Below are 69,820 nucleotides of genomic sequence, written 5' to 3'. Positions count from 1 at the left end.
AACTGCCACCTGTGATCGCCGACATTGAGCCCATGGGCCGCATCAACACCATCGACGGAGGTGCTCCAATCACCAACATGTCTCACAGAGCTAGAAAGCGTTATGCGCGAGCTAATCACCCAAAGGAAGTCTGCAACATCCGCTACGAAAGATCCGCCAAGCTCCCAAAGGCTGGTTGGGAGCCTATTACCTTCTCAGAGGAGGAGGAACGCGGAGTACATCTGCCCCATGACGATCCTTTCTTGATCGACGCCATTCTCGGCAAAATGTCAGTGGGAAGAATCCTAGTTGATAGCGGGTCTGTTGTCAATGTTATATTCAGTGGTTGTTACAACGACCTGAAGCGGAACAGAAAATTACTCCAAGATCATGAACCACTGCTCAGCTTCTCCGATGATGTCACGCAACCTCTGGGTTCTGACTATATGCGGCTAGTTATCGGTACTAGCCCATGTATGGCTGAAATACATACGGACTTCATAATTGTCGATTGTTTCAGCTCATATAATGCCATCATTGGTCGGCCAGCTCTCAACAAACTTAAGTGCATCATCGCCGGGTACATGCTGCTCATGAAGTTCCCCACACCCAACGGCACAGGCTGTGTCAAGGGAAGTCAACAGTTAGCACGCGAGTGTTATTCTACTACTATAACACAATCGACCCGCCGCCATGAGATCCTAGCGGTAGGCAGTCAAGCACCTCCACCAAACATTTTTGAGGACCCCAGGGAAGACGAAAAGAAGTACGTAAGGAAGGAGCCGGTCAACCCAGAAACATCATTGAGGGTTGTCAGCATCTCGGACGAGCACCCTGAGCAGACAGTCCGCATAGGCGCTCAATTAGACCCAGAGCTGGCGGCGGAGCTCACTCAGTTCCTACGTAACAACGCTACGGTCTTTGCCTGGTCATATGCAGACATGCCAGGTATCTCCCCTGAAATCATCTCACACAAGTTGAGCATCAAACCATCCTTCTACCCTATTAAACAGAAACGCAGAGCCTTCGACGAAGAGAAGTACCATGCTATAGGAAAGGAGGTTGCCAAGCTGTCGGGCATTGGGTTCATCCGCCAGGTCATCTATCCCCAGTGGATTTCCAACCTGGTTATGGTCAAAAAGGCTAGCGGCAGGTGCAGGATGTGCGTGGACTTCAAAAATCTTAACAAGGCGTGCCCGAAAGACAGCTTCCCACTACCCCGCATCGATCAACTCGTCGATGCAACCGCTGGACACGAGCTCCTCAACATGATGGATGCTTTCTCCGGCTATAACCAGATCAGGATGTATCCCGACGACCAGGAGTGCACCACTTTCACCACCAACAAAGGCCTGTATTGTTACAATGTGATGCCTTTCGGTTTGAAGAACGCAGGGGCAACTTATCAGTGACTGATGAACGCCATGTTCGCGGAACATCTGGGCAAGATAATCGAGGTCTATGTAGACGACATGTTGGTCAAGAGTATGAAAGCCAGCGGACATGTGGCAAACCTAAAAATCATAATAACCATCCTCCTGACCTATGGTATGCGCCTCAACCCAGAAAAATATTTAGGAGGCCAACCCTGACAAGGTGCAAGCCATCCTCAACTTGAAGGACCCAGAATGGAAGGTGTACGTCCAATGCCTCCAGGGCAAGCTAACCGCCCTGTCTCGATTCATCTCCAGACTGACCGACAGGTTCGCCCCATTTTTCAAAGTCCTTAAAACAACCCACAAGAAGGTCATCGATTGGAACCCAGAGTGCCAGGCGGCATTCCAAGGCCTGAAGGAATATCTGGCGGCAGTTCCACTCCTCTCCATTCCTGTGCAAGGAGAAACATTATACATTTACCTAGCGGTATCTCAGTCAGCGGTGAGCTGGCCATCGTCCGGCGGGAAGGCCAGGACGAGCTCCCAGTATTCTATGCCGGTAGGGGCATGAACGGAGCAGAAACACGGTATCCTCCCTTGGAGCAGCTTCTCTCGCACTCATTGTTGCCGCCAGACACCTCCGCCAGTACTTCCAAGCCTATACAATCCATGTGTTAACCAATCAACCGCTGAGACAAGTAATGCAGAACCTTGAACATTCGGGGCGCCTCAGCAAGTGAGCCATTGAGCTCAGCGAGTTTGACATAGATTACAAACCACGAACCGCCATGAAAGGCCAGGCTGTGGCAGACTTCATTGCTGAGCTCACCGAGCGTCAGCCCAAATCCAAGATCGATGTACCGCCCGGAACTGAAATAGTGACAGCCGAGGAGACGGCTCCCCAAATATCAGACTGGAACCTACACGTGGACGGTTCCGCTTGCGCCAAGGCCAGCGGCGTCGGAATCATCTTAACAGGACCAGGGGGCTTAGCGTCGAATACGCGTTGAAATTTAACTTCAAAGCTTCTAACAACATGGCGGAATATGAGGCACTCATTGCCGGCCTACTCCTCGCCATCGATTCAGGGGCTGACAGTGTCAACATCTTCAACGACTCTCAAATGGTCGTTAACCTGGTCAACGACAGCTTTCAGGCCAAGGACCAGCAGTTAGCGGCATACTTAGGGTACGCCAAGACGCTGCTCAAAAAATTCAAGTTCCACACCATCACACAAATCCCCAGGGAAAAGAACGCCAAGGCTGATTCACTGGCAAGACTGGCAACCGCCCAGACACACCAGAGTCCGACGGACACAAGGGTAAAGTCTCTGGACAGGCCAAGTATCACCAAAACCCTGGCAGAGATCTTTAACATTAAGGCCAATCCTAGCTGGATGGACGAAATTATTCAATACAAACGCAACGGGACATTGCCAGAGGACAAGATCAAGGCGCGACAGCTCCAGCAGAGGGCAACCCGTTACAACATGCAGAGCGGCAAACTTTACCGCCAAGGATTCACTCACCCCAACCTCCGCTGTCTAACCCCAGAGGAGGGAAAGGTCGTGCTGGCAACAATACATGGCGGAGAATGCGGAAATCATTCAGGCGCCAGATCCTTGGCTAATCGCACAATGCGACAAGGCTACTTTTGGCCTACGCTTGGTGATGACCCCCGGCGAATATCAAAATCTTGTCACAAATGCCAACAATATGCTGATCTTCCACATGCCCCGGCGGAACCTCTGTCGGTTATCGTCGGTCCCTGGATTCACTCAACATGGGGCCTGGACTTGATGGGAAAATTCCAAACCGCCAAAGGTCAGTTCAAATACATCATTGTCGCCATCGACTACAACAGCAAATGGATAGAGGCTGAGCCCCTGACGGCAATAACTACTGCCAAGGTAATTCACTTCCTCTGGAAGAACATCTACTGCCGCTACGGTGTCCCGCATGCAATCATCACAGACAACGGCACACAGTTTAACAACAAGGAACTCATCTCTTTCACCGCCAACCTGGGCACCAAGATGCATTTTGCATCAGTCGCTCACCCCCAAACCAACTGCCAGGTCGAAGCGGCAAACAAGATAATCAAGAAGCTGTTACAGAAGAAGCTCGATAAGGCCAAGGGTTTGTGGGCGGAGAAGCTCCCGAAAGTTCTATGGGACATCAGAACAACCCCAACTTCTGCCACAAGTGAAACCCCCTTTTGTATGATGTTCGGAACTAAGGTTGTCCTGCCTATCGAGGAAACCCAACCAACCGCTAGGGTCGAAGGCTACTACCCCGAGACCAACAGCGACGGCGTTAACCTCGACAGGGATCTCCTAGAGGAAAAGCAAGACGCAGCCCATTTGCGCAATCTCCGGAACAAGCGATGGGTATCGCATTTCTACAACGCCAGGGTCAAAGCCCGCAACCTCCAACTAGGGGACTGGGTAATGAAAGAAGTCATACCACCGCCAACAAAACTCCGCCCAACTTGGGAAGGACCATACAAAATTGTAGAGGTCGTTAGCCCAGGCACCTTCTACTTAATGGACAAGGATGGCGTCACAACGACCCACCCTTGGAATACCGAACACCTTCGGTATTACTACAAATAGTCATGCCGCTACCCAAGAGCATCTTGACTTAGCTAAATTTTTGTTCAATATTTAGCTAAGGGAAGCTACCCAACGGGTACGACCCCGCTTTTGTAAACGCTGTTCAGACAGCTATCAATAAAACGAGGAATTATTCAAACCATTGTTACCAAGTCTAGCACTGGGGGCAACTGGCAACGCCAGTCGGAGGACTACGTCCTCTACATTGTGCACTTGGACCAATTTTAATTCCTTTAATGTTCCATTCATGGCCAAAAACAAAATTGTCAAGACCTCCAGCGGTACACACATCATCACAAACAAAAAAAAAAAAAAAACAGTACAAAGTATAGGAGCTTAGGTTCCGAAATTTCATTTATATCCCAAGTCAGTTACATCAAAAATTTATGCCTCAGCGGCTACAAAAGCTTTCCTACTCCTATTTTCAGGGGTTGGCGGGGTTGGCGAGGTCGACTCCGCTACCTTCAGCATCTCCACTGGAGGCCCGCGGCGGATGTGATCGGCTCGTCTGGTCGGACCCTCGGGCTGTGGGACTAGGGGTCTCTATCGTGCCATCCGCCCGGGTGTGGGCCGCCAAGAACCCAGCACGGGACACCTCGGACTGGGTAGGCGTCCGTTGAGAGTCGCCCTCCGGGAGTCCGCCACTCTCCCCGCTACCCGAGCAGGCTCCAACTTGACCAGGGGTGGCAGCAGGGGCGGTACTTGTTGTCGGCGGAGCTTCCTTCGATGGCTGCACGACCGGCATCGACGTTTTCGCCCAGTCGATGGCGCCCTTCTGCTGCAGCATCTCCACATTAGCTAGGGCACCGGCCTTCGCTACTTCGATCAGTGCCTTCTTGTACTCCGCCGACTGCTTGTATGACTCAACAGCGGCTGCCGCAGCACGGCTCCCCTCAACCTCCAGGCGAGCGACTTCACCCTCTAGCCGCTTAACCTCGGCCTGTCTGGCGGCAGACTCCCGCTGAAGGATCTCAACCTTCTTATCCTTAGCGGCCACCCGATCCCGCAGCATGGACATGTCTTGCTCCAACTTGGAGAACTGTTCGTTCCTCTCCAAGTGCCGCTCAATGGCAACGGACAGCTTGCCACTTCGTCAAGCATCGCTCGACATCAGCCAACCTTTCCTAGGCCTTCCCCAAGTCCCTCTGTAAGCCCGCCACCTCATCCCTCAGCTCCCGCTCAACTAAGGGCTGTTTTGACGCCGCCTGGATCATCTCATGGAGCCCAACGGCGACGTGCCCAAAGGCTGTACTGAAGGGCGATTCGTTAACGGCGGTCAACCGTACAATCCCCTCCAGGCCGCCGAACCCCAACCGCTCACAGAGGTGATACAAGAACTCCCGTTCACCGTCATTCAGGAACTCGGCGTAAGCGGCAAATGAGTCCAGGCCGCTCGTACCCGCGGCGTTCGCCACGTCAGCGGGAGCCTCGGGCTGAGCCTGCCTTGACTTCTTCGGCTGCTCGCAGGCCCCGGTTACCTCCTCTTCCTCCTCTTCCCCGCCCGAGTCGGGTTGACGGCGTTTTCGCTGAAGGGCCCACGTGCTTCCAGCAACGGCAGGCCTCGAACCCCCCGTCGGCGACTCCAACCCCGCTATGGTAACACCCTCCGGTGGGCGCACTGCTTTCTTCGGCACCCCGCGCCGTATCGCTGGCGCTCTCTCTTTCCGCGGCGCCGCCTCGCTCACCACACCTGTCCCTGCCTGAACAGTAGGCAACCCGTCACCACCAAGGTGAGAGTGGTGCGGCATTAACAGCACCACGGGAACCTCGGACTGGCTCAAAGCCAGCGTCTCCGGGTTCACCACCGTCTTCTGAGCCGCCAGCCCAGACGCGTACATGGATTCCAGGAAGTTGTTAATTTCAGAGCGGTTCATGGCTTTCGCGAAGGCGTCACGGCTCGCTTTGTTCCCCGGTGGAGTTTCTAAAAAAAAAGATGAGGCAACAAACCAATCAGCATGACAATCTCACCAAGGGTGTGATATAGCGGAGGGTACTTACCAACGGCACGAGTCAGTTGCTGATCCACCAGCAACTCCCAGCCTGTAAGGAGACGGAAGTCCAACAAGTTGTGATTCCGCCAGCAACCTCTGATGCGTGCCACGCGGCACTCTTCCTCACGAGTCAGGTTGTACCGCAACCCCGCTGCACAAAAAGGTCATTATCAGTACAGAGTACAAGGCTGTGTAAAAAAAAAAAAAAGGGAAACCCCGCCAGTCATGTTCAGCGGAAGCGGCAAACGACCTCGAATAGGCTGAAACTCTGACTTAATTCTAAACGTCGACTCCCCCTCGTTCGACCCCGCTTGGTACTCCCACCCCGTCATGGCAACGCAGAAGGTACCCCGCCAGTAGGACATGGAATCCCTCAAATTCTCGATCAACTTAGGCACTCCCTGGCGGCGACTCAGGTTTACCTGCCCTCTGCAACATCGGCGTTTCACGTACACCAGTTCGTAGAAGTGCAGCACCTCCGCCACAGTCGGTCCCTCGCAACCGGACAACCGCCACAGCGAGTTCAGCGCCAGCATCAACAGCCACATGTTGGGGCAGATTTGCCCAAAAGCAACGCCAAACTCGCACACCAAGATCTGAAGGTTTGGCACCAGCGGGAAGGTCACTCCCTCACAGAATATGGCCTCGTGCACGACGGCGTGGCCCACTGGCAGGATCGAGGCCTTCTCCTCCACCGTCGGCGGAAGCAGCTTCACTACGCCGGGCAACCGGAACACCCGCTTCAGCCGATTGACGGAAATAGCAGTCATCCTACCTCCCGCCTCGTCAACGGGGGTGCCGTCCTCGAACACCCACGCCGACTCGGTATCCTCCCCCGCTACACCTCCCCCCCCCCCCAGCGGAACCGCTGGCGGCACTATTGCTTTCTAGGCGCTCTTCGTGCATAGTGTGGGCAGCGGCAGCCTCCCCCGCCCTAGAACTCTCCGGACGCGATGCACGACCCATAACTACATCCCACGGAATGGTCTGTAGCGGCTCGACCTCTAGCGGTTCTGGCAGTGAGGTTCCTGCACGGGCAGACGGACGCAACGAGTCAATAAAATTTCTATCCGCCTCGCTGAACGACACTTCAGATCCGGAATCCTCACTGCTCGAAATCTCTATGACGTCGGCCATCCCAAAACCCTAAAACCCAAATCAGTTAGCTCACACAAGATCTAACCTATCCCTATATCAGTCAGTGCCCAAGAACATCAACAACACTCAACCCAGAAAATACCAAAACAAGAACAAACGCACTCAAACCCAGATTCGACCATCTAGAAAATCCCTAAAAACCCCAATTCTGTCAAACACAGCAACCCATCCCCAAACCCACTCTCACACCCTCACAGCACGTCAACGAAGAACATATCACAGGAACACACAAAACCCAAAAATTCGCCAGGACAGACATCCAATGAAACAGGGATATAAGTCAGAACACCAACCTCAACAATGGAGTCTCTGATAGCAGTGTGGGCACTTGTCTTCGGGGCCGGAGGTCGTCGGTTCTTCCACGTACGAAAACTCGGCAATATCGCCTCAACCTTCTTCTCCGATCTCAGACGCAGAGAGCTTGAAGACGACGAAGCACAGTTCAAAGTTTAGAGCAGTGTCAAATATGCCAACTTCCCCCCCTTTTATGTTAACGTCAAACAGTCTTACGCCGTCCATTGAAAAACGACATCAAATGTCAGCCGTACACGTGTCCCACAACTACAGTTACTCTCCGGATTAACCGAGGCGTCGCCTCGGTTACAAAATACATCATTACTCAACATTAATGGTGAGGAGACGGCTAGGCGGAGGAGACACGCCTCCGCACTCTAACCCTTTAGGGGTTCACCACGTGTCAACCACCATCAGATGAAGCGTCTAGTAGAAGCCACCACTTTTGGGAAGAAGACGCCAATCGTCGGAGGAATCCGCTGAGCGAAACCCCGCTAGCGGAACTTCTCACTTGTCATCTTCCAAGTGGCGAAGTCCGCTGAGCGAAACCCCGCTAGCGGAACTTGGAACTTCTCACTTGTCATCTTCCAAGTGGCGAAGTCCGTTGAGCGAAACCCCGCTAGCGGAACTTCTCACTTGTCATCTTCCAAGTGTCGAAGTCCGCTGAGCGAAACCCCGCTAGCCGAACTTCTCACTTGTCATCTTCCAAGTGGTGAAGTCCGCTGAGCGAAACCCCGCTAGCGGAACTTCTCACTTGTCATCTTCCAAGTGTCGAAGTCCGCTGAGCGAAACCTCGCTAGCGGAACGTCTCACTTGTCATCTTCCAAGTGTCGAGATCACCGCTGAGCGAAACCCCGCCAGTGGAACCTCTCACTTGACACTTGGCGAAGTCTCCTATGAGCGAATCCCCGCTAGGAAAACTTCCACTCGTCAACTTGCAAGGGGCAGCCTCAGCTACACGTGGCACGGCCGGTAGAACCCCCTCCATCCTGCAAACCCTGTGCGTTGCTAAGCGCAACTTCGCTCAATAACTACCACCAAACACGTCTACGCGACGCTGTTTCCTGCTACATCCAGCGAGGGGTATCCGCCACCGGCGAATCCCGAGGCTACGCCTCACTCTGACAACGACCGCCACGCGGCATTACGGTCAGATCGTCCCTACGGGACACGGGGACTTGTCAACAGTCTACGACGACCCTGATCAGGTACGTTGACCCCGGTCACCCGGGTACTAAGATTGGGCTCGCTACCCAACACCCTCTGCTCCGCGCAGCTTCCCCTCAACAAACAATTTGCCAACCATCCGGAGGTCCGTCTTGGCTAGGGAGTGGGGGACTCCCTGGCAGGCCTGGCAGGGGCCCACCCGAAAGGGTATAAAGCGTTCGCTCAGTAAATCCATGGTTGACAACGCACTGACGCTAATTATGCTGTTGCAAGTCTAGCGGAAGTAACGCTTCACACCGCCGATCAACTCCCCAACCAAGATTGCCCTCCTTGACTGGGGACTTGGGGGACTTGTACCTACATGTGCCAGAATGAGCATAATTAGGTATAATGAGCCACGCTCATGGTACCGCCAGAGGTACCGACTCCCACCAAGGGGGTAACCTGCGAGGGCACGGCCAGGCGGGCTACCGCTCGAACCCTAGATCTCCCCCAGATCACCGCTGACGCGCCGCCACGCGCCGCGTCAAGATGGCATCAGAAGCTCCAGACGCTGGGAATCGAAGCACATCAGTCCCACATCGGAAACAAGAAGAAGATCAACCTCTGCCTCACCTATAAAAGGTTCTCTCCTCTCTCCTCATTAAGTACGCAATTACTACTCATTTATTGTTATGCTGCCCATATACAGTGACTGACTTAGGCATCGGAGAAGTGAAGACCGCCCAACGCGGTCTCCCTCTGACGCCCTGTCTCTCGTGTTGCAGTAAACGGAAGTCATCTAATCCTCGGAGTAGTGGTCCGCCCACCGGACCCGCTTTAAACAAAGAGTCGGTTATCGCCAGACTTAGGCATTAACACCTACGACCCTTGAACCGGAGTAGGAATACAATGAAAGGGAACTTTGGTCCTTGAGCCTTGAACTGCCTTGGATACGACTACCGCCAAAGTAGGAAATTTGCATCTACATTAGATTAGCTTCCAACACATAAGATTTGGATGAAGGAACCTCCCTAACACCTGACATTCTCATTTTTTATTGTTTACATTTCATTTTTATTTTTATTGCTTGACATCTGTTGCGTGATTGCGCCGGCAGGTCGTTTAGTAGTCTAATTCCTCGATCTCTATGTCTCTTAATGTGACTTAGTGACCTTAAATCGGCTCTAATTCATGTCAAGTAAATTCCTACGACCGTTGAACCGGAGTAGGAATACAATGAAAGGGAACTCTGGTCCTTGAGCCTTGAACTGCCTTGGATACGACTACCGCCAAAGTAGGAAATTTGCATCTACATTAGATTAGCTTCCGACACATAAGATTTGGATGAAGGAACCTCCCTAACACCTGACATTCTCATTTTTTATTGTTTACATTTCATTTTTATTTTTATTGCTTTACATTTCATTACTTTTTGTTAAGTTAAAATCAAACCCCAAATATTAAAATCTTCCACTCATCTGTGCATGTCCACCACTAGGCTCTTAGTTTTGATTAGGCTTTGGTTTTCACCAAAGCCGAGCATTGCTAAGGCTCGGTGCCTTAGAGTATAATTTTTGTTTATTTAGTTCTTCTTTTGCATGCTAAGTGTCTTTATTTTCGATCACCCAAGAATTGTGGGTTAGTCACTAATCCCCGTGGTACGATAATTTTGGGCTTAATACTTCCCTATCTTGACACGATTCGTACGCTTGCGAGAATTTATGTATCAAGTTCCTGATTGGTCTCTACTACTTGAATCCTATTGGACTCGTTTTTCCTCACGGATTCTGGAATGGGCGAAGCTATAACCCAAAACCATAGTAGACTTATTTTTTTGCCGCAGGTATGGGCTCGCCACGCGCAATCCTATGAAGGATATTGCCAAAAATACTTTTGGGCTCAAACAGATTAAACTTATTACTGACAGTGATATATCCTCGCATCCCCTTAGCTCTCTTATGTCTTGCTGCAAAAACCTGCTTGCTCAGTTTCAATCTGTGTCTCCGAAACATATTTATAGAGAATGCAATGTTGTTGTTGATTGTCTTGCAAAGAACAGCATCACCCATGACTATGGAAATGCTGAATTTGAAGACCCTCCCTCTCTTGCCTTGCAAGCTTATTTAGATGATAGGGACTTTGTTGCTAGAGTTAGAAACCTGCTGATATGTCTTCTAGTTAATTTTCTTCTTTTGCTCTTTGTTTTTGCCTTTTAGGCCACTTGAAACAAAAACAAAAACGAAAATTACAAGTGTTTATTAATAACAATTTTTTTTACTTTTTTAGACGTGGTCCCAGCTCAGTAGGATTATAGTTTCGAGGTGATCTCCTCAAAAGGCCAAAATCATTCATGGTTCAAAATCAAAATGTGATTCGTCCAATTCGGAAAAATTCTTACAAACGGCAGCCGCACCCCAATCAAAACCCACCCAACTTTACATGTATTCCAAAACTGCCCCTACTTTTTAAAGTAAAATACCCAAAATACCCCCTTGCTAAGAACCTAATTGGGCAGCCCTACCATTGTTCTTTACGCATGCCCTCCACAAGACTTTCTCATGTATTCATCTACATGGTTCAAAAGGTCAAATAATTGATGGTAAACAACTCTTTCCAGAGATAACCTTTGACGTGGGATCTAAAGTTGAAAGAATGGCTTATAAAAAAAGTTCTACTAATAGCCATCACTTTTTGCAGAACTAGGAATCTCAACAATCTACGGTGCCCTCAAAATGTAGTTGCCTGATCATGATTTAGCTCAGGGCTATTATCACCAACTACAAGGGTACATCAGACATAATTACCATCTTCACAGATTAGGAAGCTAGAAATAAGGTGAATACAGTGGTGTTATAAAAAGATTAAACACACCTGGAACGATCATTATTCAGTAGAAAGGTTGACACACTATCAAACTCAAGTTACAACTTACAAGTATCTGGGCCTGTTTTTCTATTATTGCCTATTTAAATTAAGCTCCCCAATCACCTCCGAATTCTAAAGTTGAGCCATCAGAAATCGGTTTATTTCAGATTTGAATGAGAGAAAGGAGGAAGATAAGAAAATAACAACGGCCATCCCACCTCTAACCAAACACCTACTTGTACTTCTAACGCAATCTTGAGTAATTATTTGTTTAATCACCAAACCCAGGGTAAAATTTATCTCTGAGGAGGATCCACTGTGCGAACATTTGCACCTGTCATTCCTTCAATTCGATCTTTGGTTATCTCCACAAAATGACCCACTATTTCATGGAACTGTTTGAGCCCTGACAGTGGGAGAATTATGGATGACCTATCAGAGCCTGCAACCTGCAATTTAAATGGAATTTGAAATTTATCAAAGATTTTGATCTGGTATCAAAAACCTTAAATAAAGATCAGAATGAAAAAGTGTGTAACGGTTATTTGAAGCTTACCTCCGATATTCTTAGAAAATGTCCCCTGTTATTGTTTCCAAGATCAAAGAAGAATCTCTTTTGATCAGCTCTAATCACTTTAGAAACCCCCATGTTACCAATTTCATCTTGTGCCGGCAACTCTGTGGATCTGTCAATATTCAGTTCAGAAGTTGGCACAGTTTGGCTACTGTGGCCAGATATGAAGCCAGCACCTACATCGTCTGAAAGCCCAACAAGTCGCTCTGAAGATTCAGAACTTTGCTGCTTTGGCATTGGAAACAACAAAGTGGAAATTAAACACACATTACACACCAAGAAGAGAAACTTGAATTAACTAGACAGTAGGAAGCACTGAATGCATGAAACACTAAGGCACCTGATTAGGCAGTATGAAAAGCCTTGATGCTTCATTGATCTCAGCCAAAATGTTCCTAAATGCTGCCCACCCTTCATCCCGGGTGCTCCCTGCAGGAACAATGATAGTACTTCGATTTCTACTAACAGAAGCTTCGGATACCTGCATCAACAAACCTATAAGAGCGGCAACAATTCAAGAACAAGACACTGGAGTTTAACCCTAGCATCACTTCCTTAAGAAAAGTGACAATCCATGCCCAAAAAAGAAAATGAGATAATTATCCAAGCAACACAGATAGCTTCAAAAGGATGTTGCTCAACTGACAAAAGTTACGGGATAACACCCCGATCTTTTCCAAGGGCTCACGTCAATAGGAAGTTTTGGCACCTTGATCTCAGCTATGCACCATTCACCTTGAAGAAAAAAATCGGAAGTAGGATAGAGTTCCATGCCCAAATTTGGAAGCTAGCTTAGAAACATCATTATTCAAAATTCAATTCACTAGCATCAATTTTATTTAAAACTCTTCAAACTGCAGCCACTGCATAAGGGTTGCGATGCTTGATGTTTTCACCGGTGCCTATTCTCAGGCGCTTAGGTGAGCTAACGATTGTTAATATTCCATGTGAACAATAGATAAGCAGGTTTCAATAAGAGGCTTTTGATGAGAAAAACTTGAGTTTATAAATTCTTAAAGAGTGGAAAATTTATAACTAGATAAGTAGCACATTTAGCTGGATTTATAAAGTATGGCTTCATCTCTACTGAGCATGCATTCATGAAACAAGACAACCATCAATTACAAGCAAAAACACTTGCTGGTTCCCTCCAATTTTCCCTTTCTTGGTTGCAAATGCAGAGATGAGAATTTAAAATGAAATTGCAGGAAGTGACCATGTAATTGGTTAAAAGTCTAAAAAAATAAAAAATAAAATAAAAAAAAACCTTCCAACACAGAGGATGTGGCAGTGTAGGAATGATCAAACTTTCGACCGACATTATGGCAAAAAAAAAAATGGAACAGCCTAACATGTTGTGAAAAACAAAGAAAGAGGAAAAGAGAGGGAAGAAAAATGCAAGAAGGATTTTGTTTGTTTGAGCTATTTTAGGTATTCAGATGGGCTGAGATGTTTATGAAATTTGGTCTAGACAGGGATCAATTTTAATAAATACAAGAAATTCCTATGGAGGAACACCAATTTATGTTTCAATATGAAATACAAATGAAGAATGCACAAGCAAATATATGAAAGAAATTTCTTTGGAGGTTTTGACTTATGTCTCAATATGAAATACAAACACAGACTGCACAACTAAATACACAAAAGAGATCCAAACATCAGCTAAAGACAATGAAGGGAACATAAAGAACATAAAATGATTGCATGCAAGATCATACTTAAATGATACCATCAACTGTGATCCGCACATACACTTATCTCCAGTATTGTTTTATAACTGTAAGTTTTTCCTTTAAATCAACCCTAAGTATTCAAAGGGTTTTACATACACCAACTACAAAACCTACTGTTCACACCTTAACTTCTATAGCCCATCTATTACCACAACAGTCTGTTGGACATTACCCTTTGGAGCTGTATATATATCAAAACTTATGCAAAAAACTCTGGGCAAATGAAAAAACTTCAAAGAAAAGTTAAAATAGAAGAGTAGTCCCCATGAGATAAGTGAAAGAAATACATATGCATCGGAGAGGAGGCTAAGGAGCAGAGGTTAAAGATCAAATTCTGCTGCAAAATGATCTCTTTTGACTCCAGTTATATGAGCTAACTTCCCACCACCAAGAAAAAGAAAAAAAGAAGCAACTTCTGAGGCGTTTCAGTAACTCAAGCTCTTGAGATTGCATACTAATTGAAGAAAAGAGGGTTAAAAACAGGTGTGTATGAAATCAAGTTAGTCATTTACTCGTTGTTAACAACCTTTGTGCCCTCATTGCAGCAACAAAATATCGTAAGCTAGACCCACAATCCACTTCCATAACTCTGATATATGGTAAGAACAAGCTTTCCTCAAAGCAGTGGTCTCACATTCCAGCATGCAATACACAGTACATGGAAGGAACAACAAAAGAATCAACTGAACATAGATAAACATGCGTACACACATGGGATAGCAATTGTTTAAGTAAGTTTATCCTTTTTTCTTTTTTAGTAAAAACCAGAAGCTTATTATGGATTTTGGGGTTGAATTTATCAACAGATTGCTGAGTATTTGTATCTGATTGTAAAAGGATGATTGATTTAGGGTCAGGTTAGGCAATCTGCATGCAAACTAAGTCAGATGTGCTCACTTAGGTGGCCCTTAGCATTGTAGATGTTCCTATACGAGGCATTGAATTGACAGGGAGATGCTAGGGAGTAAAGTGTTGGTAATTCATTCTAAACCTGTCAGTAATTAACGTATTCCGTATAGTATAAACAAATTGAAATTATAGCCCAGTACTGTAAGAAAATATAGATATCGGATTTAACGGGAGAACGAAGAACCTTCAAGAAGCGGCCCCTGCGGTTCTCGCCAATGTCAAAGTAGAAGACCTGAAGACAAAGGGAAGATTATGAGCAGAGAGGGAGGGGGAAGAGGGAGAGAGAGAGAGAGAGAGAGAGCGGTGCCTTTGTGTCGAGCTGCAGTTCCTTGCTGGAGACATCCTGATCGTCCGAATTGACATAGTAATTGAAGAGATCGAGGAACCACGAGATGCCGGAGAAGGGAACGATGATAGTGGACCTGGTGGCTGAAGTCTTTTCAGAAATTTTGAGATAACGACCGCGAGGGTTCTCTTTGAGATCGAAGTAGAAAAGCTTGTGCTCAACCTGCAGCGTCTTACAAAGCAGCTCCACGTCATTACCTCCACCGCCACCGCCACCTCCTGCTATTGCTCCTCCTCCTCCACCTACGCCCCCCGAATTCCCTTCCATTTCAAATTGAAGCGCGGCACAAAGTTGCCAAGTCAAACCACCTGATTGCTCTCCTTCCCGCGCCTCAGTTTCAGACCAACTAAACTATGGGTGGTAGGTGCGGGTGCTCTGCTCAGATCTCAGGGACGATGCATCAATTCCTCGATTCCTCTTGTTTACTACCCTGCCTCTACTAGTACTAAACGAATTGTGCAAACTAGGGTTTTGGGATGTGAGGGGGAAATTGACCCACCCAGCCTCTACTCCACTCTCCTCTCTCAAAAGTCCTACGATCCCATCCCGTATTTTTAATAAATATTATGTATTCAGCCTTTTATTTTATTATTTTTGTTTTTTTGGTTGCTCGGGTTAGGGATGCCAAAAATCTATATCGGGTATTTGACCGTATCAGGAATGTACTCGAGAAAAATCGGATATTGGAAAAATAAATGGGTAAAAACTTCAAATAGTACTTGAATTATTGTGAAATGTATTTTTTGATATCTACGATTTTTTTTTACTCCAAATGATACCTGAAGTATTGCGCTGTTACCAAATATAGTACATTCGTGTACTTTTTCGTTAAAGCCGCTTACGTGGCATGTATTTTCTTAAAATAAAACTTCAAATGATACCCGAACTATTGCAAAATGTATTTTTTGGTACCTTTTTACCCCAAATGTATCTCAAATATAGCCCCAAATCTTTTTTGTTGATAAAATTTTCAGCTAAAAATAACTAGTTCATTTGATGAAATATTAGATTTTCTTATACCGAAACTTGTATTGTTCAACCTATTTGTAACACTTCTTCCGATGAATGAATTTCATATTATGATGGAAAAAAATAGTAAAGGTGCAATCTTTGAGGTACCATTTGGGGTATAAAAAAATTTAAAGGTATCAAAAAATACATTTTTGCAATAGGTTGGGTACCTTTTAGAGTTTTTATCTAAAAAAGTACAGGCCACGTAGACGATTTTAACGAAAAAGTTAACGGAAGTACTATATTTGGTAACGGTGTAATACTTCAAGTACTATTTGGAGTAAAAAAAAGGTTCATAGGTACCAAAGAGTACCTTTCACAATAGTTCAGGTACCATTTAGAGTTTTTACCCAAAATAAATTCGGAGACGGAAATGGTATTCTAATCCCTAGCTCGGGCCCTTTTATTTTGTTCAATTATGTTCTTTACAGTTTTTTTTTTCAAATCATGATATATAATGTCACTTTTACTAACTATATTATTCTCTAGGTCAGATGATCTTTTCATCCCTCATAAAGTCACCAAAAAATCAATATTTACAAAAATGTCACCACATTTTTAATTATCGATCATTATTTATGAAAATATCACCCTTTCTAAATTACAGCTAGTGTCATTAATTAAAAAGTTATTGCCAACAAATAAAATAGCTATTGTCAAACAGTCAAAAAGCTATTATCAACGAATCAAAAAGCTATTGTCATTTTTCAGAAAAAAAAAAAAAAAAAAAAAAAAAAAAAAAAAAAAAAAAAAATTTGTCATTCTTCGAGACTTAGTGATACAAATACATGGTGACTTAATTGATAGTAATGTAAGTCTTTTTTTAGGGGAATGAATTATTTCAAGGGACGATCATTGGTCAACGCTGGTTCGGGGGACGAACCGCTACTTGTGATATCCTTATTGCTTCTGCTATCTGTCAAATGAAATACAAAAGGTGTCAGAGGGAGACCGCGGTTGACGGTCTTCTCTTCTCCGATGCCTAAGTCAGTCAATGTATTTGTGTTGACAAAATAACGTTAGGTAAGTAGTAAATGCGTAATTAATTAGGAGAGAGGAGTTGACCTTTTATAGGTGGGGAAGAGACTGATCTCTTCCTTGTTTTCGATGTGGGACTGATATGTTTTAGTCCCCAGTTTCTGATGCTTCAGCGTGGTGATCTTGGCTCGGCACTTCAGCGGTGATCTCGGGATGAGCCAGAGCTCAGGTGATAGCTTGTTTGGTTATGTTTCCATATGTCACACCCTCGATAGTTGTTGGTGCCGCTGGCGGCAGTATGAGCGGGGCTCATTGTAGTTAATTATACTTAGGCAAATGCCCATGTAAGTACACCTTAATTGCATCAATTGCTTCCACCGGTAGGAGATTAGTAAAAGAACCCCAAGTTTCATGAATCAGTCCGTCTATCAATAACCTAGGGAAATGATCATTTACCCAATGTTAGCTTAAAAATTTCTCACTTACCCAAACACTCTAAAAGATTGCCCACTTACCCAAACATTCTAAGAGATTATTTCCCTAATACCCAATTAAGTATTTTTTTTAATTCATTTTTATGTATTTTTGGGATGATTTTTCCCTCTCCTTCTTTGTCACTTTGAGAAAGAAGTCATTGGAGACCATACTTGACTCTGGTGGTGGACTACGGCGACCAGAATCCTGCTACCGGATTGGTGACCGGATTCCAACGTCTGAATTTATTGCCCCCTAATAATACTCAGTAACCATATTATTGCCCCCCAGTAATCATATTATTGCCCTCCAATACTCATATTATTGCCTCCCAATAATCATATTATTGCCCTCCAGTGAATTGCATAAACTCCCAAAACCAAAATGAATACACTACAGGCATAATTGATCAATTTATATGCATATTATTGCCCCCCAATACTCATATTATTGTCTCCTAATAATCATATTATTACCCTACAATAGACATATATAACTACTCAATAAAACTTTTTTTTTCATTCTTCTTTCTTTTCAGCAAGAAAACACTAAAAAAATTGCATCCAATTGCAATGTTAACCTGCTTCTATTAACAAGATATTACCCAACTATTGTACTTGTTTTCTCAAAAAAAGAAAAAGAAAAAAAAGAAGGGGTAATTCCCTTTTGCCCAAAAATCCTATGTATTGTTCCCAAATGCACCAACCTTTTCGTATTTTACTATTTGCTTGGAAAAAGACCAAAAGGGGTTGTTCCTATGTGTTATCCTGAGTTTTAGAGATTTTGTTCATCTTCGAAACTTTTATTTTAAAGCAAGTTTGAAAACAAGACTAGCCTTCAACATACCCAAGTTTTTCTCCTAACGGCCTCCTGCCTAACGGATACTTTAACAGGTGGAATCACTGCTGCTTGTCTTAATCTTGGTTTTAAAACTGAGTTTTTCTGGTGAAAAAGACCTTTCAGACTTTAGATGCACATAGGAAGTAGATGGTGATGGACGGAAAACACGGTTAAGAGATAATAACAGATATAATGCAAACTAGATAGTGATAGATAAAGTTAATTAGTTCTGCTACATTTGACAAACATGGGTGGGTATTCCCTTTTATTATTCAACAGAAATACATGCTAGAAATTCAGAGCTTCATTCTAGGATAAACAGCACAAGGCTGTTTAGTTATCCATAGGAATGAAAAACAGGTACTTACTTGTAATGAAAGCACACTACTGCACACTGAATAGGTAGGAAAAGCACACTGCTTACTATGGCTTTCTTACTTCTTGAGAGAAGACTCTTCTACTCAATTTTCTGATGCCTTACAAATGGAACCTAAAGCTCTTTTTATAGAGAGCGGACCTCAAACTGGAATTCAAAACAAAAAATATACAGGATAGTTTTGTGAACTTTTGCTTTTCTGAGTGCTCCTGCTGATGGAGGTCGGATGGAGAAAAACAAAAGTAGATAGGTGAAGTGTTTCTTCTGGTAGGTGAGATGTTTCCATCTTTTCTTCTTTTTGAAAAAAGCAACCTTTAGCTCTTGAAAGTCAAAAGTACTATAGTTACTACAGTTCTTTGATTGGAAAGTTCACCTATATCTTCACCCGTGATGCTACATATTCTCGTCTGTTTCTGAATGGTGGCCAAAGACAAAGGAGCTGTTATCTGCTTGGGCCATTCTAACAGTAGTAGCATTATCTTCGACATCAGTATCGACATACATCTTATAGTGGTTGTCAGTTTCAAGCTTTTCCACCCATCGCATGCATGCCATAGTTGAATCTATCTCCTTTCTAGTGAGAGATAGGAATAGGTCACTGCTGACTACGTCAGGATGATCGTATGCAGTGATAATTATTTTTTCTCCTGCTGCCAGGAAGGTGTTGCTGATGTCCTCAGAGATGATCTTCTTCATGTATTCCAGAGCCATAGCCTTCATCCAAGGAATGCTTGAATTTGGTTGACCATTGTATGCTACACAGGCTGGTTGGAGATATTTCCTTTGAATGATTCTAACATAGTGGTACGGAGGAATATATTCAACGTCTCCGCTTGCCTTCTGACTCCATTCTGGGGGAGTAGACCTAAACTTCAGACGGAGTGTACAGTCATTTCTCCTGATATTTTTAACTGTGTTGACAATAATGGGTGGCAAACCTTTGAGATCATCATTAGTTTTAGTCCATAGGTTATGGACAAAACCATTCTCAACAAGCCAAAGCTTGTGTTCTTGGGGATGTTCACTCTGAACATTTACCAGATATCTTCCCACATATGGTCCAGCGACAACGAAGAGTGTTGGAGGAACCAGGTCTTCTGGATTGTGCCTTCCTATCAGATTGTGGGATTCATGCCAATCTGATTCATTGAGTGCCATGATAGGGACTTTAGCACTTTCTGGACTTTCAAGGAAGGAAATTTTTTCTTTTCTTACAGCACTCTGCTGCATATGGATTTCATCAGTTTGTGGTCTTGCATTTTCATAAAGTTCTTCAGCTAAAGCAAAGAGAGCTGGGAACATAAGACCACTGCTTCTTTCTTGAAAGGCAAATAAAAGATTGTCCAGGATTGCCTTCTGGTGATAAGCCAGTCTCCTACCTGTTCTGAACACAGGAGTATCAAAAGTTCTTAATTCATAATTAAAAACATTTAGAACTCCAGTAGGAGTTGGTCTGCTTTTTGGCAAAGCAGCAGCCATCAACGGTCTTGATGAGCCTTTACCGTCTGCCGTTTGAGACGGGCTAGCCAATCCTTTACCCTGGGATTGATCAGTTGTAGCCAAGCCTTTTGGACTTAGCAGAAACCTTTTAAGAATTTTTTCTTTGGTTTCTTTAGGATCCTCTTCAGGTTCATGTTCTTTCCCAGTCCTTCTGCTTCTGGGATTACGACCTTCGTCGTCTTCTCTTTGGCTGAACATTGCCATTTCTCTGGTCAATGCGTCTGGAAGATAGTTCTTGTTTCCTGCAATTAATTCAACAGTATAATCATATTGATTAAGAAACAATTGCCAGTTTGCTAATCTTCCTCTATCAGCAGCTTTGTCAAGTTTAAAATTTTTAAAATTCTTTACTCTAGCACAATCGGTGCGGACAGTAAAGGGTTTTCCGAGAAAGGCTGGAGAATTTAAAATTGTTTTTTTGACAGCTAAAATTTCTTTTTCCCCTGTGGGATAATTTAGTTCTGCAGGGCTGAACTTGCCACTACAAAATTTGCAGATTTTTTCAATGTTGGTTCCAGGCGCTTTTGCCAAAACAACACCGGACCAGTAATTATCGCTCGCATCTGTCTGGAGGATGATTTCATCATTCTCTTCTGGTTGTTGGAGAGGAGGGAGGTTCTTGCAGAGATTTTTTATCTGCTTTACGATCTTTTCATCATCTTCTGTGAAGTTCCATTTTTTCTTGGAACTTGTCTTGGGGGATAACATTGCTGTTAACCCTGAGATTCTAGGGATGAAATCTCTCCCATAATTTACGACACCAAGGAATCTCTCTAGACTCTTAGCATCAGGAATCTTATCTGGGAACTTCCAGATTTTTTCAAGAATGTGAGGTTGGAGCTTTATGACTCCATTCTTGATGTTTATCCCTAGGAAATCAACTTCATCAAGGATAAAGAAGATTTTCTTCTCACCTAGGATGATTCCATGCTGAACTATCAGCTTTGTTACCTCATGGAGGTGCTTCATGTGTTCTTCTCTGTTTTTGGAGAAGACTAGGATATCATCTATGTAGACGACGCAGAACTCCGCTACATGTTTGAAGATGTTGTCCATCTTTCTTTGAAAGATTGAGGGAGCTTGCTTAAGACCAAAAGGCATTACTAGCCACTCGTAATGACCTTGTGGTGTTCCAAATGCAGTGAGAGGTACACTCTCAGGATGCATCTTGACCTGCCAGAAACCCGACTTTGCATCGAATTTCGAAAAGACTTTAGCTCCTCTGAGCTGGTTGATCAATACTCTGACTTGAGCGATCTGATATCCGTCTTTGACAGTCTTCTTATTGACATCTCTGTAGTCAATAACCATTCTAGCTTTGCCTCGTAGATTCTCTGCATGATTTCTCACGTAGAATGCTGGAGCATGGTGAGGGCTAATGGAAGGTTGAATTAATCTCTTTTTTAGGAGATCTTCAATATCATTTCTGAATTCTTTTTGATCTTCCTCTTTATACTGAGGAATGGCTTTGACATGGCAGATGGCGTTCATGTCATGCAGTCTTAATTCACAGACCACTGGGTCTTTTTCCCAAAACTTTTGAGGATTCGTATCCACATTCTGCTCGAGTAGTTTCTTGATTTTGTCAAGAGTGGGAATTTGTTGAGACTCAAGCTTGTTCTGAAAGTGCTTGAGGTTATGCTCGTGGATGAAACTAGCTTCTTCATCTTCACTAGTTTCTTCTTCTTCTTCAGAGGATTCTTCAACAAGCAATTCTTTTTGTTGTTTGATTTGGAGTATGGGCTCAAATTTGGGTTTGTATGGGATAAGCCCACCACGATTCTGTGGCGATCTCTGATAATGGACAGTAAAACCGGGACCGACCACACTGAATGCACGTGTGAGGCGGTCAGCCCAGAACACCCGTTCTCCTTTTCTGAAGCCAATCGCGTGTTCATCCTGAATGAACCGCTGTTGGAGAATAAAATCATTTCCCAACAAGAAATCAGATCCTTGGCTTTCAGATTTCCAAACATGCTGAATGAGAAATGTTCCTCCACCAATGGTGATATGAACATTTTTTGCTACTTTCTTCATGGTGAGATGGCTTCCATCAAAAGTAACACCAGTAGCTAACTTCTTTTTATCTTCTTTCCAGAGTTCGTCTGGAATTGCAAATCTCTTTGCAACAGTAAATCCCGATCCATTATCTACAAAGGCATGTAGATGATATTTTTTATGATCAGGGAATTTTAGTCCAATCTCTATGTAGTTGCTGTATCTGCTTGTAGAGACGACCTTTGATTGCTGGGGCTCATTTTTCTGAGCCTGTTCCTTCGGAATGAACGGTTTACATTCTTCTGGAATATTTTCCTGAGTAGGAGATTCAACAGAACTTGGTGATTCTATATCATCCCAGTCTGTAGGGATCACCTCTTTGTTGTCTGGCTTATTGTACCAGGTAGGAGGATCATATCTGACTTTGTAATCAAACTTGCCCGAAGGTTGGCCAAGTAGATCCCATGTGTCCGTAGCCTCTTGTCTTTCTAAGAGCTGAACAGTTTCTGGTGGTTTTACCAGTTCAACAACATTTTCTGGTATTTCAACCAGTTCAATATCCTCATCGATTTTTTCTTCATCGATGACTTCTTCCTTTTTCGGGGAAGATGGTTGTTCCATGGTTTCCCGGAACAGAGTTTCTACTTCTTTCGCCTTTTGTTCGGCAAAATACTCTTCATATTCTTGTTCAACCAGCTGGCTGACAAGACCATTCTTGGTTTTTCTTCTTGCTTCAGCTATGAAGCATTCTTTATGATAAGTCTTCTTAGACTCTTCACAAAACATAGGAAGGCCATTCTTTTCGTGACAAAAGCAGTAGTCACAAACGAATGAACCAGGGTTCACCTGATAGGAAGACATGAAGGACTCGGTCTTACTTTCTTCCCAGTTTTTGATTTTTAAAACATTTACTTGTCTGGATTCGAAGTACTCTACTTCAGAATCACTCTCAGACTCTTCTGATGAAGTTTCTTCTTCAGACCAGGCAGAGTATACTGACCTGCCGTCATCTTCATCATCAGTATAAGCTATTTCGTAGCCTTTTATGTTTGCTACCTCTACTATCTGCTCATATTCTTCAAAGAGAGCTAGAGCTTTAGTAGATCTTTTACCCTTTTCTGGGCATTCATTGGCATAGTGTCCTTCAGCTTTACACAACCAACATCTGCAAGCTTTCTTGCTGGGTTGTTTATGCTGATGAGTATTCTTCTTTTTCTTGAAGAATTTCTTTTCTGGATCTTCTTTTTGTTGCTTCTTGTAATTGGAACTTCTCTTGAACTTCCAATTCTTCTTTTGATTACTCTTTTTGAATTTTTTAGAGTAATATTTTTCTTTTTTCTTTTTTCTGTGGAATTTGGATTCATGACATCCCCAGTTTGTGGGCATATCTAGTATTCCATAGCAGAAATTTTCAACTCCTTTGAGTTGCTTCTTGGCCATCTTAGCTCTAAGATTGGCTTTGCATTGCTCCTTCAGTAGTTGCCGGATTCTGTCGGCAATTCCTCCAACTGAAAATCTTTCGATTGGTTTTTCAGCTATACTTTCTCTTACAGCTGTTCTCCATGGTTCAGGGAGTTTTCTGTGTAACAGATTAACTAGATCAGTATTCTCTAGTTCACCAATTGTACAGTAATATTCCTGAAATTCATTCAGGTATTCTTCAAAATATCTCATGTCACAGATTTTGAGTGCATAGATATTTGATTTTGCCGTTTCTTTGGCTTTTTCACTCAGATTTGAGAGATCTCCACAGAATTGATCGTACAGGGGTACTGCAAAATCATACGGAGACTTTGAATTTTTGATTTCTTCAAGCCAGTCTCTTCCTCTGGCAGTTTCTTTGAAAGATAGGTAGTACTTTTTTGCCACTCCAGTGAGAGTAGTTTCATAGTACACCTGCAAATCTGGTGCTTCAAATTTGCCAAGGGTAAGTGCAGAAGCCATCATCAGGCTGTCTACCCATTGGTCAATAGTTTTTCTTTTGTCTAGACTCTTGTCTAGATTCAACCAGATTCCGTAATTGGTGATAGGAACTCTGGGCAGATTGTCTTCTGGGACAAATCTTTGAGAATTTCTTTCTCCTTTTTTACCCGTGGGGGCTTTTTGGAATGGGAGTTTTGTTTCCCTTGTTTCTTTTTTGATGAAAGTTCTGGAGCTTTCTCCATCTTCCATTTCAATATCTTGGTAAGGAAAGACTTTTCTTGTCTTTCTGAATTTGAATTCTTTTATTTCTTCGATTAGTTTTTCTAATCGTTCAGGATTTTCACAATTCTCAGCTTCTTCATAAAGAGCATAGAGCTTCTCAGCTCTGAGCATGTTGACTGGTCTGCATAGATCAGCTTCTAGATCTTCTTCTGATATTGGTTCTTCAATAGTGGGTTTTGTTCCACTGACACCGGCTTCTCTGGTGCTGTAGCTTCTTCTCAGAAGACTGCTGTTTATTCTGACGTTCTCAGGACAGACATCACTTTTCCTGTGATCGTCGAAGTTGAGGCTGATTTCTCCAGTTCTTCTACTCTCATAGATCTTTGCTTTTGCTCTTTCCGGTAGCTTTTTGGGACCGGATAGTTTCCATTCAAGAGGAAAAGTCACTTCATTCCAAGTAACCTTATGAATCTGCTGTGAATGGTTCTTTTGGCTGGTGAGGAATCCAGTAGTGAGGCCAGGGATGTTGGAGATCCTTGTCTTTGGCTCTACTGTGGTACTCATCAGTTTATAGTATACTCTGTATACTATTGCCAATTCTTGCATTTCTTCTTTCATTGAGATCCCGTCTGTCTTGACTCTCAGTCTGAGGCAGTGGGCTGCATCCTTCAAGCTGGTTGAAAAATTGGGGAAGCAGTTGAAATATGCTACCTGGTTGCATAGTGATGCTTCTAGAGTTCCCAACAGACTAGCTTGGAAGTCTGTCAGTCTGTTGTCTTGCAGGACGCATAGGACTGAACAGTTGATGCCTTCTCTTGCCAGCAGTTTTATGCCGACTTGGACTGCTCCAATGTGCATAAATTGGTACTGCTTTGCTTGTGCTCTGGCGACTTCAGCAGGGGTGATCATCAAGAGATCTGTTTCTCCTGTTGTTGAAGGGGTTGTGAATTCAAGTACTTTGAAATGATGGCTATCCATCAGGTCAAATGTTCCCCGTCGGTAAATTTGTTTGAAATCTAGCTTTGGAATTGAGGAGTTTTTTACCTCATGCTCGATCTCATTGTATTCAAATTCTTCAGAATTTAGGAGTTGAACTCCTTTCTTCTTCCCAAAGATGCTTAACATCTTCATTTCTCTTTTTTCCGGGTTTTCATACCGGATACTAGACTGACTAGTAGATGGTTCCAGAAAAATCATATTAGGAACATGATTTGAGTCTGGTTTTTCTAATGGTTTGAATCCATTAGTCTTCTTTTTTACTGTAGGCAATTTCTTGTCCTTCAGTATAGAATCCAGCGTTTTTTGCTGTTCTTTGATTTTTCTACTGACACTCGTCAGTTTTTCTTCTTCCGTTTTTGGAAGGTCCTTGATATAATCCATTTTGTTTTCCAATTTTTCTAATTGGTGGATTATAGCAGGTATTTTTTCTAGAATAGACTGACATCTAGATACTTCTAGTAACAGCTTCTGATATTTCTCATCAGAAGATTTAAGTAGAGAATTTATTTTCTCTAATAACAATTCAGACATTGTCCCCATTAAGGAGGGGTTCTCTTTTGAGCCTTTTACAAGCTCTGATACCAGTTGGGTGCGGATCTAACCAATGCTCAAGTAATCAAGAGGTTTTTGTTCCTCTTTCAGAACATATAAGAGATTTTCTATCTCTTCTTCTATTTTATAAATTCTATTTTGAAGTCTATAAATGATATCCCAATAGTTGGGGGATTCTCTATTAAGATTATCTCTATAGGCCTTCAATTTTCTCAATTTTTCTTTTTCTGTTTGCAGTTCTTTTTCAGTATGTTTGCAGATAGCTACTAATTCGAGTCTGTCAACGATCGAAATTATGAATAGTAAATCGTACTGTTTATCTTTGAATGGAAGATGAAAACTAACAGACTTCTGTTTAAATAATTTTGAGAATGGGCCCACCACGTTTCATAATCGTAACAGAAATATTAAATATATATAAACATCACAAGGGTACAGCTGGAAGAAAAAGTGAGAGTTTGTGCAAGTGAGAAAGAAAGAGACAGATACTTGTGTGAAAGGGAAAGGAAATAATTAGCTGGGGTTTTGGGGAAGTATTTTGGTAGAATCGGGGTGTATGAGCATTATCCCAAAAAAGAAGCTACTGTACTTGCAAATCATATAGAACCAACGGGGAAAGCAAGCTCTAGAACAACTTGTGCTGAATATTATGAGGCTACAGTATTGCAATGCACTTTCTCTCATTCTTTGGCCAGTTCGCCGACCAACCCCCTGCAAACGATCAATGGCAGAAGATGAGACCGCCGCAACAACACCACCACAGATGGAAGAAGAACAGGAGGCAACAACCGTGCAACCACCAGGGAAAGAAGAAGAGGAGGATGCATCCCTGATCCGACCCGAATCCAGAGAAGAAAACGCATTCTTAACTGAATCTGACACAACAACTATCCAAGTCGTATAGGAAGAAGAGGAACCACATATCGAAGAAGAAGAGGAACCACCGGTGGCTGAAGAAGACAACACAGCCACAACCCGATCAGAATCCGGTGAAGAGAACGCAGTCGATCCAACCCCGACACCGACCGCTGCCGTCACTACCACCACCGCAGCCCCTCCCCGGAGTCGCTGAAGCTTGAGCGACGTGAGTCGACGGTGGAGGACGAGAAGGACAGGCAGAAGGTGGTTCAGAGAGAGAGAGAGAGAGTATGAGGGCAATATTGTCAATAGATATTAGATTGGGTAAATGGGGTTAAAAAACTCTTAGTGGAGCAAGTAGGCAATTTTTAAACTAAAATTGGGTAAGTGGTCACGACCCCATAACCTAATTAACTGACACAATAGGCGCCATGGTAGGCATGTGGGAGAGAAGGTTGAAAGAAGGGCACCTTTGTATCCAATTGTCTCGCCAAAAATATATATATTGGCCAGAACCAATCTACCAAATAGAACTCGGGCTCAGAATAGCTCGGCCTGCAAGGATGCTGGCCCAAGCTGAGGAAAGGGATGTTCCCCGAGTAGCTTCAAGGAAGGAACAATGGGGAAAGTAGCGACGTTTAAGAACAGACACCCACAAAGCATTCGAAGTGGAGAGAATACGCCAGCCTTGTTTGGCCAAGAAGGCTAGATTAAAATCAGCTAGACCGCGAAACCCCATACCCTCTTCCTATTTTGGAAGAGACAGAGATCCCCAGTTTTTCCAGTGGATTCCCGGAGAAGAGGCACTGCCCCACCAAAAATCAGCAAGAGCATAATTGATCTTGTTACATAAGGTGGTGGGAAACTTGAAAACTGACATCGTATATGCGGAAACTGCCATTGCCATAGATTTGATCATAATCTCTTTCCCAGCTTGTGAAAGATGTGAATTGTTCCAGCCCAATATCTTTTTGGCAATGTTGTCTTTAACATAAGCAAGAGCATAAACTTTGGATCTTCCCCAAATGGTGGGAAGGCCGAGATATGAGCCCGGATTACGAACATATCGAATGTCCATAACAGAGCTGAGAAGGTGCAAAATCTCTGGAAGGGTATTTGGACTAAAGAAGAGTGATGATTAATGTTACTCGGATACCTAAGGTTAAGAAACCGAAGTCTATAGGCCATTGAGACCGATAAGCCTATATAACATCTGTTACAAGATTGGGTAAAAAGTTTTGGCCAACCTCATGAAAGGCTTATTGTCAAATATTATTTCTCCCTACCAGTGTATGTGTACGTACCAGGATGTTTGATCTCAAGTAACGCACTGTTAGAGTTCGAGATCGTCTACTTTCTGAAACAGCAAAAGAGAGAAAATGTAGGATGATGTGCCGCCTTAGACTAGACATGAGTAAAATGTATGATCAGGCTGATTGGGACTTCTTAGAAGCAGTAATGCTCAAGCTAGGTTTTTGTCAGCAATGGGCACAATGGATCATGGTTTACATGAAGATAGTTTCTTACTTCTTTATTGTTAACGGTGAGCCAAGAGGCTCCATTATACCTTTGTGGGCCCTTCGTAAGGGAGACGCAATTTCTCCTTATCTTTTTCTTTTATGTGCTGAAAGTTTATCCAAATTGATCTCTCATGCCAAGTCTCAAAGACAACTAAATGCGCGCAGTTGCAATTTATAGGAGAGCTCTTAGTATTAATCACTTATTTTTTGTAAATGACTCATTTATCTTTTTCAACGATGTGATATAGAAGTGTAGTGTTGAAGACCATATTGGGAGACTATGAGCTAGCTTCAGGACAAGCATTAATAAATTTATAAGTTTGGAGTAAATTAAAGGGGTGGTGGGAAAAACGCTTACTATCGCTGGAAAAGAAGTGCTTACTAAATCCGTGGTGCAATCGATTCCAATGTATGTGATGAGGTACCCTGTAATTCCCAATATCTTTGTCAAGCAATTCATGGTCTCATGCATGACTAATTTTTGGTGGGGTTATAAGAAGAATGTAAGGAAAAAACATGAATTGGTTGGCTTAGAATAAATACTTTGTGCTCTAAGTCGGAATGCGTTTTTGGAATATGGAGTTGTTTAACTTGGCTCTCTTAGCAAAACAGGGTTGGCATATTCTCCAAAATCCTTCTTCCTTACTGACTCTGGTTCTCAAGGCATGTTACTTTCCTCACACGAGTTTTTTGGATGCGGTCTTAGTGGGGTGTGAATCTTACGCTTGGCAGAGCATTCTGGCAGGCGGGAGGTTTTACGGATGGAGTGCGATATCAAGTGGGAGATGTTGCCAGCATCCTAGTATAGAGAGATCCATGGCTTCCACTATCGTATAGCTTCAAACCGTCTTCACTACTTATGGAGGGTACAGAGGTCATGACTGTGGCAGACCTTATTAACGAAGACAGCAAAGAGTGGTTAACTGAGTTAGTGGTACAATTATTTAGCAGGGAGGAGGCATATATTATTGCTCAGATCCCTCTGAGCATAAGGCAGGCAAAGGACTGGGTTCTATGGAACTTTGACAATAAAGGTTACTTCGGTGTCAAGAGTCCTTACCATGTTGCTCGATCAACTTTAAATTTGACTGGTACAGCTTCAACTTCATCTTATCTTTCTGATCCTTTAAGGTTTTCTAGCAGAATATGTGGAAGTCAAATATCCCTCCCAATGTGATATCTTTTGTTTGGAGACTAAAGTTGCACTTGGGAGAAAGGTCCAACCACAAGACAAGCTATGTGCTTTCTGTGGTGGAGTGGAGGAGAGAAGTTTGCTCGACTTCAAAGACTGCCCAGCTATTGTGGTTATTAGTTCCATTGCCCACTGAACCCGGAAACTAGGGACTAGGGAGCATGTGACTACCACAATTCAAGAGTGGGTCTATGAGGTCTTTAATTCGCTCCCTAACCAGGCAACTTCAAGGTCTTTTTATATATCATATATGTATGGACTATTTGGCGGGAACGTAATAACATTATGTGGAGGGGAGTTCTTTTAATCCAGTTCACATGGCAAGTGTACATACTATCAAGCATAAACACCACAAGCATCGAGGCTTAGACAATGAGGCTAGAGTCAAGCGGACATCACTGGGATAAAGTGTGGGTCTCGCACTACAACATAGACTGGCACAGCTACTGACTGAGAGTGCCTCTAAAGACCGGTCCAATAGGGGTTCCGCCTCACTTAAACATAATAATGGACAACATCATGTTCCACTCGAAAATGGAATGGAAGCAAAATACCCTACTTATGGGATAATTAATTAGCATTAATAGTAAGCAACTACTTCTTTCTAGGGCTCGTCAACGGGCCCGGCCCGGCCTAGGCCTTATTACCTTTTCTAAAAATAGCGGGTCGGGCCGGGCTTTATTATAAATGGCAAGATCCAAGCCCGGTCCTATAAGGCGGGTCTTGCAGGCTTTTTGGGGCCAGGCCGGGTAGCCCTTGTATTTACGGGCCGGGCTTTATTAACAAAAGAAGTTTTAAAGATATGATATTTTTTTTAAGGGGTTTGGAACCCAACCTAGTTGGGAGGCTCATCCCCACGCCCGATTTAATGTATTGAAATAAAAAGACAGAGAATACAAAGTATAGGAACATTCCCAATTACAACTTAGAACAAAAGCAAATTATTAATACAACTTATATGCAGCGAACTTGGACTTCAATGCTTCTCTAAATGCAATGAAAGCTTCTTTACTCTTCCCTTTTATCATATGCCTGCAGCCCTGCATAATTGGTACAGGGAGTTAAAAATTGTCCCTTGGTTATCAAACATAAATAGAGTAAAATACTCTCCAATCAAACATCTAATTTCCACCAAGAATGTATGTCAAAGCACATAAAAATCGTTAAAAAAATACATGGGATTCAACTCAAGGCTGCTGCCTACAGATTTGTTAAAAAAATACATGGGATTCAACTTAAGAATGTATGAGAGTTTCTGCTTCTCTACTGTCCTTGAAAATTAAGGCTGCAGATTTGTTGATAACTCATGGGATTCAACTGATCTTGGTACCTACACATTTAAATAGAGATTTAAAGAACTAGCAATTAGATTGTTACTAAGAACTAGTACCAGTTATTCATTGTGACAATAAGAACTCAAAACATGCATAAAACAACATCTAATCAAAGGAACAACTGGGTTCTTCAAAACGCATAAAAAAAATTAACTCTTTCAAGTCCTGTCCAATAAATCAAAACACCAACTTCAAAAGAAAAGTAAAAGGAACAAATAAGCCATAACCTTGATTCAAAAGCCATCGTTTCAACTTGATTCAGTTTTGTTTCAGTCCCTGCTAGATTGCAGATATATGTATTCTGAAGCATGAACAAACAAAGAAATAAAACTCAAACTCGTCAGATTTTCCTTTCTCTCCATTACCAGAAACTGAAAATGAACTAATCAAAAAGAGAAGACATGATGTACTCCATTACCAGCTTCCAGGAGTTCCACAAGAATGTCTACAAGACTGGAGATGTGTTCAGGGTATCCTTGCAGAAAAGGGGAAGCCCCCGAATAGCTTGCACTCGAACCTGCACATTATAATGATTAAAAAGTCAAACATAGAAATGAGTTCTTAGTTTGAGATTCGAACTGATCTATTTCACACCGATCTATTTCAAGACAAACAGAAAATTGAAGTAACGGGTTCTTAGTCTGAGATTCGAACCTCGATCTGAGAGAAGAGGTCGCGGTAGCAGCCTGATTTGAGGTGATCCACGGCGTCGTTGACTAGTTGGGATTGCCGCAGAATCGCAGATCTACCAAAGCAGCGGAAGAGGGATGGAGCAGACTGGATGGATGGAGGAGGGATGGACCGATGGAGGATGAAGCTACGAGCTAGAGGGAAATCGGGGAACAGTCTCACAATGGAGGCAGCGGCTGAGAGAATGAGAGAGAAGAGTTAAGTTGTTTTCGAAATAGGTCAATTATGAGTCGAGTGGTGAGAGTGTGAAAGAGACAGAGAGTGACTGACCTAGTGGGGTTGTCAGTTGTGGGCTGGTGTAAGACAGCTGGTCTCCACTTTCCAAATCCAACGGTAGGATACTCTCATTCTAGCCTAGGATTCCCTTTTTTTTTAAATAACGGTAGGATTCAGTTTCTTGAAATTTGGATTATATATGTATATGTGTGTGTATATATATATATATATTTTTTTTAAAATAATATATATTTATTTGCGGGCTTTTACGGGCCGAGCCGGGTTTATAACCCCTAAACCAAGCCCGGCCCTCTACCCACCAGGTCAGGCCTATGGCGGGCTTTTTAGCGGGCCTCCATTGGCCCACTAGGCCCACGGGCTAAATGATGACCCCTACTTCTTTCTTATATATCGTTTCTCTGTCAATAGTCATACACAAGTATATGACTTCGATATTACGAGATTCCAAGTTATTAATGGATTGTGTTCAAGGCAGATGCTAGACTCCTTGGCGGATTAAAAGACTAATGCAAGATATAAATGCTCTCACCCTTCAGTTTTCCAACATGTCTATCGGGAGGCTAATTTTGTTGCAAACCGCTTAGCTTTAATTGGCAACACATACTTTTTTTTTTTGAGGAAAATAGATAATTCCATTAATTTATCCATGGCCAGAAGGCACGTACATCAAATGATGTCTTTCACCAGAGTCATAAATGGTATAAGCAATCAAGTAAAGGACAGGTGACCTCCACTGCTAACACATTCGCTCACTTATTGAGCCTAATAACAAGAAACAAAATCCTCCCTACCAACTTCCCATGAAGTAGTAACTTAGCCGCCTAGAGACCTCAATTGGTGTACAACTAGAGAAACTACGATGAATGTAGTAAAAGACTCAACTTCTAGTATTAGGCAAGGAAACCTGGAAAAGCCTAAAACTTTCCCTTGCCCTTGTCACTAGGGCTGGGATCAATACCAATAATTGCAGGGTAAGAGAGTCGCAAAGTAGTGACATTCGACTTCTTGCTAGGGCGATGATTCTTGTTCCTACTCCCAAGTAGCTTGCCCAATTTCTTTTTCAACATCACCAGAGTGACATCCATCCAGGTATGGAGGAAGTGTGCCTTGAAGGCCGCAGGGTTGACCGGTGGGCGGGTCAAAGGCTTCCCAATCAAAAAAGATTTGGAAGACCGACGAATAGGGCTGCCACCAATTCTCCCTAGATCAGGAGCACTACCTCCATTTGCAAGCGCAAAGGAGGCAGCACTGCCAGCGGTGATAGCATCAATGGAGGCCATGTGGTTGAGTGAGGGTTAAGAGTGAGAGTCGTAGAGAAGAAATCTAGGAGAAGAGTAGGCGAGGGCGCCGTAGAGAGCTAGGGTGAGAGAGAAATCTCTCCTAGGATTTTTTTTTTTTTATGGGGGTTGATATATCAAATCATTAATTATATGGAGGATTGATGGCAGCGCGTACTTTTAATAATCCTTCTGTTTGGTTTTTCTGTTTACTCACTTCGGTGTCCCCAGCATTCCACTTAAATCAGCTGGAGGAGGTGTTTATCAAGGCTTTGTGTTCTAATTTCTGTTTGTTTTTTTCTATCATCAAGTCATCAAAAAAAAATATATGACTTCGACATTAGAGAGTATTAGGCCGGTGCGTCAGCTTTTCTCCTTGATGCCTTGTGTATTAAATCTTGATACAGGTACATATATACACCTAGTCTTCTCTAGGCAATCTCGGTGATTCTTAGTCCCCGATAGCGATCGATACAGAAACAGCAAGCTTGGTAGTGCAGTTAATGGAGGAGTATCATATGCTTCACCCTCTAAAGAAAAAGAAACAGAGCAGAAAACAAACTAGTGGAGATGCCCGCCTAAGGCAAGACTTAAAATCAATAATATTGATGGAGCTTTCTAGTCCGAGCTCAGACTTTGGTGGTGTGGGTCTTGTGGTTCGAGATGAGTTTGGAACACGCAGGGGTGGAATCACACGGTTTCTACTTTCTACCTTTCGCGTCGTCAGCTATGCACATAGAAGCAGAAGCTTGTAGATCTGGGCTGCTTCAAGCAATTCATCAAGATCGGTAGGTGTTTGATTGGAGAGAGATTGTTCCGTCTCGATAACTGCACTAAAACAGATGGATAATGACCTCCCTGAGACGGGGCAGATAATAGAAATTTGCAAGTATGTCTTTTATGGACGTTTAGATACGTCATGTTTTTCGAGAAACAAGCGATGTGGCTTATAGATTAGCACATTTTGCTAGTCGGTGAATCACCGAATATTCCCATATATATATATATATATATATATATATATATATATATATATATATATCGAAGGATAGACCTTTGGGTAAATAAGTAGTTTAAGAGTATAGTGCAACAGCAGGACAGGAAAAAGAATGAAAGAGGTGATGTCCTTTCTGGTGAGGCGGTGCTACAGCCTGAAACACATCCAGCAAGCTCATGGGTTGATGGTACCCCGAGGCCTTGACGAGGACAACAGACTCCTTTCCCGATTCATCGAGGCCTGCTCTTGTCTTGGCTTCTCGAACTACGCCTACTCCGTCTTCACCCGCATTCGGGTGCCAAACATTTATCTCTACAACACCATGATCAAGGCTCTACCCCCATCCGAGGCCATTTCTGTTTACAACAAAATTCAAGTCGCCGCCTTGCGCCCCGATACCTACTCCATCCCCTTTGTGCTCAAGGCCGTCGTTCGCCTCGGCCTCGCCGCAGTTGGGATAGGCAGACAGGTCCACTGCCATAGCATTGGCACTGGGCTGGACACCCATGTCAGCGTGGTCACTGCCCTCATTCACATGTATTCCTCTTGTGCATCTGTTTCCGATGCTCGCAGACTGTTCGACGGAGCTGCCTTTAGGGATGTCGCTCTCTGGAACGCAATGATCGCCGGATATGCCAAACTGGGTGACGTAGATACTGCCCGCCATCTGTTCGAAACAATGCCTCTGAATAATAGCAATGTCATTTCCTGGACTGCCCTCATTGCCGGATATGCTCAGGTTAACCGCCCCACCGACGCCATCATGGTCTTCCGGAGAATGCAGCTTCACAATGTTCAACCTGATGAGATAGCAATGTTGGCCGCGCTTTCTGCTTGTGCCCAGTTAGGTGCCCTCCACTTTGGGGAGTGGATTCATAACTACATTCTGAAACATGGATTTCGTGAGCTGGTTTCTCTTAACAATGCTCTTATAGACACGTACGCCAAGTCAGGCAACATAAGAAAAGCCCTTCAAGTTTTCCATAGTACCAAATATAAAACTGTTATAACTTGGACAACCATGATAGCTGGACTTGCCCTGCATGGTCTTGGAACACAAGCCCTTGACATGTTTGCTCAAATGGAAAGGGCTAAAATTGCACCCAACGACATCACTTTCATTGCCATCCTTTCTGCTTGTAGCCATGCCCGGTTGGTTGAAACGGGCCTTTGCTATTTTAACATCATGGTTTCGAGGTATCGGATTGAACCCAAAATTGTGCACTATGGCTGCATGGTTGATCTACTTGGGCGTGCCGGTTATCTTCAAGAGGCAAAGGAACTTGTTAGGCAGATGCCATTTGAAGCAAATGCGGCTATATGGGGGTCTCTTCTTGCTGCTTCTAACATTCATGGAAATGATGAGCTCGGGGAGCATGCTTTACAGCATCTATTAATGTTAGAGCCCCAGAATAGTGGAAATTATTCACTTTTGTCTAATATATATACTGCTCTGGATAGGTGGAATAAATCTAGGATGCTAAGGAAAGTGATGAGGGACAATGGAGTGAAGAAGATGCCAGGCAGGAGTTTCATAGACGTGAATGGCAGAGTTCATGGATTCATTGCAGGAGACAAATCACATTCCGAGGGAGATAGGATATATGAAGTCCTGTACAAGCTTTTCAGGCAGTCTAACTTGGCTGGCTGTCCGCAACAAGATTGTGGGGAGCTGCTTGAATTCGATGAATAGCCACTGGCCACAATGTCATTGATACTAATTCAATCCGTGTTCGAACCACGTTCAGAATCTGAGCTTACTTGGGATGTTGGTTGTCGGAGGAGGAGGTTCGCTGCACCAGCTTATCTGTACCAGCCTTTTCATCGCCCAGGAGGTATTGTATTTCCAAGTTTCTGACTTCTGTTTCTTGAGCTGCTGATAAAATAGACAGACCCACAATACGCAAGCATGCATGTACACACTCACTCGCGCTACGCAAGCACTATATGAATGAATTTTGCTAGCCATCAACAAATCGTAGCAGAAAATAAGGGCATCTTAAACTGGATCTACTATATATGCTGAGTAATAAGAAGAGGGTTATGATGGCAGGTTGAAGCGCGCTTCACTGTGCTGGATTCAGTGGCTTTCTGTGTATATATATACATATCTGTATGTACCATGATAAGCCCCCATACTGTTCAACGTTTCTTTCCATCTCTCTATTTCACCTCTCTTTGTCCTCTACTACGTACTAAAACCCTAAAAACGGTATCAGAGAAATAATCGAAGCAGGTCTGAACAATCTGGATACAGAAACTGAAAGAGCTTCAGAGAAACAATTAAGATATTTCTCATCAAAGGAACAACCTGGTTTAATCAAACTGATATGATTTGCACATTTTTCAAATGAATGTCACTTTATTTCATTGATTTTTTACACCTAGTGACTGGACAGGATCATCAGAATTTTGATTAAATTCCCCTACTGTACCTGCTTTAGAGCATTAAACCAAGGAAGAATTCCTGCTCAAGTCCCAAGTTTTGAAATCCTAATCCTAGAAGAGCACCGGCCCATAATATCTGAATTTTCTGTTGAAGAAGATTGCATATTCCTGATAAAAACAGAGCAAGAGAGAATTGTGAAGACATGGATCATTGCGTAATCATTAGGAGATTAGTTTTTTGCAAAAAGAAAAGGGTGAAAGTATTACTCAGAAAGATAAAACAAGATCAGTAAATTTTATACATGTCTCTTACCTAAGTGCACATTATTGTCTTGTGATCTTGTCAGTTGTTGTGGCTTGACTGGTTCCTCTAGAATTACATTTTTCATTAATAAAGCTCTTTGAGATCTCACTTTTTGTAGGCATGTACCTTCTCCAGAGCTCTGAGATAATTTTTCCAAGTCTTCCTTTTCACTATCATCCACACCTATTACAATGGGCAACCGTTGGCAGCCTGACTTTTGTTCAATTCTTGAAATTGAGATATTAGAATCTTGTCTTGCGTCCCAAATACTATCAGCTAAATCAATGGTAGAAATTTGACACCAATTGCTGCTGTTAGACAAGGAACTGTCTGAGCATTCTGTTTCACCATATACCGCCTGCATTGTGGATAAACAGTTGACTCCATTATCATCTTGAGTTGAATTGAAATTGCAGCACCAAATATCAGGTGGATAGATACTGCTGAGCATGTGTTTCTCTGTCAGCTCGTCATCTAGTTTGTGTTGTACATTTATCATTGTCTCTTTAACTATTCCATCCGATAAAGAATCAGAGTGACATTTTGGGTCAATATTGTCATTGACGTTCATATTAGCGGGAGGTTTGCTAATATTCACTTCTTGCATGAACATTTCCTCCACATCCACATGTTTCCCCGATTTGTTGTGGTTGACAATCTGTTCCACAGCAAGCTTGTAATTATTGACTTTCTCATCCTGGAATTTTTCTGTTTCTTTTTGTCCTTTACACATTAGTTTCTTCTCTGGGGTAGGAATAGCTAGAATTCGTTTGTTCCTATAAACATGACTCCTGCTAGCAGGCGCATTCTTCTGGCATAGCCACTTATCGACCTTCAAATGTTTTCCAGAGCAAGCATTACTTTTATCTCCATTTTCACTTCCCTCACCATGAACGACGTGATACCTGTGCTGATTCAAGCATTTTGATGATGTTACCTGGTCTGGGGAAACAACCTCTTTAATATCACATTCTGATAGATCTTGACTGTAATTTGTCTCAACATCTGCACTTTTGTTCACAGTCAAAGGCACTAAACAGCTATTTCTGGAAATACTGCCTTCTGAATTGTTTCCCGAAATACCTTTTACAGGGAAATTCACGGATTTAGCATAATGATTGAATGGTCTTCTCCTTCTTGCAGGGAATTCCAGTTTCTCTTCAGTAGTTAGGAGGTGGTCTGATCCAGATTTTCTTCTGCTGCAAACAGTAGGTCTCATAAACCTTGGTACCTGGGATAAGGGAGGTGCTGAGATATATGCAGTATTGTTCCTGTTTCTTTCAAGATTAGGTTGGGGCACTTCATTCATTAACTGGTAAGCATCCACTGAGTTATCCAGTTGCTCAGTGGAACAGGCAGCTGTACTCCTTAGAATTTGAAGTTCCTGAGTTGACTGCTTGATTCTCATCCTAACATCCTGGCGCTCAACTTCAATCTTGTTCATCATTTCTTGCAGATTCATCATTGCAACTTCCTTCTCCCTTTGTTCCTGATTTCAGCTTTCCAGTCATAAAGGCATAGGATTTCACAAATTATAACAAAAACTGAAGCTGAGATGAGTTTCTGATTAGTCACTCATATTCTCATGGCAAGGTAAACAGGTAGTACAGTTGCATTATGATTTTTTCATTCTCTTTAAAAAGACTTTTACTTATTTCTCAAATTGGTGCTTTTTTTTTGCACCAATATGCTTACTCTGTGATATTTTTACATGACTTTTAGCATATGTATCAATTCAGGTCTCTCCACTCTTAGCATATTTATTTTTACATAAATAAATTTGGATAAATCAAAGATTGAGGTCTATTCATTTCACTTGTATGTCTTTTAATTGTTTATATGTAATAAAACTTGTGTTTCTTATTAAATTACAATAATTTCATCATAACAAGATATAAATTTGCGTAATCCATTACTTTTAGATCTGAAAAACAATCTGATGATGAAAAGTATCTCAGTAGTAAGTCAAATCTACAGTTTGTTGCTTGGCCAATAAAAGGGCAAAAGAAACATCTGTTAAAGATCCTAATTCTATAGAAAGAAGAACTGTAAAGAATTGAATGGCACATGTACTTACAGTCGAGTCTGTATTCCCCAGATGGATAGTTCTCGCTCTTGTTGCAAAGTTCAAAGAACATACTGTTTCACAGAGATCTTCTTCTTTAGGACTTACATGGACAAGCATCAGAGTTTTTGAGTCCCTTCCTGAAGATAAAACAAAATCAAGGGAATGAATGATATTTACACCAGAATGATGAATAGAAAAGGTGAAGAATAAATTATAAAAGAGCAGGCATAAAACAGCTTGGTACATTGGTGAATTAATTTTTGTACATCCATGTTACATAATGCATATAGCAGATGCATGCCTGGTTTCTTTTTTTTTTTTTTTTACCTCCAAAAACTAATTCAGTGGCAGATCTTGTAAAGTAACAACTGAACAACCTCATGTATATAGTAGAGATTTGGACTAGGGAATGTCGTTACTTGGTAGTCACTACGTATAAGGATGTTACTAGAGTCCAATGAGGTAAAGTGATTACCAAGGGAGTCTTTAAGAACTTGTGTCAGCTTGCTGTTCCTGTCATTAGTAGAGGAAAAAAAAAATTATTCAGGTATTTGTTGATAGTACTGCAGCCTCCTTTTCATTACGTAAGTTTACAATTAAAGTAAATCATAGAGCTCTGATGGACACGCTTACATGCTAAGAAGCTTGTAGAATTGAGAAGTCATCTTACTTAAAGCAAGTTGGTATCTTTAAAAGCTTACTTTTGGATTTCACTAACAAAATAGGAGATATGCTGCTGATTTCAAATGGTAGGAACTCATTTAAGTTTTGAGTTACCTATAAGGTACATGACCCTTTCTGAGTTGAAGGGCATTGATGACATCTCCCAGAGAGGAAAGGGACAAGTTAATGGCTTTTCCTTCTTCTAGTCTTCTCCCGGATGCCTTTGTCTTCAGCAAACGCTCACTTCCCCCTAGATCGACAAACCAAACTTTATTTGTTTCCCTTCGCCTCTCAGGTGCTCCGCTACATGTGATTGATATGCGAATCAAGCTGTTAAAACAGAAATAAGAAGGATGGTCTCAGAACACAATTTTTTGTTCTAAATTTCCAAAATCAGTAACCAAAGCAAAGACATATCTGAGGCAGCCAGTTCCTGGGAAATATTTACCAGTGGGATCTGCTGGAGGTAATGTTACAGTTTGTCGATGCAGTTGACCTGAACCGGCACCCTAGTCTGTATAGTTTTATAGCTTGGGTCAAGCCACTCACTCGAATAGCCACAAGGTTTTCAATTTCAATCTCACCCTTTGGATCTGTGTGGATTGAGAGGCTGTTCAAATAAAAGTAGGATTATTTTGGAAGGCAAAGCTTGGCTTGAGACAGGACAACTAACAAAGAAAGCAAGGGAGGTGCTAAGCCAATAACGTTTCATGTGTGTAAGTAGACAACCATTCTATAACTATATTCTTACCATGGCATTGGATCCATTGGCTTTGTTGGTTGAGAGATTAGCAGGTCTCTCAGATTTCCCATGTAAATCTCAAGCATACTGAAACTAAAGAGATACACATGGTTGCTATCCGTGGCTTGCTTAAACAGTGCTTCAATTGCACGGGGCACCATTCCAGGATCTTCTGGAATTCCTTCCTACAAAATTTAGACCAGAACAAGTGCATTCAGAAGTTCAGAACTACCATAAACAGCATACTTAAGTCACATTAATTCCAAATATATCTCGGAAAGCATGCAGGCAATTGAGACGGGTAGTGAGCCCTAACCATGGTGAAGGTTTTCCCTGTCCCTGTCTGTCCATATGCAAAGATGCAAGCGTTATAGCCATCCAGTGCTGATTTGATAACTGGTTCAACTTCTGAAAAGACTTCATCTGAAAATTTTCAACAGTCATGTTCCTAGTCATAGACACTGAGCTAGTTGTGTAGGTAGGTTAACACATGAATGATTATATGAAGGCTAGAATAGCCAAATTTACAACCAGAAAGCGTTGATGTACCTTGCGATGAGCCATGGTGGAAAACCTTGTCAAAACTGTAACTTTTATTCTTATTATCCGAAAATCTTAGAAGAACATTACTTGAATCCAAAGCTACAACAGGCCTAAAACGGCCAAAGTTCTCCCCCATTTCAATGGGTCTTATACGACAAAATACTCGAATATTACCTGCAATGACATACATACTGAGCATAATTCTGCAATTTTGGTACTTTCATTAAGTTCTGCACCAAGTACAATTACTCTCCTGTCAAACTAGTAAGCAGAATTGGTTCTTTGACAGGAGAGTAAATGTATTTGGTGCAGCATCATGCTTCCAGTCTACATTTCAATAGATGTCTATTGAAGATAACAAACCTTTCAAATCCAGAAATTCATTTAGAAACTGCTTTCGCTGTCTGTTCAATTCATTTATCCGGGCAGTCAAGATAGCAAGTTCATCTGCGGTGAAGAGTAGAAGATGGAGAATGTAACAGTATAACATGCATCTTATTTGTCGTTTGGTGCACACAGGAAACAAAAAGAGATGCTGCAGATATAAATACCAAGAATGTACCTGTAATCTTTGAGGTACGATTGCCTAATTCATCATCAGGATTCTCTGAAGCACTCACTGTGTCTATATTTGTGGTTCTTAAGTCGGTTGATTGCTCTTCAGAAGGTAGGTTTATTATTATATGACAAACAGATTTAACCCAACTGGTAGTAAGATGCGACTTTTGTCCTAGCAGGGAATGAATTGTTTCAGCAAGGTTGTGGAGAGGCTTTCTTGTTCTTGATGCCATAGTTTTCCTTCTTCTGGAACTGTAAATGTAATGGAAGCCCCTTTGTATATGAAACTGAACTCTGTATAGTAAACAAATGAATAAGTTTAGATATCTTTTGCAATGTCTGCAGCCATAAGGAATTGGGGGTTGAGAAAGTGCAACCAAAACAAACACAGAGAGATACTATGAACAAGTTACTTACCTGAATCACTGAATGCAGGAGCTCACAGCTTCAAAACTCCTGCCTTATGTGAAATTGAATTTCAGCAGTCATTCTGGACTCCCAAGCCTCAAAGACCAGACGAGGTCATATGTTGCCTTCCATACAGTCAAAAGCTTTGAATAAGAGAAAATATATTCCCATTTCAGAGTTCAGACCAACAATGTATTTGCAACTAAGAAAAGAAGGAAGTCCATATATGGTTGTTTATTTAAAAAAAAAAAAAATCAGAAGAATAGCTGGTTCAATGCTGAAGGAAGAATTTATGTCTCTGTTGCACATAGGACCAAAAGCCTGTTGAAGTTTTCCACACGTAGCGGGGAACTGGTTTTCTCTATTGAGCTAACCTTGAGCTATCTCTGGAAGCTAGCTCATCCTCCTCATGAGAAAGAAACCATCAAACAAGATTGCATTTGTTTCATTTGTTAAACAGGTCCAGGTAACCAGTATTGGATTTTTGCTTCTTGACAAAACCACTTCAATTGCTCAAGAGCATCAAAAGCTGGTTGTTGGCGAGGGGCCCATTTTCAAGTTTGCATATGATTGATGCATTTTCACTCTTTTCTTGTGGATGGTTGGGGTGAAAAATTGCTCAGGAATGTAACAGAGCTGTCATTACCTTATAGCTTGCTATTTGATCGAGTTGATCAATCAAGCAAGTGATTTATCTGTGTTTAATTGCAATCTACGCCAGCAAATTCCAATCAATAGGCTAAACAACAAACTAGACCAAAATAGACCAAAGAACTACCTTGCAACTTGCGATGATGACCCCAAAGAAGCAGACAATGTCCAAGGTTTTACTTTATTTAATGATTTATTAAACTCGGTGAACTTAGAACCTACAATTACATTGACAGAATAATGTGCGAGACTTCAAGTATTTATTTATATATAGTTCAAGTCTCAGTTGGGAATAGTTATGGTATTTAGATCCAGATATAGTAATTAAAAAGTGTTACGTAGCACTTTTCTATAAAATTTTGGATTTTTTCAAGTGGTATTAGAGTCCAACTCTATCCCAGTCTAGTCGACATAGCAAGATATCGTCCTTTTTAAGTCCTACCTATAGAGTTTTGTGTGTCTACACGTCGAAAAAAAGGGACGATATTTTGCTATGCGAACTGAGTTGTGAAAAACTCGGCCCATTGCCTTTGTGGAATTGTGGGCGTTGGGGCAACGGTGGTTATGACAACAACTTTCTGATAATATAGATGGATCCAGAGATGTAACCCAGAGTATGTAGGGTTGTGATAAGTACCTGGAATGGTGAAAAACTGAAGCTATTGTGATATGTATCGATCACTGAAGGCCTAGCATGAGGAGTAGAAAGAAACATGTAGCCAAAGACAACTTGCCAGCCTCAGTTTCTAACTTCCGATAGATAAATTCTTGCTACTTGGTAGCTAGCTAGAATATCACAACGTACGGACGGCAAGTCATCCTTGGCTGCACAATACCTTGTACACCTTAACGCAAGGCAATAGATCGAGAGGCTGCTGCGGCTAGCTGGATGAAGCATACATGCTTCCTAATCATTCATGCGGGCATTATGGATCATATTGATCGATTAGAGATTGGAGGACTATATAGATGGATGAAGAAAAGATTGAGGATGGTTTAGTTGGGGAATGGAAGCATTATCTTCATCAATATATAGGAGTAAAGGGTGTGCTGAGCTCAAGGTAAGGATAAGGTTCCATCGTTGCAAAGGAAATGATGATGGATGTGACTAAAAAAACCCACTTGCATCACTAGGAGCCATTTTTCGAAAGACGAAGCCGTCAGATCGAGCGTGCAGAGTACCATAATCAACGCCGGAAGTTTTACTGTTTATTTACTTTGGTTGGGGTGTGTGTGATGAATTGATCAGAAAGATGTGGAAGCTGGAAGGGGCTCTTCTCTTTGTTCTCTGCCAGACCAATGCCATGTGTTTCACTACACTATGCCGAGACTTGGGATCAAACGAGCAATACTGTCTTTGTCTGCATTTAATTTGGTTACACAGCTAGCTTCCTGTCTCTCTCATGAGTCATGCACATTTCTGCAATCTGCAGATACATATAATGGTGTGGTAAATTTCAGGTGGCAAAAAAGAAAAGTAAGAGTGAAATAGCACAGGAATTCCCTTATCCTAAGTCCTAACTCCGTTTGAGCAAAGAAAGAAAATGCAAACCCAACGGAAGAAAACAAACCAAGGACTTCAAATACTTTATTCCGGGATCTCTCTCTTGTAACATTGCAACGAGTATTACCAAGGAGGCCAACCCTTTAAAGTCGGGAAATGCTAAAATCATTGGTAAATTAAGAGATTTGCTCACCTAAGGAACAGTTTTAAGTAACTGTGAGGGACAAATGCATCTCAACCACATGTATTCAATATAAAAGTAGAAACTATAACAATTTAAAACTGTGCATTTATTTTCAGCCATCAGATTCACTTGTCCTTGTAATAGGAAGTCTTTGGTTCGAACCTAAGCTTGTGAAAAACATCTCTTGAGGAGAGATTATACCCAAGTTGCTCCCAGCTCCGAAGTGGTAGCTCACTCAGCCATTATTTTATATAACAAAAAAAAAAAGTGTCTAAGCGACAAAGAGTGAAACACATCTTCACTAGTCCACCGTTGAAATGTGATTAGATAATGGATACCTAATTGGGTTAGGTTTGACTTAAGAATATGTGAGTAATTTTTCGATTCTCTAGCTTTTCAGTTCATCAACAGTATTTGTAGTTTCTAACAGTACATTTTTGATTTGTTGACAAAAACTTTTCAAAATATGCCACTAACTTAAAAAAATTATCGTGGATGACGGTAGTTTTTTTTTTTTTATGACAATAATTTTTCAATTCATGAGCAATAGCTTTGCGAAAAATGGTAATGCGTTTATATGATTGGCCCAAAAAACAATTCTAGTCTTTTTGGGTATGATACACATTCTAGTCTTTTTGGGTATGATACACACATTCTAGTCAGACCTTGAAGAACTGTAAAGGAATGGGGGTGAGGTCCCCTACATTTCAAGCACATGCCATTTGGACACCGGCATGAAAAATGTTCAAAAAGGCAATGATATGTTATTCTGTTTTTTGTCCCTATCATAACAAATGATAAAAAAAAAAATTCTGTAGTTATTCAATTACAAAGGCAAGTCAAAACCATAACCAAGAAGATACACATTCTTCTACAAACTAACCTAAAATGGACATGCAATCTTGACGAAATATTGCATTATTACCAACATAATAGAATGAACCTGAGCAATATTACAAGGCAACAACCACCCGCTGCAATTATATATAACAAGCAACTGCTCTGAGTGATGCTCAAACCAGTGAAACCCAACAATACCCAGCACCACAGCAGATATGAGAAATCATGCACGTGCAATAAGTTAAGACTCTTGGGGTGCCTCAAATCTCGTGGGAGTATCAATGCCCATCATACAGCAGATGCCTGATATTAAGATTATAAGCAGAACAATTGCCTGATCCATTGCAAAAAGAAACAATATCAGAACTCCAGTCATACTATGTATTGTAAAGAACCCCAAAAGAAGGATGATTCTTAAATTCACCGCAGAGGTTAACTTGCTCGCACACTAGCAATTAATGTAGTCTCACTTTAGACTTTCATAATCCAAACCTTTCATGTTGAAAAGCATATTGTAAAGATTGTCTCTGCAAAAGACCAATCAAATTGGAGATCTTTTAGTCATCCGTGAGTCAAATACATGAACGGTTCATCATGCTGATCTTAATTGTAGCCAAAACCGTCCATTTATTTGATACAATTGGATGGTGAAGCGATCTTCGATTTGTTTGATATTTGGTAGAGATGACCCTTAAAAGGTAAGTCCCAAAAGAACTGTTACAAGTATCAAAGTTTAAGGTGAAAATTGTTTAATGACAAGGGGGCGAACAAGGTGAACATATGAATTGTCCCCAGAAAAATCATAGAACCATGCATAGTTGCCATTACAAACCTACAAAGTATGGTCTGTGCACACACATTTATGGTGCAAAGGAGAAAGAAGGAAACAATTATAAGGACAAGAACTAGTTCAAATTATGCGTGTACAGATTAAACATTTAGTAGAGGCCAAACAGACTTTTTAGCATAAAGATAGAGGTTCCACCAACTTAAATTAGATACCTAAGAAATGCCAGGGTACAGTTTGTCTATAAGTAAGAAATATGGATGAGACAAAAAAAAAAAACGTCATGCAGCACTGGCAACAACAGTGGCAATTTGGTCCATTAGTGTCCCTAGAAGCATTATCTACAAACACTTAACCACAGAATAACCAAAAGAGGAAAAACAAAAGACAAACTTACAACTAGAAGTCCCTCCAGAAGTGATGATTTGATCTGACAAACTTCATCACAGGCTGTCGAATTGGCTGATGCATTTCCTGAGGCACTTTCAGCGAGAAACCTTTCTAACTCTCGATGAGAAGGATATTGGATTGATTTAATGGGGTCTGAAACATACAGAACGGCATATTTCGCCCCAGACTGATCCACAGAACTAATAATCTCAGAGAAAATTTCACCTGCACAGCCACCAAATATGTGTTATGGCTTTGTCCTAGACCAATCTTATAATAAATATCCTAGACCAGTGTGATTTGAGTAAATTAATCACATAAACAACTAGTACAGTTCAACTTAACCTACTCTCTGAATGTGGGTGTTCTAGTTCCTTTGAAGAATCAGATCCTTTGTGGCAGAACACCACCAAATCTGCTTCCCCACTTGATCTTTTCTCCATCCTCGAAAGAAGATAATCCTGTCCAATTTTTTGAGGAACAAAATATATAAGATCTTTGTGATATATCTGAAAAGTTATAATGTAATACACAATTATCAAGTTGACTTACATGGACCGAATGCAGGTCTGAAAGCTTTTGAACATTATCACTGTCCATAGAGCATGACTCCGAGAAACAAACATTATTGAATCCAAAATTCTGCCCACAGATCTCTGACATCCCTGACACTAAAGAACTTTCCATAGCATCCTTCTCTGATGCAGCAATATAGGGAAATGCCATGGAGAAATTTGATTGTGTGAAAGAGACCTGTTCAAGACCATAGAATTTTAGCTAATAAAGCAGAAATTTTGAAAAATAAAGTAGTTTTGTCACCTGACTCCTGAATCATAAATTCCAACCAAAGACTAAATTCAATTTAGCAAATTCTACTTACTTTGAGTAAGTCCACAAGAGCTGGATCAGCATGTTTGCTTGCAGAAATATCCGAAGATAGCAACTAAGAAACAAAGGAATTATTTCAGTATCCCCAAAAATAAACAACAGCAAAAAGGTTTTCACTGTATCACAATGTCAATAACAAATCCACATCCAAAAAGTGAAGCTGTCTCAATCATAACCATTAAGGCCTTGTATGGTTCTTAGACAGTGACAGAGTGTAATGGTTATACTCATTGTAAATTGTTTAAGAATGTAATATTCGTTCACTTCCTTCCCCTGGTCTCATATTTAATGCAAAACAAGCAGACTGCTGATTCTAGTAAATCATCTGTGCATTAATTCGCCACATATGAAAACATAAAGTACTATGAAAATTAAACAAACATGAATAGCCAGATTAAGTTCGAGCTTACAAACAATCCAGAATAATTTAAGTTAGCACAGGAAGTCATGAATCATATGAAACTATTGACTCAGTTTTGCATATTTCTCCAGCTATAGTAACAGGTAGCAAATATAAAAAGGATTTCTTTGGAATTTGGAACACATAAAGAAAGTTACATGATAACAGGAGGGTATCCAGTGTTGTTACCTCTGTACCAACGAAGACAAGAGCAAGGTCCAAAGGCTGATGAACTTCGTTGCTAGGGCACTACGGAAATGAAGAAAGATATATATAAGATAAAATCAAGAAGAGGAATTATAAATATAGAGTGAAAAGGAAAAAAAAAATATATATATATATATATAAACTCAGAAGAGTGGATTTGTACTTCTAGCAGTTCATTGAAACGAGACGTTATAAAGTCTACGACATCACAAGAACTGCAAAAACTACCACTGAAAACGGAAGAAAAAAATACCAGCAAGTTCGACCAGCCCCCTTCTGAAAGCACAGACTTTGCTAAATCCTTTGGAGAGATAGTCTGGTAATTAATGGCTGCCTTGACTCTGTTATTTGAAAGCATATAATCAGCAAATTAAGAACAAAGAGCATTACATTAGAGAAAACAACCCTCAACCCCTAAGATGGTTGCTACCAAAATGTTCCATTATTTTATCAAATTTCTATGTGCACAGCACACTGCCATCAAAGGAGATGACACGGTAAGGAATATCGATATGGCAAGGCTCTATCCAAAAGTCAAAAGATAGATTCTTTTAATCTTATACTGAAGGGCTAGATTAAAAATAGAAAAATGAATCCCACAGGGTAGCCACCCTGTTGTCTCCCAGGTCATATTTCATCTCCTGAAAGGAGGATTTGCATGCGCATCATTTGGCCTGAACAGGACTAGACTAATTTTCGGATTCGAATGGATTGGACGAGCTGAAGTCAGCACTGCCATTGTGTTTGATGTAGAAACTGACTACCCGTATTACTTGAAACTAAATGGACCTCAATTTGATAGGAAGGCAGCATAGGTAAATTAAAGTGACATGGAACACAGCAGCCTGAGACTTGCCAACTTGAGTTGAAATAGTAAGAAGAGGTAACACATACTGATGGTAGTGCGGTGACCAGAGGAAAGCTGGCACTGTGTTGTAAGTGGAGGGCATTGGAAGCCCTGAAGGAATCTGAGAGGCAAGCAACAAAGCCACCAAATATGCTAGCAAAGGTAAAGCAGCCTTCATCTTTGGTCCTGCACTCAATCCATGGTACAGATCAGATTGAGCCAAATCATACCTCGTTCGAATTACGCATCCGTATGCGAATGCGAACAGAGATCGATGCAAATATAGGTATAAGTAAATAATAACCAATCTGATATAGCGAATCTAAAGGCAACAAGGAAACTAATAGATCGTTTTGTGGACCAACCTGAGGGCTGAGGCTGAGAAACTTGATCAGAAATTCAGAAAATCCTTTTGCTGGTATTATCAGAATTCAGAATTCAGAAATCAGATTCCCCAAACCAATTGAATCTGTCGACGTCTTTCTCCCTTGGCTACTGGAGATTTCTACCTACAAAATGCCAAGCCAGCACCACGCTCTATTCTCATCCAATCACTTATTCAGAACTTTGGGGGGCCCAATCATCCCTACTTTACATCGCCAGGCCCTTTAGTAGTTTTTTTTTTTTTTTGGTCAAATAGGGTCTGAGCATTTTAACCCGAAAATTAGGAAAACCGACCCAACATGTCTCGACCTGGGACCGTTTGGTCCAGCGTTGTAAATAAATTTGAAAGTGTTTATAGGCCCGGACCAGTATGTATATACTTTGGGCTTATCTCGGGCCTTGACATACATTTGAAGCTCAACAAGGCCCTTCTAGTGAAGGATCTTTTTTTTTTTTTGCAATTTTAAGAGATCGCTTATTAGACTCACTTTTCGATCACATATTCACATCTTAATCGTTCTGTTTTTAGGTATATATGAGTACATCACCTCTGCAAATTTTTAGCTAAATTGATGATCGTTAAGGTATCTAACTAGATTAAATCAATAGACGAACCGAATCTGTCCAACCTGAACCGTTCGTGTTCATAATTGTAAATCGCAATTATGAATGCCTTAATGTAAGCACATTGGGAAATTACCACTCAATACATGATTTCCCATTGTCACAAGGAAACCGGAGCTTCAAGGAAACAAAGAGGAAGATATGATCAAGCAGAATTGATTCACTGATCTTGAGTTTAATATATATTCATTCCAAATCATGTTGCACGATTTAAATTGATTTACATGTCTATTAAATTGATTTGGTGCATTTTGCATTAAAGACTTTTGTGCATGCATAACAAATAAGTTTCGATATCTTTCTATATCTATCTTATTTGATGATTAAAGAAAGGATTTGTTTGAGGGGGAGTTTTCCTCTTGTATAAAAGGCTTCGAAACTAATACATGTTTAGGGTTTTCAAAACAATTGTTCACTCTTGAACCATGGGTTTTTGTCAAAAACCATTTTTCTGAAAACTCTCTTTATTTGTTTCATGCTTTCTCTTGTGTTGTCCAGTACTTTCATAAATCATTCTCAAAGATTAGTGAGACATTGAGAACAAGAAAGATCAGTGATTTGATTAGAGTTGATAGATTGACAATCAAGTAATAGTTAGATCAGTTGTAAATCAAGTTAGCATCTGTTGCTAAGTGAATGTGTATGTTATGAACAACACAACTTGTATACTGTAAACTCATTTGATTCATATTGGATTGATTTTTCGTGTTGGCTACGTTAAAAGCCACGCAGTGAAGTTTCCTTAGTGGAGAGGTTTACACTGCGTTAGCAATTTTCTGTGTCCCTATTGATCAAATACTTTCATAGTTATGTTGTTCTTTTGATTATAACACAATATCGTTCCATTTGGTATTTTCATTTGGCATCAGAGCGGGTTCTAGATTTTTTCTAGTAGATCGCAGGGACGATGGAACAACATCGAGATAGGGCTGCTGGTGGATCTGTTAATAGTCCTCCATGGTTTGATGGAGGATGTGAAAAGTACACTCAATGGAAGATATATATGAAATCATACTTGTATGCGCAAGATGAACATGTATAGTACATTGTGGAAAATGGCTGGAAGACGCCAATAATTCCAGCTAAAGGCGAGGGCTCATCAATCTCTATTCCTAAGCCACGAAAGGACTGGACTGACGTCGAAGTACGTGATCTTCAAGCTGACTTCAAAGCAAAAAATAGCATTTTCACTGCTCTCTCTGAACGTTAAAAACTGAGGATTAGTCACTGCGACACTGCAAAACAAGCTTGGGATCTGCTGCAGACTACATATGAAGGAAACAAAAAGGTACGTGCTCAAAAATTGCAAGGTCTGATTTATGAATTTGAAACTATGACCATGGGAGAGGATGAAACCGTGGATGACTTTCATGGTAGAATTCTAAAGATTACTGGTCAATGTCGTAGCTTAGGTGCCCCTTTTGATGAAGATAAGGTAGTCAAGAAATACTTAGAGCCTTACCAGAAAAGTTTCACTCAAAAGTCACTAGTATTGAGGACTCTTTTGACATTGATGAATACCCTTTGGATGAACTCATTGGAAATCTAAAAACTTATGAACTAAGACTAAAACCTGAAAAGAAATCCAAAGGTGTGGCTTTCAAGGCTGTGAAAGGGCAAGAAGAGGAAGACGAACCACTTGATCTTGCTCTTCTGACCAAAGAGTTCAAAAAGTTTCTTAGGAATAAATCCTCCTCTCAAAGCTTCAATGTTCCCAAGAAAAATTTTGTTAACAATGATAACAACGTTAGAGGGAATTTTAGAGCAAATAAATCTGGAAAAGTAAAATGCTATGAATGTGGTGGCTATGGCCATATTTCTACTGATTGTGGTAACAGGAAGCATGGAAATAGCAACAATAGATCCCTCCTCTCGACATGGAGTGATGATGAACCTCAGGAGATCGAAAATGTTGCCTTCGTGTCGTCTCTTTCACTTGAATCTGAAAGTGATGAAGAATTCTCAGATGATGAAACTAATGTCCGCTGCAAACAACTCTATAAAGCGTCAAAAGCCACATTAATAAAAAATACAGGTTTGGAGGATGAAATTGTGCTGCAAAAAGCTAAAAATGAGAAGTTGGAACTTGCATGGAGGACCTCTCAGAACACGTGGGAACTAGAAAGGAACAAACTCATGGAAGAGCTGCAGAACTCACAAAGCGACAAAAGCTCTCAGACTTGGAAGATACAATGCGCTGAACTGAAAAACAAAATCAAGATGCTTGAACTTGAGGTAAAAGGACAGGAGGCTCTAAACTTAAACCTACTAACGGAAAATGAATCATTGCAGAAAGAGCTGAAGTCCACTCAAGAGAAGTTCACAAAGTTTGAGATAAGCTTTGCAACAGCTTATAGGTTGTTCAACTCCGGAAAAACCCACCATGATACATTCGGACTTGGATATTCTGGAGAAAGCTCCAAAGGCACACACTTTGTGAGAGAGTCAAATTCGGAATTGGAGAAAGATGATCCCATCACCCAAGTCATCAAGGATACTATCACAAGGGCTGACAAGGAACCAAAATCTTCTCAGAATGTCACTCAGGTAAGGTTGAATCAGATGCCTCCTACTAATCATAACAGGTATGCGACTTTTAAGTTTTTTATTCCTACATGTCATTACTGTGGTAAGTTAGGACATATTAGACCAAGATGCAATGAGAGACTTATGTCAATTCCATCTGGTGAGGAAAAGCTATCTGTAAAATCGTTACATTGTGAGCTTAAAGAGCAGAAAGAGCTTATCAACAAATTGGCTAGCCTGATTACTAAAGCAAACATGCAAAATAGAAATAAACCTGTCTGGATTAGAAAGGACTTGAATAATCATCATTCTAATCACTCTGATTCTACTGACTCTATTAATGATGTCTGTCTCATGACAAGTGTAAGTACAGATAATTCCTCAACATGCATTGAAGCAACTTGCCTGGTAGCACTCACTGCCTTGGCAGACAAGCGAAAAGATTTCTGGTATGTGGACAGTGGTTGCTCCAGACACATGACTGGAGATAAAGCTCGGTTTATCTCATTCGAAGATGAAAGCACTACAGGTTCAGTTACCTTTGGTGATGGGAGAAAGGCAAAAATACTTGCACGAGGAACAGTCAATACTCCTGGAATTCCTTATCTAAAAAATGTTTTGTATGTAGAGGGCTTAACTGCCAATCTAATAAGTGTCAGTCACTTGGCTGATGATTATGAGGATGTGTGGTTCAACAAGCAAAGATGTGTGATTCTTGATAACAAGGGAGAAAATATTATGAGAGGTAAGAGATCTTCAGATAATTGTTATCACATTCAATCTAATGAATCTCTAAATATACAGGATTGCTTGTCTGTGAGATCTGCCGAAGAAACCTTCGAAATATGGCACAGAAGACTGGGGCATGTAAACTATCAGGATCTACTCAAATTATCCACTAAGCAGTGTGTCAGAGGTCTACCAGCACTAAGTGGTAAGACCGACAAGATATGTGGAGAATGCAAAATCGGTAAGCAAGCCAGATCTCCTGATAAAACAATAAATGCTGCCACTACCACAAGAGTTCTGGAACTGCTGCATATGGATCTTATGGGACCAGCTCAAACAAAAAGCATTGGAGGTAAGAAATACATACTTGTGATCGTTGATGACTTCTCCAGGTACACTTGGATTAATTTCCTAAGAGACAAAGTTGAAACCTTTGAATCATTCAAGGGATTAAACTAAAGAATAAAAATGGAAAAACAGTACACGAACATGTGCTTAGTAAGAGTAAGGTCAGATAATGGAACTGAGTTTAAAAATGCTGCTTTTGCTAACTACTTTCATGAGTTAGGTGTTTCCCATGAGTTTTCAGCCCCGATCACTCCACAACAAAATGGAATAGTTGAGCGCAAAAACAGAGTGCTGTTAGACATGGCAAGGGTAATGCTGCATTCTGCTGGTCTAACCTCGAACTTTTGGGCTGAGGCTATCAGTACTGCATCTTACACCATCAATAGAGTCTTCTTAAGATCTGGAACTGACCAAACAGCTTATGAGATGTGGAAAGGTAAGAAACCAAACATAAACCACCTTCGTGTGTTTGGAAGCCCCTGCTACATATTAAGAGATCGAGAACAACTCGGAAAATTTGATGCTCGAAGCGATGATGGTATCTTCCTTAGATATTCCACAAATAGTCGGGCATATAGAGTCTATAACAAAAGAACCAGGATTGTCATGGAATCTATTAATGTGTCTATTGATGATTCCTACATTAGACAGGAGAAAACCTTTGCAGAAACATCACCTACTCACATATCAGAATCTGAAGACACATCAACTACTGATGAACAGAGAGAGAATGCTGACAACATCTTCGAGCCAGCTCCTCAAGTGAAAAGAGGGTTCAAGCAAGTTCAAAAGGATCATTCACGTCAAGATATTCTTGGACAAATCTCAGATGGTCTCAAAACCAGAAGCCAAACTGCTCCACAGGTAAGTGTAAATGAGGTAAGTCGAGGTAATGCTTTACTTTGTTTCATTACAGAAAATCAAATAGCGATGAATGTCATATCTCTGTGTGGGTTTGTTTCCCTAATTGAACCAAAGAACATCAAGGAAGCCCTACTAGATGATGATTGGATTAGTGCCATGCAGGAAGAATTAAATCAATTCACTAGGAATGATGTGTGGTACTTGGTACCAAGACCTAGAGACTGTAATGTAATAGGCACTAAGTGGATTTTTAGAAATAAAATTGATGAGAAAGGCAATGTAATCAGAAACAAAGCTAAGAATCAAGGTTATTCACAGATTGAAAGTCTCGACTTTGATGAAACTTTTGCCCCTGTTGCAAGATTAGAATTAGTGAGATTGCTTTTGTCTGTTGCTTGTCACCTAAGAATCAAACTGTTTCAAATGGATGTCAAAACTGCATTTCTGAATGGTGTGTTGCAGGAAGAAGTCTATGTGGAACAACCTCAAGGCTTCAAAGATCCACATAATCTAAATCATGTTTATAGACTCAAGAAAGCCCTATATGGTTTAAAGCAGGCTCCACGAGCTTGGTATGAAAGGCTCTCCACCCATCTGGTGGAAAAAGGGTACACAAGAGGATCAATTGATAAAACATTCTTTGTAAAACGTGTGAAAAATGATCTTATCATAGCTCAGGTGTATGTTGATGACATTATCTTTGGCTCTACATCTAAATATCTTGTCAATGAATTTCAATCGGTCATGGAAAGTGAATTTGAAATGAGCATGTGTGGTGAGCTAACCTTTTTCCTTGGACTGTAAGTGAAGCAACTTGATGCAGGTATCTTTCTCACTCAAACCAAATATGCTGAGAATCTAATCAAGAAATTTGGACTTGAATCCAAGAAAGTGGTTACAAATCCCATGAGCACCACTACAAAACTGAGCGAGGATCTGAATGGAAAATCAATCAACTCCACTCTCTATAGAAGCATGATTGGAAGCTTACTGTATCTAACTGCCAGTTGACCTGATATTTCATACAGTGTGGGAGTGTGTGCTCGATTTCAAGCAAATCCCAAAGAATCACACTTAGAAGCTGTCAAAAGAATCATCCGATATATCTCAGGTACAATGAACTGCGGCATTTTCTATACCTTTGACACTAACGTAGAAATTGCAGGCCATTCTGATGTTGATTGGGGTGGAAACCTAAAAGATAGAAAAAGCACTTCTGGAGGTTGTTTCTTCATTGGGAATAATCTTGTTGCTTGGCACAACAAGAAACAAAACTGCATTTCTCTGTCTACTGCTGAAGCTGAATATGTCGCAGCTGGAAGTTGCTGCACACAAATGCTTTGGATGAAGCAAATGCTTCATGATTATGGCATCACTCAAGGTAAGTTGTCTATTTTCTGTGATAATACCAGTGCTATCAATATCACCAAAAATCTTGTTCAACACTCTCGAACAAAACACATTGATCTGCGCTATCACTTTATTAGAGATTTGGTTGAGCAAAATATACTTGAGTTAAGCTTTGTGCCCACTGAGAGTCAACTTGCTGATTTGTTCACTAAGCCTCTTGACACTGCTAGGTTTGAAATGTTAAGAAATGCTTTGGGGATATGTTCTAAGTATTAAGGCACTCCAATGTGTGTCCACTGTTGAGAGAGAACGTTGTGATCTTAGTGTGCTTTGACCACTGTCATTAGTGACTTGTGCATTTTCTCTGGACACTATTGTCATGTCTTATTCTGGGCAAATATTGTGTACTCATGGTTCGAATCTTAGTCAGTTAATTCTCATATGCACTTTCACTTATAGCCTATGTGGTGGCATGTTCCTTGTTTATTGTCAAAGAGATTCAGTGAAATAGGCGAACTAATTAAAACTGCTCAAATGATTCTTTCCATCTTCTCAAAGTAATCAGGTCCTAGTTGTGGTGAACTTTCTAGGATTTGTAAGAAACGAGAATGGATAATTCTATCCCATCTCTCCTAGTAACCAGGCCTTAGTTGTGGTGAACTTTCTAAGGTTTGCAAGAAACGAGTTGGTAAGTGATCTGTGCACGAAAAAATAAAATAAAGCAGACAACTACTCGAGACTCTCTCCATGGAGCATCCTTGTTATGTTTAGTACCCTAAGAACATCTGTTCTGGGAGTTGCTGAGAAGAGTCTTGCTACATGAGTTCTAAGTGTCACAAAATAAAAAGGGTCTATGACTCCAATACATTACGTGCTTGGGAACAGGGAATAATGTTTCCTACTCCTTCTAAGGAGATTTATTGAGCTTAGTTCACATGTTCAGTTCTCTTATTTCACTTCTCTCCTTCACTAAACTTGTTTCTAAGCCCCATATACTGGTTACTCTCACTCTCATTACAAGTTACTTCCTAAGTTCTGAATATGAGTACCAATTCATTTGTTGATAGAATACATCATGCCTGCTGTTCTGACCTATGTTCTTTTCACTACAAGATTTGTGCTCTTTGTGCTTCAACTATGCTATACTTTCTCTTCTCATTATGACAAATGCATTAATCGCTTGGATACTCTGCAGACGAATATATTGTGTGCTATAATTGAAGATTGTGGGAATCCATGGTTCTCTCGATATCTATTCTGGATTGCCATCTGTTTGTATTCCCTTTCCTTACTGGTTAAGCATAACGTGAGGGGGAGATTTTACTTGCATGCGTGATTCTCGGAATTATAACTTGCAATAAATTTTCTTCCTCTTGGACGCTATCTCTGACCGATGCGTCTCTTGATTTTCCCTAACCTACTGGTTCGATATATATCTATATCTCTTTCGGATTTCACTCTGCATTGTCTTAGTGCGCAGATTCTCTCACTTCTTTTTCTCTCAACATGGTTCGCTCAAAGATCACTCCTCGCTGCGAAGGCCATCGGCGCCTTCCTCCTCCAGAGGAGGGGCGCCAGGCCGCAGCCCGAGCCGGTGTTCTTCATCCCGGCATGCACCGAGACCGAAGCAGAAGTCCTCCTCTTCATCCATCTCCTTCTAGTGCTCCTTCTGTTGTTTCTCTTGAGAGTCTTCGCGACCTCATTCTGGTCACTGACTGGCGGGTTGCAAGTCTCACCACCGACATGGATGACATGCACTCTCTCCTCGTTCACACCAACCATACTCTCAGGGAAGTCCTCCGGGAAATCCGAAGCATGCAGCGCCACCCTCCCGGGTTTGACGCTCCTGGTCCGTCTATGCCTGTGCCAGAGGACGATGATCAAGAAGAAAGCAAAGGTTCCATGGACACCGAGGAATTTCAGGACACCGTGACCAAAATGCTGGAGGAGTTTGATGTTCCTTCCCATTCAAAGGGGGAGAAGTAATCTTTTCATCTTCTTCTTTTCTGTTTCTGCATTTAAATTTTTCATGAACAATATTTATTTTGGGTTTTTGAATTTGTAAGTGCATAAGCACAGACTACTTGGGATTCTTTTCATCTTCTTCTTTTCTGTTTCTGCATTTAAATTTTTCATGAACAATATTTATTTTTGGTTTTTGAATTTGTAAGTGCATAAGCACAGACTACTTGGGATGCTTATTTTTGGAAGATTATTATTATTATGTGATAATTGCATTAGTTAATTAGTTACTTGGATCTGGAAAAGGATGGAAACTGATTCCTTAATCCAAGTAACACTCCTTGTTAGTGATTAGTGGTTATCTGTGAAAACTAACATGCAGGACATAAAGATGAAAAATCATGTGTTGAATGGGAATGCCCAAAGGGGGAGATTGTAAGCACATTGGGCAATTACCACTCAATACATGATTTCCCATTGTCACAAGGAAACCGGAGCTTCAAGGAAACAAAGAGGAAGATACGATCAAGCAGAATTGATTCACTGATCTTGAGTTTAATATATATTCATTCCAAATCATGTTGCACGATTTAAATTGATTTACATGTCTATTAAATTGATTTGGTGCATTTTGCATTAAAGACCTTTTTGCATGCATAACAAATAAGTTTCGATATCTTTCTATTTCTATCTTATTTGATGATTAAAGAAAAGATTTGTTTGAGGGAGAGTTTTCCTCTTGTATAAAAGGCTTCGAAACTAATACATGTTTAGGGTTTTCATCTGCTGCATAAAACGATTGTTCACTCTTGAACCATGGGTTTTTGTCAAAAACCATTTTTCTGAAAACTCTCTTTATTTGTTTCATGCTTTCTCTTGTGTTGTCCAGTACTTTCATAAATCATTCTCAAAGGTCAGTGAGACATTGAGAACAAGAAAGATCAGTGATTTGATTAGAGTTGATAGATTGACAATCAAGTAATAGTTAGATCAGTTGTAAATCAAGTTAGCATCTTTTGCTAAGTGAATGTGTATGTTATGAACAACACAACTTGTATACTGTAAACTCATTTGATTCATATTGGATTGATTTTTCGTGTTGGCTACGTTAAAAGCCACGCAGTGAAGTTTCCTCAGTGGAGAGGTTTACACTGCGTTAGCAATTTTCTGTGTCCCTATTGATCAAGTACTTTCGTAGTTATGTTGTTCTTTTGATTATAACACAATATCGTTCCATTTGGTATTTTCACTTAATGATTATCAATTTGGCTGAAAATTTGCACAGATGATCTACTCATATATACCTAAAATGACTGAACGATTAAGATGTGAATATGTGATCGAAAACTAGGTCTAATGAGCGATTCCTTAAAATGACCAAAAAAGGGGAAATATCCCTCATTAAAAGGGTAAGATATTCGATGAATTGTCTCAAAAAACTTAAGGGTAGTATGAGCTGGGGAGTGCACACTTCTTCATCTCTCCCACGCTACTTGGGTCAGAGTGTTAGCTAGTGATGCTTTTGGCTACCCCCGAGGAAGAAAAATTCGTTCATGGATCCGCCACCTCTGTTTGTTCATGCATGTCAACATCCGCAATCTCATTGGACAATCTCTTAAAATTAAGGTATGCACAAGAATTCCACCGGCAATCAAGTATAAAGGTAAGAGGTCATGCACCGCTCATGCTGTAATTAATCCTGTTGGTGCTGGACTCTGGCGGGCATTTGATGCATTAGCTAGTTCATCCTTTTCATTTACCTTCTTAAACAGGTTAGCTAGAGAGTGAATGTTAATCATGCACCTCAACCGATTCAAGAGAAAACAATATTTATTTTGTACCAATGGATTTATTATGATTTATGATCGAGACAGTACTAACTACTAGCTATAATACTAGTGGATTGATTGATCGATGGAAAGGGTTTTGCAGAGTGCAGGGGGAGATCTTGTGAAGGCTGGCTAGCTCTAGTTTGTCATGTGATTGCTATTAATATTAAAGGTTAGATAACTAGCCTGAGCTACTTCTATGCAACTAGTATCTCTACACCGCTCCCATTCAGCTAGTTTGTATGTGCTAGCTATCTAAAAAACAGCTGCTAGTTTAATTTGTATGTGCTAGCTAGTACCTCTTCGATCTGTCTTCAGTTCATCCGCATCCATCTCCTAACTAGATGCTCTGGCGGTGGTGCGTGCTCCCTTTAGCAATCAATGAGAGACGTGTCCTTATTTCTCCTGAAGAACTCTCTGGGATCGAAGATGAAGAAAGGCTTGAGAAACTTCTGCAACGACGATGGCTCAACCTCTACCCTCAACCAACATGGCAGTAGCCGCCCCAGCCCCCTTGGTCTTGCTCTTAGTCAACATGATCATGATCATACCTCCCCAGTAGGTCCTGTCAAAGTCGACTCTGGCTTTAATAAACATTGGCAAAATGCTGCTGCTAATACTGATGATCATCAATATCGTCTTCAGGAAATGGAAAGGCAGCCAACGTTGGAGGAGATGATATTGAAGTTGGATTTGGAAGAGGAGATTGCAAGAAAATCAAAGGCGCTGCAGCTCATGAAAGAGGGCCCAGAAGACGATGACTACAATGTTGATATGAATGGACTAATAATGCGAGGACCGGGTAGGATGTCTTGCGTAAATAATTCAGATATTTTGCGGTCTGCAAGGAATGCATTGAATCAGTACCCTCGTTTCTCTCTTGATGGCAGGGATGCCATGTACCGCTCTTCCTTCAGAAACAACTTACATTTGAAGCAGGATCATATTGGTATTGTAGGGCAGGAAAAGCTGAGGCCAACTCATCGTGATCACAGAAGAAGCTCAGATGTATGCTCATCAATGGGCCGTGATGCAAGCAGCAGTACCACGAGGTCTTTGTATCGTCGTCGTTTGCCAGCAACTTTAGCAGGGGAGAGTGTCGTATGGTGCAAACCAGGTGTAGTAGCCAAACTGATGGGGCTAGACGCCATGCCAGTACCAGTAAGTGTTAGTGGTAAATTCAAAGGTAGTAGTAATGAAAAGTTGTGTTACATCTTGAAGCAGAGTCAACGAAACATGATCACTATGAGGAGCAAAGGTGAGCAGAGACATGAATTGGAGAAAAGATCAATGATGCACGCTATGGATCGTAGTATTCCTGCAGCACGTAATTGTAGCAGATTTAATAATTGTAAGAAAGGCAAGGCTGCTGCTACTACTACTACCGGTTCCTGCAGTACCACATCCAAAACTACTCCAGCTGGCAATTACTGTGTTGTTAAGCCATTAGTCACCATACAGCATTCAGATAATAACTAGTAGATCGAGGGAGGGTACTTAAAGCCAGTTTTATGACTGACAATGTATACGCGGTCAGAATTACAATCACCGTCACTAATACTCTTCTGATTTGAAACGAGTGAAATCCATTGGTAATAGTAATTGTGGATGACTCTTGCAGTTTCACCTTCAAAATGCTAATTATCGATCAGTAAGGAGATTTTTCCTTATATGTGTTGGTTATTTGTTTAGAAGACTGCATACTGATATTTGTATAGTTCATATCCTTCTGATTCTATCTATGTGCAAGAAAATCCAATGTTTTTTGCTTATATCTGTTGGTAAAGCCACATATTGTCTCCATTATTATTAATTAGGGAAATTGCAAATTTCACCTCAATGGTTTTATTTTTTCTTTCAAGGGAGAAGAGCAATGTGTTTCAATTTCATGCAAGTGCTATAGACAATATTGGACTCTAATTTTGTCTTAAGCCACTTAGATCGATCGAATTTCAGGATCAACATACAGTTAGCTAGCTTTGATGATTTTGAGCAGTAAGAGTTTTGTTAAAATAAGATGACTAACCTTGAAACATATATAGGTGTGATTGCTCATGATGCAAGTAAGTGTCTTGGCCAAACTGAAAATCATAGATACCATTAGTAATTATGGTAGCGTGCAACAGGACTTAAGCTTTTCGATTATTACATGGATGCTAGGCAACCAAAAAAGTAAATAAGCATATATATATATATATATATATATATATATACATATATATATATATATATATCTCCTAGCTAGATACTACGTACAGAAGTTATGTTCATTAGCCCTGTAGGGCATAATAGGCTTTGTAAACCTGTAAAGATTGGACATTTGTACTCAAAAAGTGGCCGGGGTGGCATCATGATTCACAAAAAGGATTATACGTATGTAGCAGATGGTTACAGTTAAGATTGCCCAATAAAGTGCAGAAAAAGGTTCTTAGTTTGTACCAGAAAGGAGTGTAGCGTGGGAAGATTGTGATTCTCTCATTCATAACATTAGTTATTTGAGCTTGACAGACGGTTTGCCACATGCTAAGCCCTTTTGAAAAAAGGGGCATTTTATATTACACCCAAATTTGATTACACCTATCAGATTAAACCCATCTATAATTTTTTTTAATATATACCCAAATCTGTTGATTAAGTTGATTACATAAATAAATTCTCATTAAGTGACATAGAAAATAAAATATGTTTTTGTCAAAAATTTCTTAATATGCTACAAGCTCTAAACAAATACACTTGATGAACTAGATCATTGATTGAAGCTCTGGTAATCAATACCTAGATCGAGGTTTATATCTGATTTTTTCTATATAAAAGGTATGTTATATTTTTCATATAAACACTTGAATGGAAAGCAAACATAGGTTAATAACATATTATACAGTTGTTCTATTTGTAAGGTATGTACTAAAAAGGTACCTGATCATTAGAATACTTTTTTTTTCTAGATAATTTGATTTTAGGTATGTATCTAACATATAGGAGGCTTAGTTTTTGGTTTATACATTCGATTACAGCCTAAATGTTAATGGGTTTCGTATAACATCTTTGTATTAGAATTTATCATTATTTTCTGTATCATACCTCTTTGTTAGGTTTTCTATTATATTATACCTATGATTGTATAAACAAAAATGTTACACCTATGATTATGGTATATATCATTGTGTGTCAATTTCTATTAAGCTTGAACATTTCTATTATTTAAGCCCTACCTACATATACATATTTAGTAGGTACATTAGACATGTATTATTTGAGAGAATGTAAAAGGGCAAATTAGATATACATGAAAATAAGGAAAAATATTGATTATATATAGGCCTATAGTTTATATGGAAGGTTTTCTTTTGATTTTTTTATTTTTTTTATTTGTATGAATCACTCTATATAGAAGGTTTATCAATGTGATTTGGGTGTAAACTAAAAGAAAAGTATGTATGGGTTTTTTCTAATAGAAGGTTGAATTTTCGGGTTTATATCTAATTTTCTCTTGAAAAAATTGATAAGATCCTGAATTTTTGGTAGTTAAGTTTTCCCCAATCTCTTTAACTTAATTATCCCTCTATATATAAATATGATCGAGATTCGTTTCTTTGTACTAGTAGTAGCAGCTGGTGTCAAAATTTCGATAGCAGGCATAGCAATTGAAATATAAAGAACTAATGTATCACAAATTCTGTATAAAGTCAAAGTAAAATGCCTGCCCCCATCATCCATTGATTCCATTTCCATGTGCCTAGTTGGGCACCCAAATTTAATTTTAAGTAAATACCAGGGTGTTAGAATATTTATTAGGTGAATATTCTGCTATATATTCAATCTAAAAAATCATATCAGATATAAAATAATGGGGTATTAATTTTTATTCGCAATGCAGAAATGGTTAACTATCGAATAATTCGTCAAGTTGAGGACGCAGGTAGCTGATTGCAGTAAACTTCTGAAACAGTTAAGATTCTTTCTAGTAGCCGTAGGGATAGAAGCGGAGGGCAGCATCTGTTTGAATTCAGAAAGATGAATAGATGATCATAAAGTACAAGTGAATTGAGAAGTACATAAATGTGTACAATATATAGTACATAACGTACAGAAGAGATTCGCGCCGGCCAAGAAAAGCTAGAGAGGAAAAGGAGAGAGGTTGGAAAGTGGCCTCAGGCTCTTGAAAGAACCTAAGTAATACCATTATACCAAGAAAGAGTAGCTCATGCATGTTCTTGGAATGCTGATGCTTTCATTCAGCTGACTAAAAGTACTCCAGTCCAAGGGCCATGCATATCATCGTCTGTTACTGTTTTCTCTTTTCTGTTACACTTTAACTAATAACTATATATAAACTGTCATCTGAGTATGACTATGGGAGACTTGCTGTCATCCAAACTTGATCACTTGCCCACTTGCGTATGCATTTCCACGATCAAACATGTTCATTTAGCTAGGAAAACCCGGGCACATTCATCCATTATTACCACCATACTTGCTGGTCATTGAAAATAGAACTAGAATTAAATATTATCTATAGAAAAGTATGTAATCCATTGTATATTTAGCCCTTCTTATCCTACAATAATCCACAGGTTGTACTACTAGTGGTGCATGGTATAAACTTATCGATTTATATTGTTGGTCATTCTCTATCAGCTTAAGCCTGGTAGCCTAATTAACATGATTCTAATGGTGCAGGAATACAAATGTCATCCCCAACTCTTTGTCGATCTTTTTAGCTTTTGAGACCTGTAATTGTTTAATACACACATGCATACAGCACTCATCGGCAACGCATGGCAATCTTATTACTTACAATATTACACTATCAAACTCTCCGGTGTACGTCTACTGGTATTCATACTTCATAGTTTGATTGATCATAATTATTTTTCAAGTATTATCTAAGGAATCTTGGTTTATGAAAAGAAGGTCAAAAGTCCACTTGACTGCACTAATAGCCAGCAGGCTGGGCGCAAACTGCCATTTTATAAAGAGTCTTTCTTCAGCAAGCTTCGTGTTTGATTTATATATTGGCTAGCTAGTTTCAGTTACTCATGAAGTTAGTTAATTGTCAGTATACTGTTTTGCGACTTTGTCCATGTTTGTTTATCCCAATCTTGGCCATTGATTAATTTACATATAAATATTCCTTGATCATCTCTCATCTTGTAATCCCTGCCCGGCTGCCCCAGCATTCACATCTATATAAACCAAACAATCCCATCAGCCTTTTTATTCATCATCAGAAACCACTGATCCTCTTTTCTCCCATCAACGGGAGCAATCTAGCTAGTTCCCAGGCTGCAGATTAATTATGGATGAATATCGTACGTGCATCATATTTGTAGTCCTTCTTGCCATTTCACAGACTGTGAAGAGTTCTGGTAATGGGTGGACAAATGCTCACGCCACTTTCTATGGAGGCAGTGATGCTTCAGGGACAATGGGTAAGTTTATTGATATAAGCTCATCATCATATAGAATTAATGGTGGTTGTAACTTGTAACTTAATTTGGGGTGACTTAATCGCAGGTGGGGCTTGTGGTTATGGAAATCTTTATAGCCAGGGGTATGGAACAAACACTGCTGCACTCAGTACTGTTTTGTTCAATAATGGGTTGAGTTGTGGAGGTTGCTATGAGATTAAATGTGTGAATGACAAACAATGGTGCTTACCAGGATCCATAGTAGTAACCGCAACTAATTTCTGCCCACCCAACAGCGCTCTTCCTAATAACGCTGGAGGCTGGTGCAATCCTCCATTGCGTCATTTTGATCTATCTCAGCCTGTTTTTCAACACATTGCTCAATCCAAAGCCGGAATTATCCCTGTGCAATACAGAAGGTATGTATAAAACTCAATTTTGTAGATACCTTCTTAAGCATATGTGTATGTTTGAGATCTATATGTCAACATTATTCATTGATGGATGCAGGGTTGGTTGTAGCAAGAAGGGTGGAATCAGATTTGCAATCAATGGGCACTCCTACTTCAATCTGGTGCTTATAACCAATGTGGGTGGAGCTGGTGATCTGGTGAGTGTGTCTATTAAAGGTTCGAAAAGTGACAACGGTTGGATGGCCATGTCCCGGAACTGGGGTCAGAATTGGCAAAGCAACTCCTATCTTAACGGCCAAGCCCTTTCTTTCAAGGTTACAACCAGTGATGGACGCTCTCTCGTCTCCAACAATGTGGCTCCTCCCAACTGGTCTTTTGGTCAAACCTACACTGGAGGCCAGTTCCAAGATTTTAGCTCCTTGGTTAACTTCTGATGAATTAATCCAAAACTAACTTGATCCTCTGTCATTGTTGATATATTTTGGGTCTTTCTAGTGGTGCTCAATAATACACAAGGCACGCAACTGGATCCGAGCAAGCCTAGCTAGCTGCTAGCTAATACATCTTGTTTTTTTTTTTTTCCATGGATATTGGCTGAGGTGAACAAAGGTGGACACCCGGCCGCTCGATGAGTAGTTTCTATGAATTCTGTTAGTCAACTTGCCTTTCTTAAGGAGATGAGAGACAGGGATATATATATATATATATATATATATATATTCGATTGTCAAATCATATAGCAAATACAGTTCTGCTCGATGCAATGATCAGGGTAAAATGTTAACTCAAGATTGCTTATCAGTTTATTAGTTACTACTGTTGTTTGCTGAGTGTATGTTGTTGGAACTCGGACTGTTATTTCATAGATAGTTGTGAAGAAGTATACTGAGTTAATCGACCTCTGCTATGTGTTTTTCTTATTATTTTATATAATTAAGTTTATCATTTCATTGATAATCCAAAAGTTCAATAATTTGAACTTCTAGTTCAACTCAAATGTGTATGTTCTATCTGTTTGGGATTTGTTTCTTTCACAGTGTTTTTTTTTTCCCTTCACATAGCGTGTATTTTTTTTTTTTTTTTTGTGATTCTATTCAAACCTCTCACATTGGCATTTGCATCTCCTACCATATTTTTGTGATTAAACTTCCCATATATCTCTATGTACGTACCTCTTATTCTCCACACTTCCACAACAATGAATACAAAGCAAATGTTTATCGTCATTCACCACTGACAAAACCTTCGAGCACAGCAAACACATATGTAAGAAGCGGCACGGGAAAGGAAAAAGGAAACAGAAATGGGTGTTCTTCAAAAAAAAAGGCAAAGAACAAAATTACACTTTGATCAAGCCTAGCTTCCAAATTCATGGTGGGTTGTTTAAGCAATTGATCAAATTGAAAAAATATTTATCATTGCCCAAAAAAAAAAATCTTCCGCAATATATATTACTAGTTTGCAATCACATGCTCTGCATGTGTAAGAAAAATTTTAATTGTAAAAAAAAAAGAGTTATCTGCAAAAGAAAATAGATTTAGTGGGTAGTTATTACAGAGAGAAAATAGTGGGAGAAAAAATGGGAGGTTGTGAGATAATTTCTTTTCAATTTTCTTAATAAAATCTATTTTATAATTTTCCTATTTACCCTTGTGATTTAATTTGTTGTCAAAGTTTTTTAATCTTTCAGGGTTAAATCTGTTAAAATTTTCAGTTTTGGCTAACAAAGCCTCTTCTCTTAATAATAGTATAGATGAGAAATCAAAAGGCACTCTTGAATTGAGAAAAAAGACGAATTAGATTGTTGTTTATATTTTTATAGTGACTTTTCTAATTTCTTGATGAAATTTTCTTTTTTCTCTATCAGTCAACAAAACCTAGTTGCAGATCCCCCTTTTGAGAATACGAGCTCAAGAACATGATCATAGTATTTCCGTAATTAAAGTTATTAGGAGAGTTAAAGACGGTTTCTCAACTAAGTATAAAATCATATTAGACAGCGATTAGACAATCGACCATCAATGGTGAACAAAAGAAATGCAAAAGATGATGATGGAATTATGGTTCTCAGAGAGAGATAGAAGCTAGAGATAGGAAAAATTGTCCGTCCAGTATGTAACGTTTCAGACATTCTAAACTTTTATACCTTAAGTCTTCAAAATGGTACCCGAGGTTCTGACACAGACCGAATATTTATACCTGGAGCCGTTACAAAGACTGCTAGCTGTCATATGTTGATCATTAGATGACCAATATTTACCCTTCATTTTTTGTTATCCTTAGTTCTTCTTCATATGATGAAAAACAAAAAAAAACAAAAGAAATTTTTTTTTTACTGGAATGCAAAAGAAGAATTTTGATCACCACCTTCTCCTTGCTTCTCGGTTATTCTTTCTTACTTCTTCTTCATTTGAATCATCTTTTCCACTTCCAGATTCCGGCTAAAGATTTTGTTCAAAATTTGAAACTAAAATCTCAAATTCCAAAGCTCGGATATGACGAACAATGTCAAAGTATTGTTTGATTTCAATAATCTTGAAGTCAGCTCTTGGCCTATAGATTCTTTCACCCATATAGACACAAGCACCATGTCTCAGTTAGAGCTCCACGCCCTCTCTCTTGTCCTTGAACCGCCGCCAGACGTACTCCCCCCTCCGGTGCCCCCAGTCAAATGTATCGACTGGTATCGACTGGCCATCGGCCGCTTGTGGCAGGCCTCCTCTCAACGCTGAAAGCATCACCACCCTTAGCCCAAGCTAACGACCAGGAATGCAACGAGAAGCATGCCATCATCGCATCCTTAAACACTTGATTTCCCTGGATCCCAAATTCAATCAAATCGACTTGACAATCCTTGTTTTTGGACAAGAATATTAAGTGTGAAGATGAGGAAACGAGAGAGGAAGCCCAAAGTGAAAGGGTCAGGACAGGAAGGCATGCGCAGATTGTAGACAAGAATTGTGCCCAGTTCTGTCTTTGTAAATCTTAGCAGCTTGTAGGGCTAGGCATGGGCCGATTTTGTGCTAATACCGAGCCCGATACCAAAAATATATTTCGGTGCGGGATCTTGATTTTTCAAAGTTGATACCGATAGTACCGAAACCGAACAGGTTCAATTTGGGCTCGGGCCCATTACGGGATTTAAGCTAGTTTTTTTTTTTTTAATTAAAAAAATTGATCGTGCTCTCGAGCAAGCATCTGCCTAGACCACATTCTTGGCTCTTGCCATAAATTACAGCCAACCAAACAAAAATAAAGCAAGCAATACCAGCATTACCGATATAGAAAAGCATAGACTATCGAAATCCAAATACAACTCAATGATCAATGTTTACGAACCCAGATTTGAACTTTTACAAACCTAGATCTCAAGAAAAGGAAAAGAATTAAGGGTTAATTACATATAAGTGCATATTTCAATGTTTTTTTTGTCATAAGGCCACCAACTGTTTTTTTCCCTCATAAGGCCACTAGATTAAAAAATGTGTTAAATTTTGGATATAAAAAACCAACATATTTACATAACTACCACTAGAGTAAAAAGTCAACAATCATCCTCTCTTTCTTCTCTGACGAGGTCTCCGGCCAACTCCGGTGGGTCTCCGGTCAACCTCCGGCCAACTCCGACGAGTCTCCGGCCGACTTCCGGCGACCACAAAAGCTACTGTCGCTGACAACAAAAGCTACTGTGGTGAGATTTCCGGCAACCTCCGGTGAGGTAGCAAAAGCTACTGTCATCAGCAACAAAAGCTACTGGCAACTTCCAGCGAGGTAACAAAATCTACTATTATCAGCAACCAAAGCTACTGTGACAAAAAAAAAGCTACTGTTACCAAAAAAAACTTTTCTCCCCAAAACCATAATCTACTATCCCCACCAACAAAAGTTACTTTTGCCAACACCAAAAGCTACTCTAACCAACAACAAATGCTACTTTCACAAATACCAGAAAACTACTCTCACCAGCACCAAAAGATACTCTTACAAACACCAAAAGTTACTGTCACCAACAACAAAAGCTACTATCACCAACACCAGTGAGCTACTCTTATATTAAAGAGCTACTTTGACCATCAACAAAAGCTACTATCACCGACACAAAAAGACCATTTGAATAAATCAAAATGAAAACAAAAAACTACTAACATCAGATTGAAAATATACTAACATAGAGATAGAAAGCTACTGTTACTGTATTGAAAAACCACTATAACAGTCATAGAGACTTATAACTTGAAATCAATAAAAAAAAAAAAAACTATTGACATCAGATTGAAAAGATACTAACATAAGGGATAAAAACCTACTATCACTGTGTTGAAAAATCACTATAACAATTACAAAAAACTAATGACCTGAAATCAATCAAAACAAAAACAGAAAAGCTACTAGATATACTACTATAGCCATAGTATGCAATTTGACAAAGGAAAAATCATCAAAACTAAATACAAATTGCTATCTCAGTCCATTGAAATATGCATGCAACTAAAAATTTGAGTGAAGAATATCATCGAACAGTTGGTGGGCATGGCATTACCTTCTGCAATTCGTCGAAGCACTCCTTAAGCCAGCTCAATCATTTCTCTTCCAACTGAATCTCCAAAACCAAAGCATACTTACATTAACAATTATTATTCAATTCAACAATTATTCAAATCAGGCCATTCACATCATAAACTTCCAAGTACAAAACAACAAAATAGCACACAATACTACAAATAAGATGGCAAAGCACTACAGTAAACGAGACTAGAGCAAATTAAAATTGGAAGTATCGTATCTGAGTCCAAAACTCTCCTCACAAGAAATTTGAACGAAAGAAACAATGAATCTCAATACCTACCTGCAATATCTGCCATATTTCAGTCACCGTCGTGGTAATCGTTAACCTGACGCGGCGAGTCACTATCTAAGATCGGCTCCGCTAGAGATATTGGAGATTTCACTGTTGACGGCAAACCACTGCAGGGATTCGACAGCTTCTCTTCTTTAAACTCGACCTCACCTCACTCTCCGATCCAACTGAAGTCTAATTG

General features: G+C 40.6%; 6 protein-coding genes and 2 long non-coding RNA genes across 14 annotated transcripts; 3 read left to right on the top strand and 5 right to left on the bottom strand.

Annotated features, from left to right (window-relative positions):
• Window positions 1-11,392: 11,392 nt before the first annotated feature.
• Window positions 11,393-15,543, bottom strand: LOC112164916 (transcription factor Pur-alpha 1). 2 transcript variants are annotated; one of them, XM_024301269.1, is made up of 5 exons: window positions 14,953-15,543; window positions 14,830-14,877; window positions 12,341-12,481; window positions 11,983-12,228; window positions 11,393-11,875 (listed from the first exon to the last, which is right to left on the bottom strand). In XM_024301269.1, exons 1-5 carry the CDS (start codon window positions 15,256-15,258, stop codon window positions 11,723-11,725), a joined length of 894 nt encoding a protein of 297 aa, XP_024157037.1. In that variant the 5' UTR covers window positions 15,259-15,543; the 3' UTR covers window positions 11,393-11,722. The 2 variants fall into 2 exon arrangements, with proteins under 2 accessions (XP_024157037.1, XP_024157038.1); XM_024301270.1 differs by having other exon boundaries at window positions 11,983-12,225; window positions 14,953-15,541.
• A 1,207-nt stretch (window positions 15,544-16,750) lies between these two features.
• LOC112202647 lies at window positions 16,751-18,852 on the bottom strand. Its single transcript, XR_002937508.2, has 3 exons — window positions 18,663-18,852; window positions 17,068-17,416; window positions 16,751-16,918 (listed from the first exon to the last, which is right to left on the bottom strand). It is a non-coding gene; the product is annotated as an uncharacterized LOC112202647 (long non-coding RNA).
• Window positions 18,853-30,771: 11,919 nt separating this feature from the next.
• On the bottom strand, window positions 30,772-31,664 carry LOC121053099. Its single transcript, XR_005810773.1, has 3 exons — window positions 31,423-31,664; window positions 31,187-31,285; window positions 30,772-31,069 (listed from the first exon to the last, which is right to left on the bottom strand). It is a non-coding gene; the product is annotated as an uncharacterized LOC121053099 (long non-coding RNA).
• A 2,362-nt stretch (window positions 31,665-34,026) lies between these two features.
• On the top strand, window positions 34,027-38,411 carry LOC112166496 (pentatricopeptide repeat-containing protein At5g56310). Its single transcript, XM_024303361.2, has 3 exons — window positions 34,027-35,804; window positions 37,805-37,976; window positions 38,118-38,411. The coding sequence occupies exon 1, from the start codon at window positions 34,082-34,084 to the stop codon at window positions 35,660-35,662; it is 1,581 nt and encodes a 526-aa protein (XP_024159129.1). The 5' UTR covers window positions 34,027-34,081; the 3' UTR covers window positions 35,663-35,804; window positions 37,805-37,976; window positions 38,118-38,411.
• LOC112166495 (kinesin-like protein KIN-14T) lies at window positions 35,634-42,375 on the bottom strand. 5 transcript variants are annotated; one of them, XM_040506707.1, is made up of 13 exons: window positions 41,653-42,375; window positions 41,240-41,529; window positions 41,041-41,124; window positions 40,684-40,851; window positions 40,451-40,557; window positions 40,144-40,319; window positions 39,841-40,002; window positions 39,507-39,722; window positions 39,205-39,242; window positions 38,739-38,866; window positions 36,671-38,150; window positions 36,405-36,525; window positions 35,634-36,229 (listed from the first exon to the last, which is right to left on the bottom strand). In XM_040506707.1, the coding sequence occupies exons 2-12, from the start codon at window positions 41,466-41,468 to the stop codon at window positions 36,410-36,412; spliced, it is 2,904 nt and encodes a 967-aa protein (XP_040362641.1). In that variant the 5' UTR covers window positions 41,469-41,529; window positions 41,653-42,375; the 3' UTR covers window positions 35,634-36,229; window positions 36,405-36,409. The 5 variants fall into 5 exon arrangements, with proteins under 5 accessions (XP_040362641.1, XP_040362640.1, XP_024159128.1 ...); XM_040506706.1 differs by having other exon boundaries at window positions 35,634-36,216; XM_024303360.2 differs by lacking the exon at window positions 35,634-36,229 and having other exon boundaries at window positions 36,312-36,525; window positions 41,653-41,786; window positions 42,018-42,374.
• A 2,279-nt stretch (window positions 42,376-44,654) lies between these two features.
• LOC112166960 lies at window positions 44,655-48,883 on the bottom strand. Its single transcript, XM_024303899.2, has 9 exons — window positions 48,707-48,883; window positions 48,389-48,527; window positions 47,748-47,835; window positions 47,477-47,536; window positions 46,880-46,942; window positions 46,552-46,752; window positions 46,349-46,460; window positions 46,007-46,224; window positions 44,655-45,156 (listed from the first exon to the last, which is right to left on the bottom strand). Exons 2-9 carry the CDS (start codon window positions 48,517-48,519, stop codon window positions 45,064-45,066), a joined length of 966 nt encoding a protein of 321 aa, XP_024159667.1. The 5' UTR covers window positions 48,520-48,527; window positions 48,707-48,883; the 3' UTR covers window positions 44,655-45,063.
• A 10,302-nt stretch (window positions 48,884-59,185) lies between these two features.
• Window positions 59,186-60,678, top strand: LOC112202131. Its single transcript, XM_024343047.2, has one exon. It carries the CDS (start codon window positions 59,339-59,341, stop codon window positions 60,434-60,436), a length of 1,098 nt encoding a protein of 365 aa, XP_024198815.1. The 5' UTR covers window positions 59,186-59,338; the 3' UTR covers window positions 60,437-60,678.
• Window positions 60,679-64,196: 3,518 nt separating this feature from the next.
• On the top strand, window positions 64,197-65,626 carry LOC112202133 (expansin-A1). Of its 2 annotated transcripts, none has more exons than XM_040505442.1 (3): window positions 64,197-64,389; window positions 64,475-64,787; window positions 64,891-65,626. In XM_040505442.1, the coding sequence occupies exons 1-3, from the start codon at window positions 64,257-64,259 to the stop codon at window positions 65,213-65,215; spliced, it is 771 nt and encodes a 256-aa protein (XP_040361376.1). In that variant the 5' UTR covers window positions 64,197-64,256; the 3' UTR covers window positions 65,216-65,626. The 2 variants fall into 2 exon arrangements, with proteins under 2 accessions (XP_040361376.1, XP_024198818.1); XM_024343050.2 differs by having other exon boundaries at window positions 64,879-65,626.
• Window positions 65,627-69,820: the final 4,194 nt, after the last annotated feature.

This window comes from Rosa chinensis, chromosome 5 (genome assembly GCF_002994745.2).
Source record: "Rosa chinensis cultivar Old Blush chromosome 5, RchiOBHm-V2, whole genome shotgun sequence".
Taxonomy (NCBI): Eukaryota; Viridiplantae; Streptophyta; class Magnoliopsida; order Rosales; family Rosaceae; genus Rosa; species Rosa chinensis.
This window is presented reverse-complemented; position numbering and strand designations above follow the sequence as displayed.

Bases quoted from the DNA above. Each gene is read 5' to 3' on its own strand.
- LOC112164916 (XM_024301269.1), bottom strand. From the start codon at position 15,258: ATGGAAGGGAATTCGGGGGGCGTAGGTGGAGGAGGAGGAGCAATAGCA. The intron at 14,878-14,952 runs GCACCGCTCTCT...CTTTGTCTTCAG, and splicing joins AACTGCAGCTCGACACAAAG to GTCTTCTACTTTGACATTGG. The intron at 11,876-11,982 runs GTAAGCTTCAAA...TTTAAATTGCAG, and splicing joins ATTTTCTAAGAATATCGGAG to GTTGCAGGCTCTGATAGGTC.
- LOC112166496 (XM_024303361.2), top strand. From the start codon at position 34,082: ATGAAAGAGGTGATGTCCTTTCTGGTGAGGCGGTGCTACAGCCTGAAA.
- LOC112166495 (XM_040506707.1), bottom strand. From the start codon at position 41,468: ATGGCATCAAGAACAAGAAAGCCTCTCCACAACCTTGCTGAAACAATT. The intron at 41,125-41,239 runs GTACATTCTTGG...TCTTCACCGCAG, and splicing joins TCGTACCTCAAAGATTACAG to ATGAACTTGCTATCTTGACT. The intron at 40,852-41,040 runs GTTTGTTATCTT...ATGTCATTGCAG, and splicing joins TGAATTTCTGGATTTGAAAG to GTAATATTCGAGTATTTTGT.
- LOC112166960 (XM_024303899.2), bottom strand. From the start codon at position 48,519: ATGAAGGCTGCTTTACCTTTGCTAGCATATTTGGTGGCTTTGTTGCTT. The intron at 46,943-47,476 runs GTAACAACACTG...TTTGTTTCTTAG, and splicing joins TTGTCTTCGTTGGTACAGAG to TTGCTATCTTCGGATATTTC. The intron at 45,157-46,006 runs GTAAGTTTGTCT...GCAATGGATCAG, and splicing joins TTCTGGAGGGACTTCTAGTT to GCAATTGTTCTGCTTATAAT.
- LOC112202131 (XM_024343047.2), top strand. From the start codon at position 59,339: ATGAGAGACGTGTCCTTATTTCTCCTGAAGAACTCTCTGGGATCGAAG.
- LOC112202133 (XM_024343050.2), top strand. From the start codon at position 64,257: ATGGATGAATATCGTACGTGCATCATATTTGTAGTCCTTCTTGCCATT. The intron at 64,390-64,474 runs GTAAGTTTATTG...ACTTAATCGCAG, and splicing joins TGATGCTTCAGGGACAATGG to GTGGGGCTTGTGGTTATGGA. The intron at 64,788-64,878 runs GTATGTATAAAA...TGATGGATGCAG, and splicing joins ATCCCTGTGCAATACAGAAG to GGTTGGTTGTAGCAAGAAGG.